At 26.4% G+C, this 72089-nt stretch overlaps 2 protein-coding genes and 1 long non-coding RNA gene across 8 annotated transcripts; 2 read left to right on the top strand and 1 right to left on the bottom strand.

Annotated features, from left to right (window-relative positions):
- The first annotated feature begins 3610 nt into the window (after positions 1–3610).
- Positions 3611–22310, top strand: LOC135924395 (DNA polymerase epsilon subunit 2-like). Its single transcript, XM_065459452.1, has 13 exons — positions 3611–3623; positions 4065–4140; positions 4248–4328; positions 9016–9187; positions 14937–15077; positions 15222–15343; positions 16456–16657; positions 17243–17381; positions 17971–18088; positions 19287–19457; positions 20710–20848; positions 21643–21822; positions 22187–22310. Exons 1-13 carry the CDS (start codon positions 3611–3613, stop codon positions 22265–22267), a joined length of 1635 nt encoding a protein of 544 aa, XP_065315524.1. The 3' UTR covers positions 22268–22310.
- LOC135923870 (Golgi-specific brefeldin A-resistance guanine nucleotide exchange factor 1-like) lies at positions 22298–56407 on the bottom strand. Of its 3 annotated transcripts, XM_065458853.1 has the most exons (37): positions 56259–56407; positions 56153–56219; positions 55979–56110; positions 48407–48525; positions 46668–46776; positions 45539–45696; positions 44455–44523; positions 44108–44243; positions 43743–43869; positions 43344–43488; positions 42228–42326; positions 41488–41676; positions 40881–41249; positions 40522–40727; positions 40061–40184; positions 39593–39718; positions 39350–39496; positions 38503–38675; positions 36824–36923; positions 36534–36710; positions 35967–36326; positions 35284–35573; positions 35006–35138; positions 34746–34960; positions 34468–34625; positions 32304–32582; positions 32101–32249; positions 31660–31867; positions 30721–30858; positions 27346–27504; positions 27034–27213; positions 26706–26788; positions 26425–26584; positions 25399–25532; positions 24832–25287; positions 23255–23648; positions 22298–22818 (listed from the first exon to the last, which is right to left on the bottom strand). In XM_065458853.1, the coding sequence occupies exons 1-37, from the start codon at positions 56355–56357 to the stop codon at positions 22451–22453; spliced, it is 6735 nt and encodes a 2244-aa protein (XP_065314925.1). In that variant the 5' UTR covers positions 56358–56407; the 3' UTR covers positions 22298–22450. The 3 variants fall into 3 exon arrangements, with proteins under 3 accessions (XP_065314925.1, XP_065314924.1, XP_065314923.1); XM_065458852.1 differs by having other exon boundaries at positions 27064–27213; positions 34746–35138; XM_065458851.1 differs by having other exon boundaries at positions 34746–35138.
- A 1147-nt stretch (positions 56408–57554) lies between these two features.
- Positions 57555–60611, top strand: LOC135924615 (uncharacterized). Of its 4 annotated transcripts, none has more exons than XR_010571342.1 (10): positions 57555–57696; positions 57742–57828; positions 57874–57947; positions 57988–58092; positions 58138–58250; positions 59944–60137; positions 60186–60242; positions 60280–60345; positions 60391–60537; positions 60584–60611. It is a non-coding gene; the product is annotated as an uncharacterized LOC135924615 (long non-coding RNA). The 4 variants fall into 4 exon arrangements; XR_010571341.1 differs by having other exon boundaries at positions 59944–60026; positions 60066–60137; positions 60391–60593; XR_010571340.1 differs by having other exon boundaries at positions 60391–60593.
- The last annotated feature ends 11478 nt before the right edge of the window (positions 60612–72089 follow it).

The following is a 72089-nucleotide window of genomic DNA, read 5'->3' on the forward strand; positions in this document are numbered from 1 at the left end:
ACCTTATACATCATCATGAAAGTATTTTTACCGTAGTTTTGCAAACTCATTGCATGAACCTAAATGATTCAGTAATTTATTTAATTTCAAAAAAGATGTCAACCCAGATTATGTAAAAAAAATTTTTTAGGCACAACCCTGTTAAAGTAAACATATAATTTTTTTGTGAGCATCTACCCTAACTCACAAAATTTTCTTCTTTCTCAAATAAATAAATTAAATAGAAAATATTTATTTTATTTTCAAAATGCCATTTTTTTCTCTGATAGTGTATGATTATAATGTTAAAATTTGTTATTTTATATTTTTTTAAATTTTAAAAGGAAATTCTAAATTTGATCAGTTTAAAGTTAAATGATTCATTAATTAATATAATCTAAAATTATTTTTGTAAAATCGACCAATCATAGGTTTTGTATAATATTTTTTGGGAACATTTACCATAATTAGCAGAAATGTTACACTTTCTTAGATTAACTAATTTGAGAAAATAAATATTATTTTCAATAAAATTAATCGACTTAAATGTGAGTAAATCCACGTAATAATATCGCGTCGCGAAATGTCCTTGTAAAAAAGATTTTTCATGATAAAGTGTCTTCATAACGAATGTCACATAATAAGCTAGCTCTTCAAGTGACACCAAATCACTTTTTAGTTTTTAATTAATCAGATTTTTTTATTTATTGAAAAAAACAATAGAAAATTTTAAAAATAAATAATTGGATACGATTAATATATTTCTCATAATGTTAAATTATAAGCAGCGCCTACATGAGCGGGGTTGGGGGAGGGGGTAGTTTGTTTGAGGGTATAGGGGGTAGGCTAAATTTTGAGGTGAAATTGGACAAAATATGCTATTAAAATTAATACTGATTCTAATTACACACCCAAATTTAAAACGATCTAATGGTCACTTCTTTATAATTTATAACCATAAAAAAACTTAGGAAAATATATAATGAAAGTAGAAAAACTAACAACCAAAAATTAAATGTAATTTGTTCATAAAAATGATTGACGTAAAATTAAATATACAATAAAATTTATATATATGTATATTAATAATAGTAATAATAATTCTACGTGCAGAATGATAATAAAAAGAATATTATTTTTACGTGGAAGGAATTGTTGGGCATATAAAAAATACTTGGCATAAATAAATAGAAAAATTTTCTTTTTAAGAGCATTGCATTGAATTTGTTTTTATAACATTTTCTCTTGTACAAATAGAAGAGTTTCAAATTAAAAACTAACTATTCTAATTTATTTGGAGTTCAAAATTTAATTTATTTTAATCTTTCAATATAGCTATTTATCGACCGAAAAAGGTAAAATATAATTTAACTTTCAAATTACTTCTATCCATAAGCGGGGATTTTAAAAATGTCTCAGCAAAAATACAAGATCAATTTATATTTTAAACTTAATGGCTTGATATTGAAAAGGTTACTAATTATGTAACGATTTATTCTAAAAATTGCCTTAGTGATGCATTAGACAAAATTGTAAAACAAATTGAAAACAATTTATTAAATGATTTGGAAATTGATGAATTATTATCTGAAATTTTGGCATATATACTGAACAATTCAGGTATTAATACTTGAAATGTCATAATCTTTTGTTTATTATGATTTATAGGCAATTTTTTATTTATCAAAATTTTAATAAAAATTAAATATATGAAAAATCATCATCTTGATTTTAATTGTGTTGAATATAAATATATGAAAAATCATCATCTTGATTTTAATTGTGTTGAATATATTTAATTTATCAACTTAATTAAAAATACTTATTATTTTTAGTTATTACGCTTAATTTCTATATAGTTAAAATAAATTAAAAATTTATAACTAACTATCCAATAGCATAGCCAGGATTTATCAAAGAGGGGATAGTATAATTTTTTTGGAAAGGAAACCTCATTCCCAATTTCTGTTTTTTAAATCTATGACTAAATTTTATCTCGAAAATTAGGAATTTTTTTTATCTAATTTTTTTTTAAAATATAAATCGTTATATTATCTTTGTTAAAAAAACTTGCAAACAAGTGTGGGAGCTAGCTCAATTTTGGATGGTGCAGAGAATTGCCACCATCTAATTTTATTGTATTAATTGTTAAATAATCTTATTTGTATTTGTTGAATACAATCAAACTGGTATATATTTATTTAAACTTCTGAAACTATTTAATTATATTAAATGAACCAAGTTTTTATATTCTTTTATTCTTCATTATTTAAATTCAAAAAATTATTAAAGCAGGGAAGATGATATTTTATTAATAAATACAAAATTTTCATTTCCATCTTAGAAAATAACTTTTATCTTCTAAAAAAAACAGAATATTTGAGCATAAAAAGTCTAAAAATGGATGATGATTTTTAACTTGTGGGTTTCGATAACATAATGATTTGCAGAGCAGAAAGTTGGGATTTTTGATATAACATTTACTCTGTGCATGCCACAGTATTATCAGGGATGTAAATTTATTAGAGAATATAGCCAAATGTTAGTATAATTAATAGTTATTTTTCTAAATGAATCAATTTCAGGTGAGCTTTTGGTAAAACCTTGAATACTTGAAGGGTTTTTTTTAATTCCTATTCAAAAGTAAATGATTTTGCAGATTCAAAGTTTTGCTAATCTCCTGCTGTAAAGTCTCTATATGTGGTATTGATAAAAGGTTTATATTTTTATAAAAAAATATTTTTTTGAATATTAGATTTTCATCAGCTTATATAGGTAATATCATTGCTGCTATTATCCATTCTATATTCAAATTGAACTGGGAATGGAGAGGTAAGGATGAAAATAGACAATTAAAAAATAAATCAATTTTAGAAAAAAACATATTCCTAACACAAAATTACATAAAATTATACCCAATATACCCTCTAATGATTTAGAAGATTTTTTTGGATGCAATTAAATATTATCAAGAAGATAATAATACACTAGGCAAAAAATTTTTAACAAACTATAGCAATAAATATATTATTGAGCTCAGGTTATAGGTGAGAGGGATGACTGCTTGCTAGGTTCAAATTTAGATTTTTTTACTACTTGTTAAAAACAAATAAAAATAAATTTTTTTGATGCTTCATTTTCTTCGACTTAATAAAGATATATTTAAAAAAAGAAATTTTGCTTTGTGTACTAATATAAAAATCAAAACAGCAGCAATACTCTTTTTTTTAGTTTGAGTGGTAGGTCACTTCTTTAAACTAGCTAACTATATATTTTTATTCCAGCAATTCTTAGCCCTAACCATAATAGCATCACAAATATTATGTCCGGTTAGGCTATATGCCAATGAGTCTTGCCCTATGTGAAACAGTAGACTGCAAATATAGTGCAGCAGAATGCAGCATAATTTATTTTAAACATTAAATATAAAGTTTTAAATTTAAATGGAAAATTTTGTTACCAATTTAGTGTTATGAAGTTTCTTTTGACACTCAAATTTGTATTAATATTATCACCCAAATATAAATTATAACCAGATCTAACAACTGATATTTATTATAAGGATTTATGAATAAAAATGGTGTATTAATAGAAAAATAATTAGATATTATTTTAGGAATGCATTTACGAAATGGAAGTAGGGAGTATTATTTTAAGGTCGGAATGAGAAACGGAACAGTAAAAATGTTTTTATATCAAATTTTATTAAACCTATTTTTAAATATATAACTACCCTGTGCCTTATTAACCTTTCTACCATCTTTCTAAACCTAAGCTACTCTCTCGAGTAGGTTGGTTTCTGAAAAAATGGGTCCATACCTTTCATTTGATATCATCAGTGTCTTTAAACTTTCTTACCCACAGCTATCATTAAAAAAAAGATGATTATTTTTTTTGTATATATTTGTAATTTATTAATTTTCATTAAACGAGTTTTTACTTTCTAGTCCCACACTGCGAAAATCATATCTCATCAATATCATTGTAAAACTGTAGGCTCAAAATTAAAATCTTGTTTTTTTAGTCTTTGTTTTATATCCTTCTCATTAATATTTTTATCATATCTCTTCCAAACTATTTTAAAGAACAAATAACTTCATCTCTCATTGATGGGGAACTGATAGACGATGTATTTAAAGTGTCACAAGCCAAAAAATCAAAGTATAATTATCATCATTTTTTACTAAATTTTTTTTTAAAACGCTTAATAAAAATCCGATATTTTTTATTATGTCAAATTCCTAATATTAAATATTTTATTTATCTAGGAAAACCATATTTCACGTTTTAGATGCCTTCAAAAATATTCCCAAATTAGAATACGACGCCGAAAATAATAAGATTATTAGGTATGACAAAAAATAATCATAATTAAGCAGGGCTGTGTCGATTTACCTATTTTTTACCGATTCTGTATTTGTTTCATCTGATCCGATGTTTACATTGATTTTTTATCCAAATTTACCAAATGTAATTATAAAAAGCCATGTTTTCTAGGCCAAAATCGAATTATACATTTATTTGAATATTTTTATTTCTACAATTAAGACTAGAGTTAAAAAAAGCATATTATAATAGAATATCAAAAAATATCTAATGTACATTTTATTTTCAGTAGTATATATATATATATAATCCATATTAAATCAACCAAAAAAGTTTATTAACCCTACCTATTTCGGTTTTTTTAAAAATTTGTATGATAGTAGTAGAGACATTAAATTATAAAAAATTTAAATTTTACTTACTAAATCGGCTTACTTCTCGAGTCATAGCCATCTTTAAAAAATTCTAAAATACACTATTTAATTTTAAATATCACAAAATACACTTGCCTAGTGAAGATCAACTTATTACCAAAAACTGAAAATTGTTATATAAATTAAACTTTTATTTTTTCATATATAGGCATTATATTGCCTTATATTTGTTCAAAATCCTAGACTGGAAGGGCAAGCACTGGGCTAAGAGTTATCTTATTTTAAATATTGGTCGTTTGGCTAAAATCCTATAAAAATATCAAAATATGGAGTAATCTTATGATATTTATGTCAATTTGCTGCAAATTAATTATTTGGGATCTTCAAAACCTATTTTCATTGTCAAGATTATTTTGAAAATTTTTCTTTGTTGCTACAAAAAAATCTATTATTTGCAAATTAAGTCACTCAAAATTTAATCTTTTTATATAAATACAAATTTACTCACAAATAATTATATTTGGCATAATTTATCTTACAAAAATTGTAATTTCAACAAACGGACCAAGTGTTAAACAGATTAATTTTTGTAATATTAAAGAATTATTTACTCATTTAAAATAACCGACAGTAATATGAAAGTTGATTTTAGCAAGTTGCATTCTTAAGACCAAAAACTGCATTTTAGCAGACGGGCCTGGGACTTATACAATGTGGATTTTCAATTTATTAAAATTTTAAACTGATTATAATTGATAGTAAATTAAGTCAATTAACAGCCAACTAAGATGGCTATTCATATCCTACTATAAAAGCATAATCATTGAATTTCCCAAAGTCCATAAAGAAATTCCTTTCAAAACTTAAAGAGAGACCTTATTCACTTGATATTAATATCATAGATTACATAACCTAACGATGGTTGGCAGTAAATAATATCACGCTCGAAAAGCTAACAAAATTTCCTAACGATTTTGTAGAATATTTAATTAAAAAATTAAAGAATTTATTACATTGCCTATTTATTTTTTCGTAACAATCTTTATTACTAATTAAAATCTAATTTGAATAATGAAGATTTAATAATATCTGACTTTACAGAGAACAACGCTTTTCTAGTCCAAGATCACACTTAAGGTTTCCAATGTTACCCATTATATTAAGAGATTAGCAGCTAGTAAAAATCATATACTAAAAATTATGGATTTATAGAATTATACGAGAAATAATGTGTCTGCAATTAAATATATGTCTGCGGAACACATATCGGAAAGAATTTTGATAAAAGTTTTATTTTTATAATCCCGTGGAACAAAAAATGTAAATAAATTTCATTCAAATTCATTAGAATATTTAATGAGTAGGATATTAATTAATTGTTTATTATAATAATTTACCATTGATTTTTATGTGTTATAAATAAAACGCCTGATGGGATTACACAAATACCATGGAAGAGAGGCCAATTAAGAACTATTCTTAAAGAGTCATCAAGGAAAGAATTAAAAATATTAGAAAAATAAACTTCATTTTTTTTAAAAGAAGGCTCACCCAACTGTAGGCATAGCCGGGGAGGGCAAGAAAAAATCTTCATTCTGAAGGCTAATAAAAATTTACCCCATACACAACTCCCCCCCCCCTCTCCCCTAAAAAATGTATATAATGATCAGTATAAAGAGAAATTCGTTAATACTTTTAAAAATAACGACTATGATTGAAAATTTTTAGAAAAAAAACATTTTTATAAAAAAGTGAAAACTCAAAATTATTTTTATAAAAGTGGACCTAAAGACCTCCAATAAAATTTATGGAGAAAAGCCTCATCTAATAGGGCCTCCCCCTTAACAAAGTCCTGGCTACGCATATACATCTAACAATATATAAGCTATTCTTAATAAAACAAATATTTGAAAAATTCCAATCTTAAATCCATATTCTAAATTTATTGAAGAAATGATAACCTGTTATTATCAGCGATTTCCATAGTGGAAGATAACGATTTTAACAAGATTACTATATCTATGTTAATAAAAGGCTCGATTTTTAAAAACGGATAACCCAATATTTTAGACAAAGAATATTGCGCAACTGGAGATTTTGCTCATAGATGGTAGAAAGTATTACAAAAGAGTTTAAAAGAAATCTAAATTTGATCAGGTTTAACTAAGCACAAATCAATCTAAAATGTGCCAACCCGTTGAAATTTTACCTACTACTTGCTCGAACGATTAATTCAACAAAAAGGACGGTACAGTTATTATCGATCATCCTTTTATATATTAGTGGGAACTATAAGAAAAGGTAGTGGATATTCTGGAATTAATACAAAGGGTAATGAAAGAAATATGGGTCAAATCATGCTCAATAAGCAATGTTATACCTTTAATGAAATTCTCAAATGCGAATTAACGATTAGAAGGGAAACAGATAAAGGGCGTACAGACTATGAAAGCTATTATGATTAACAAATAGGTTTTTTGATATTTATGACTGGAAAATTTTTTATATCGCTACATATTTCTTTTACCTATAAATATTTCTTATATTGAGAAGCTTAAGATTACATACATAGAAGATGATATAACTCAGAGACCTGTAGAAGTATCACTTGCACGGCCCTGCCCAAGTTTTATATTTTCAGGCCCGGCGCAGATTTTTTAAAAATATATTATATTTAATTTTTATAGCTATAAAATGTTTAGTTTTAAAATATACGACCCAGCCCGGGTATTTAAAAATTTTTTTTTTGGTATATTTAAAAAAAATAATATACAGCCGTTTACCCGGGCTTAGGGCCGCGCCCGCAGGTCTCTGATATAAATAAATGTTTGACCTCAAACTCCCAATAAAGATTTTTCAGGTTTTTAAAAAAGAATAAGATTAAATTATTGATAATTTAGGTAATGGTAAAAAGGGTGGCAAATGAATTTGTGGGATGCCTATAAACTAAATCAAGGAGAATCAAAATACCGATAAGATAGTTGATACAGATATTTATGTAAATCTACCATACTTGAAAGAAAATTAAGAATATTTGAAATCTTTTTGACTAAACAAAATACTTTTCAATAAATTTATTATTTTATTCAGTGATGCTAGGTTAGATTGGGTTAACACATTGATTGTGTGTAGAGTTAGTATTTATATACAAAAATGCGATATCTATCAGTTATTTAGATATATTTTATTTTACATTTTATTAAAAAAGTAATATTTTAATTCAATTCATTAAATATTATATCCTAATCCATTTAATTACAAAAACAAACCAACAAATTTATTTTATGCAATGGGTGCCGGTAACATGGTAAATTTTAAATTTTAGTCAATGAACCATTACAGTTTCCACCTGATTATAAAAGATAAATTCTGAAAAAATCAAATAATTTAATATCAGATTTTTTCAGTACCCCTTAGATGATATGAATAATGATATAAATTTTGACACTCAATCTTGAATAGGTTTTAGCTTATTTATTATGATCCCAATATACATAATATTGATATTCATAAATATAACGCAACTCTGTCAAATGTCCCAGTAGAAGTACATTTTGATTTGGTTAGAAATGTCTTTACAGATAAACGAAGAATGATGGAAATTTTGAGAATGTTCAATTACTGAAATCTAACAATTTTTATTTATAATCATTTGATCATATAGTTGTATATGCATTATTAAAATAAAATCTAACTATTATTCTTTATCATTTACTCATATATTTTACATAGAGATAACTCGCTAAATTATTTTAGATAGCTTTAGAATTTGAAAATTTTAATTAGGCCTTATGCACACCATAATTATAATAAAATTGTATCTTGGGAAAAATTATATCTATCTACATTTGAAAAGTATCTTTTAACAACAATTATATGGTATCTGGTGTATTTTTCAACCCAACCAAGAGTTGGATTCGCATGATTCCACCATTTTAACAAGGCTAATTTTATCCCTGTGCTTATTGAGATATCTTTATATTATAATATAATTTACTTTTTTTTAACTAGTTCTAATTTTAGAAATTAAAATAAAATAATTTAATTTTTTGCATAGAAAATATGGATTTTTAAAAATATATTTGATTCAAAGATAGATGCTAAATAAAACCATGCAACTATGTGGACCTGCATAGCTAAACGGCTCAGGTTTTAAAAATAATTTCTTATTTGACGCTGCCGATCTCAGATTTTTTGAATAATGTGTTATCTTAGATGGTTTGGTGACCAAAGGTTATGGTCATTGTAATTGAATGGTTACCATATTCTTGAGGTTTTTCTTTTTACGCTTATCATAAATTATAATATTTTTTTTATAATCATTTATATTCCAAAGGAAAATGAATTCTGATGGTAATTTAATAGGGAATCCTGATTCAAAATCTTTAAATTTGGCTAATAGATACAATTTACTGTGCTATCGTTTGTCCAAAAGTAAATTATTTACAATCGCTAACGTTATCTCGAAAGATGAAAATCGCGAACTGCCCACTTCGACTAAATTTCAAGTTTAAAGAAAAATCTGAAATTTCATAAATATTATTTTTTTTCCATTTTATCTATTATAATATTACATCATGCTAGGCAGTCAGAAAATATTATTGGTACACAAGTTAAGGCAATATTTTAATTTCCAACCCAAAAGTTCGAGTCGTGATCAGTGTATTTTTCTCCCAGAAATCAATTTATATTTTCGCGGAATTTTCTCAATAAAATAAAATAGATTCTTATTACTACTGCTTTCAGCAAAAAATGACCTGACATGTAAACAGATTATAAGCTAAGGATTTTAGGTTTATATAAAAAAAATAGTAGAACATATGAAAAGTACCTTCTTAGATTCAAACAACCGAAATTATTACTATTGGAAATATTTCTATGAAGCGAAACCTTCTGATAAGTACACTATTAAATTCTTATTTAGAAACTCTTTTCCAAAAATATTTTAAATGTAGTAATAATTGCCTTTATAGTATTATATCCTTTTCTAAAGGAGGTTATTGAATTAACTAAGTTTGGTCTTAGAGTGAGGTTTGTATTTATTATCTGATTTAATCAACTAAATTAATTAGCTAGAAACATAAGTATTATTTTAATTAATATTGGTAAATTTAAAAATCATAAATTCGTTTGTAATCCATGTGTCAAATGTAAACATATATATGACTTGTGTGGTATTATATAATGATAAATTTAAATTAGTTGTTCTTCTGGGCCTATAATACCTACCGAAAGTTATTTATACCCAGATCGGATTTCGAATAAATAGTTTAAACAGAGCTGCCATTTTAGCGAAAAAGACTGATATAAATTAAAAATATTAGTAATAAATTAAGTAGTGTTGTTAAACGGCTCGATTCGAGCCGATTTTTGAAAAAGGCTAACTCAATATTTTAGCCAGAAAAATATTACGCAAACCTGAAGATTTTGGTCATACATAGCACAAAGATTATATATCTATTAACGAAGCCTCGAGGCTTATGGCAATATTTTTCTGGCTAAAATATTGAGTTAATCGTTTTTAAAACTTGGCTATAATCCAGCCTATTAACACTAAAATTAAGTAAAGAACAATAATTTTTCTTAGCTAATATCGTGACGAATAACAAATTTCCTTTGCAAATAAAAACACTATCCAAACTTTAAAACATTCGAAACGAAAACAACAATTTAATTGCCACAGAAAAACCTTAATTATATGAGTGTGTCTCACGATAGTGAAATGTATTAAGTCAACTCCGACTTTACATCTGGTAGAAAACACATTTAAACACTAAATTCTGCTACGAAATTCGAGCTAATTTATTATATTTGAAGAATTAAAAAGGCATAACGCAATGGAATGGTTAAGACGAGCTGTTAGCCATATTTTTTAAAGATCTATCGAAAAAAAGAATCGCTTATATTATGTTTCATTAATGAGAATAATTTGGAATGATTACTAAAAGAATGGCTTAACTCAACACTATTGAATTTTCTAAAATATGCAAATTACTGCTACATTGAAGACGAATAGCTACAATTCTGAATACTACACACGTTATTCATAGGTAAGGCATTACCTAGAACCCAACTCAGTATTCTATAACCTTTAGAAAAGGCCACGATATTATAAAAGTAATTAAACTAAAAGAATACTGGAAAGGGATTACTAATAAATAATATATTCTTCGACTTTCAATCGCTTTCGGTTCTTTCATCCTAAACAAACTTGATTTCACTACTAAAGCCTAATATCCCAATTCGTATTCCCCTGTTAAAATTCATCAAAATGATTAAATAAAAAAATCACCTCATTAGACAAAATTCAAATACAATACCAATGATCGCATTATAACAGGACTGTGTATTCGTATTTTTATAATTTAAAAATGCAGGGAAAAAATTTGGATTCAAGACATACTCCGAAACGATATTAATCCACTTTTGCTCTATTCCCACAGCCAATCTAATTATCGAAAAATTACATTGAAATACCTAGGGGTAACCAGGGATTCGAACCCGGCAAGATTTTTCCCCGGGTTCGGGTTCGGTTTAAGGTAAAAAAATAGGTAGGCTCGGGTTCGGTTCAGGGAAATATTTTTGAACCCGGGTTTGATTCCTGGTTCAGCTCGGGTTTAAGAATTTTTGAATTGATAAAAAAATAATCATATATTTAAATCATAATTAAAAAATTAGACATTTTTTTATTTTATTTATAGGCAAAATATAGTTAATTAAAAATATAAAGCATAGTCATATTTTAAAAATTTTGTATTTTTACCTTGACTTGTTCACTTTCATTTTCCTCTAATTAATAATCTTTGAGAATGAGTTAAAATTTAAAAATAAATGGCGTAAATGAATTTAATTGTATAAAATTTATTAACACTCCTATAGGAATCTTTAAGAATAAATTTAAAAAAATTTAAAAATGGCCTAAATGAATTAAGTTGTTAAATTGGAAATTTGAAAATATTATAAAATCTCAATTAAATTATTAATATTTGTATTTATAATACAAACATCTTAATATATGATTTAATAAGCTGAAATCGGTTGAATCCGGGTTCGGCTTGGGTTCAGATTATTTTTCCAAAAACCTTGGTTTCTTCTCCCGATTCGGTTCGAATCCCTGGTAGTAGCAATGTAAAAGAAGAAAACACGATTGAAAACGTCGCAAGATAAACTCCCAGAATCAAATATACATTTACGATGATTTAATCTTCAAGACAAATCCCTACTTCTCAAAATCTTGAACTATTTGAGACTTTCATGACCTCCAACAATGATCTGGAAACATAATTAAATTAAATCGAATAATGTTACATACTAGTAAGTAAATGCTTAAGATCTACCCGAAGGTATGACCCTATTACCTTGCATCATAAAAAGGCAGGTAAAATAAATTTGAACAATTGGAGCATCCCTATTTAGCCATGCCTTTATAAATTCAATTTATTAAGCGTTCAATTAGGAGCCTGTATTCAGCGCTAAGCAGCATCGCGAATACTTGTATTTTAAACAAAATGTATTTTTCTAGTATTTTTTAAAGTGTGCTTTTGTTTTTTTTGCATTTTTCCTCCAGGCCTATTACCATTAAGTGGCCATTTTATGGAGTTGTAGGTTACGTTTTATAAATATTTTAAATAGCAGAGCAATCTACCTTAAGAATCGAGATAATAAGGAGATGTGGTTATTATTAGTGAAAATATTTAAGTTATTTAGATTTCATTTTGACAAAATTGATTAAAATAAGATGCATTCATTATATATCCTATTTAGATTTAATTTTGTAAATAAAATTATTAAAAGATTGCAATGTTATTACGAAATAAATATCTTATTAAATTTATTTTTATAAATATAATGGCATAACAAAAATACTAGAAATCTAAGTTAAAATTAGGGCTGTGGCTGTGCCGATATTAAATATCGGATCGGTACCGATATTTATCGCTTTCCAAAAATATCGGATCGGACCGATACTTGTAAATAACCCGATCCGATCCTTTTACTAAAAATGGAATTCTTAAAACTTTTGAATAATGAAACTTTGATTTGAATTATTATTACATCATATTTATAATTTTTTTAATAAAAATTTTTTTTTTAAATATTTTTTATTTATTTTTTTTAAATAAATTTTTCCGAGTTTCAGTGAGTTACTATTTTACATTGATAATATTTTCTAAATAATTTTTTTTTAAACAATGCAAATGTTATTTATTTTTTTAAATAGATTTTAAAAGCTTTTTTATAAAAATAGAAAGGAACACCCAAAGTTTTATATATTTTTTTAAAAAATAACCAATTTTATTATTTATACATTAAATAAAAGAATTATTTTAAATATGGTTTCTGAATTATGGAAATATTTTGATAAAGATAAAGATAATTTTGCAAAATGCGTTATCTGCGGAATTCTAATTTCACGGGGAGGAATAATGAAAAATTTATTTAATACAACAAATATTCGGAAACATTTAAAGCGATTCCATCAAACAGAATTCGAACGAGAAATATTAGAAAAAACAAATCATTTTAAAAATGAGCTCTGAAAGTCAGCCAACAATAATAAAACTAATATTTGGAAATATTATGATCCTTTGCCTGAAAATCTAGAGGTTCTTATATTTATTTTAAAAAATCTAATATATTATAATTTTATATGTTAAATATTACAATTTTTAAACCAACATAAAATGGATATATTATTTTATTTATTTTATCTACTATTATAATATAATTTTTTAATTATAGATGAAATAAAAAAATTAAATTAAATGCATAATTCTTTTGCATAAAAAATATTGATTTCTTAATTACATTTGGTTCAAAGAGGGGTGGTGAAAAATCAATATAAATATCGTATCGGATCGGATCGGTGAAAAATATGTGGATCGGCACAGCCCTAGTTAAAATATTTAGCATTTAAATTTTTTAACTGACTGAAGATCCATTAAATAAAGATTGAAAATTTTAATATTTGAAAATATCGATAAATTTGTAATCTAACAAAAAACTTTAACTATACGCGTTATATTAAATATCAAAATGTTTGTCCCGAGTCCGGTCTTTCAATTTTAATCTTTGAATTCAAAGTTCACCAATAACTTATTTTTCTTTGTACTATCTCCACCAAATGGATTAAAATAATTTTCTAATTAAGCCCTAAATATGGATAAAATTTTCAAAATAAATATTTTCAGTCGATTTAACGGTAATGGCCAAAATTTTTTTGCTAATATTTTTTACTTTATACTGGTTAATATACGGGTTAAACAACTTATAGGCATTAGCATGCAATATTGGCACACATTTTATAATTATGCTTATTGTTCGGACATCACGGAGATGATAAAAATATATTAAATATTTTAAAAATGTAAATATTATATATTTTTAACAAAAATTCTTAATTAATTTTCATAGGCGGGACACTGCCGAAGATCTATCATTACAGGCTTTGGGGGCCAAGCCCATAAAAAAATAATTCTACTTCGATAAATCCTGGCTATGCCACTGGATATATCAATTTATTATCTTCCTACAATAACTGAATTTAACTATCCAAGTACTATTCCTTGTCTCATCGATAACAAAAATTGCTCCCTCTCCCCCCCCCCCCACACTTTGAAAAAATATATTTAGAATTTTAAAATCAAAGTAATCCACCCCTTTCCTCACCTGGCTTTCAAAAACCAAAAAAATTTAACTTTAAAACCATCCCAAACTGAGGATTTAGAACCACATCTTATAACCTAAAATCAAAATTAGCTAGCCCAAATTTACTCCCCTAAACCTCTACTCCCGAAAGATAAAAAAAGTAAAATCTACACTCTGAATTTATCGATGATTCTGCATCTTAACCCCCCCCCCCCCCCACCTTTATGGTAGAAACCGCCAGGCCATCCGAACTGATATGGAAATATTTGAAAATGTTTTTCATCCTAGTCCGTAATAATTTTTTATAAAGGAGAAAGACATAAATTAGTTTATATCTAGGCATTAAACATTTTCGAATTAACCACAATTTGTCCCATAAAAATATTTTGCACAAGTTTTCTTGTCCGGCCAGAAAATCTTTTTGCAAGGCTTGTTGGGTTGGGCCAACTTCTATGAGTGATCTCTACATTATTTTTAAGTTTAACTATTTTATTTTCCACTGTACTTTATGTAACAATAGTCCCATCTTATGACAATCGTAGATTGGATTCGATATCTATAAAAGTCGTTAATAAACAAACACTTTATTTATATAAAATATAATTTAAGGTTAAACCAGTGATATATTTATTGGGGCGAGCCAGACCCGAAGAGCATATTATTTGTTTAGGAATGTTAGCTAGGATGAAAGAAAATCAACTTTTCCTTGAGGATCCATCAGGGGCGATCAAATTAGATATATCAGAAACAATATCCTTTATTTTATTTTTTAAATTTACGTTTATTCATGTACACCTCCTACCATCTCCATATTTCTAAAACGAAATTTCAAATATTTATCAATATAGTATTTAAGCCTTAACTTAAAAATATGTTTAATGGGAATTGTATTACATATGGCATGATGGGATATTCACCGAATACTGTTTTGTATTGGCTGAAGGTTATGTAATGGATAATATATTTCAAGCTTACGCTATTGGATTTCCCCCTGCTGAGAGTGAAGCAATATCCAGGTATTAAAAAAATACATTTTAATTTCAATAGTTTTGTAAGTGTTCAAAGTTATAGATTTTTTAAAACTTTTATAAAATTGGTAGTGAATGTTTTTTTTTAAAAAAAATTATGATTTTTTTCAACCCAAGTTGGATAAATTTAACAAGATTACATTAGCTAATTTGGGAAATATTTTGGTGTATGGTGGCCACAATATAGGGCTGAAAACTTGGGATCCAAACCTAAATGAATATCGATTCAGGCTTGATTTAATATTGGTTCGGTTTAACCTCTAGAACCCGGGTTGAACTGTATTTGAATACAAACCTACATTAAAATTTTGTATAGAGAAGCACATATTTTTTTTTATTTCATCATTGAAAAAAATATATTTTATAACATAAACATCATTTATTAAATGGAATATTGAACATTATTTATTTTCAAAAAAATAGTATTGAGCGGTAGAATTTAAATATTTTATAGATTCGCCTCAGTCAAATTACATCTATATGGAGGAAGTATAAGATTTTATTGTTGAAAAATATCTCTCTAAGCTAACTTGAGTGGCCGGCACTGCCATTATAACCGACAATTTAAGTAACATTTGGGGTGTCGATTACTCTGGTTTTGCCAAAGATATTAATTTCTTTATCTAGGTGAGGTTCCATATAAATATTAACTAAAATATTTTATCTCTGATCTTTCTAATAGATTTTATTTATTACCCTTCTTTTTAAGAATACGTTAAGATTCATTGATATTTAATCATTTTTACTAAAATTTTCCTCTTTTATAATACAATATAATTCCATATATATTTTAATATGTTCCCTAGTTTTGATATTTTTCTCCTTCAGTTAAAAGTACTATAAGTAGGGATCTAACAAAATCTGATAAATGATGAAAATATTGAATGAATTTTATATTGCGAATAATTTTTTTTATAATGATTAAAATAAATTAATACAGTAGCCATTTTTTGAAGACACCTTCAATATTTATAGTTGATATTCAAGGATAAATCTTTTACATTTTCATTCGGTTTTTCAAATATCTGAATATAATTTCAGTTGCCTAACATTTTTTTAAAATGATTTATTCAAATTTTAATCAAACAAAATGTTTGTAGAGAACACATGGGCAATGCGAATTTTTTTGGTCCAGAACCCGATGTAAATCCCAAAGTTTCCAAACTCTATGAAAATTATCAAGAATGTGATCTGGACGAATGCAGTGATTATACACTTAACACCATAAATATCGAGAATAAATTGGCCGAAATGCAATCATGTTTTGTTATACTTAGTGATTTGTATTTGGATAAGGCTAATGTAATAAGCGTATTTTCATTCATTTTATAATTACCAGTGTTGTAAACGTTATACTTTAGATATTTTGCAAAAAATCGCAAAAAGTCTCGGTTCCCCGTGGATTGTAAATTTATTTAACCCTTACTTGTTATTAATGTATTTTGTTACTGTCCATGTTATCTTGGATTGAAAAAATTCTTTTTAATCTTTATATAATAAAAGAAAATGACTTTAATTAATTAACAATTTTCTCGTATACCATCTTAATTAACAATTTTCTCGTATTCCATCTGGTGAAATAAGCATAAAAATTATCAAGTATGAAATAGGTAGTAATTTTATATTTTAAGGTTGTGTTTGCTAAAAAAATTGACTTCTTATTACTCTTCAAACATTTCAAGAATTTTTAAACTTCTAGAACGTTCCGGATAATATTTAAAAGAATATGTGCATATGTTTCTATAAAATATGACTTTTCTGGCAGAACTCTCACAGATCCCTGATTTTAAATGATGCATTTACATAATTATTTTACTTTATTCGATACCTTTGTATGAATTTCCTTTTTTTAGATAGATAAATAATGTAACCCATTTATCTAATAAGGTGAAAGAAAAATTCAACACATTGTTAAACGGTTACGAAAGTGATAATCCACCTTATGCTTTTATAATTTGCGGCTCTTTCATATCTCCGGAAAAATCGGTAGATAAAGATTTTGAAAAATCAAGGAAAATAACATCAAGTTTACAAATAAAATCAAAATATTCAATTTTGTCTAATTTCATTTTATTCCTTTAAAATAATAAAATTTTTAGTATATTTAATTATAACTAAATAATGAGGAAAAGGATATATATTTTTTCCTTATAAAATACGCGAGAAGAAATTATTTGCCCAAAAGAAGAAAAATATTTGCCCTCGCCCGAATTGTTATTCAGAGTAGTAATTATTTCTATATGAATGCTTAGAAAGTTCATTTAATCTTTTTTATTGTAATTTTTTTTTCCTGCCCAAGATTTTTAGCTTAAAAATTTAATTAATACTAGAATTATTTCATTTTCGTTAGAATTTTATCAAATATAAAAAAATATGGATAATTAATAGAAGGAATGGTGTATACTTTTATTTTGATATTAGATTGATAATAAAATTATTATGTAAAAAAAATTTTAAACTACTTCTGCCTCCTTAATTTTAAATTGAAATTTTATTAATATTACAATACAAACCTAGCTTGGCCCCACCCAAGTACGAACCGGGCCTTTTTTGTAGACCTCGAATGCAAACCAAGCCCTTATACTATCTGGTTTATTTTATTTTTTAAAAAATAGACCATTTTTCAGAATTAGCGTTGATGATATCCAAACACAAGAATATATCTAAAAGATCTAGATTTGTATTTGTCCCTCACATTAGAGATGATCAAGGGATTACGGGAATACTACCAAGGTTTCTAAGTCAGCAATAGACAATACTTTATATCAGATATGCACCGTTACCATCTTTTTAGCCTATACAGCTACCTAGATACAACATGGTATCGGCCGATACTACTGTGTAGTCTATTGAAAAACACAAAACCCTGAGTATCGGTGCATCTCTGCATTATATTTATACTTATTGCCAATGAGAAGTTGTTAATTATGTAAAAAGTAATTATAAATGATTTAACATCAAAATTTGATTGTTATTCTATACTAAAGATTTTTTAAATAAATGCTTATACCAACCTCAGCCCATTCATCAAAAACTCGTCATGTCCTACTTGTATGTCATTTTCTGGTCATAATCCCCCCCCCCGAGGGGAACCCGCTGGAATATTTTTTTTTAGTAATGAGCAAAACTGCTTTATTAGTTGAGAGATGGGCTCTTTCCTTACGAATATTTTTTGAGTTCTTAAGGTATTCCCTAGTTCGACTTATTACCAGACAGCTGGATATATAGCTTCGACTAAACAGCTTAAAAAGTAAAAGAGAAAAAAAGGCATAAATTATGAAAAATAATAATGCCACCAAACACTTATAACAAACTAAAATAGGGTGTCTTAGTTTAAACACTAATTAGCTGGGCTAAACAAAAATAAGTCGAATGAAATAGCATTTTAAATTATTATGTATACCAATATTTTATTGGGATTGGCTTTCATGATTAGTTTATTATTTTTTTATATGTTAATATAGACTTTTATATGAATTATATTTATTTTAATAATTTCCTAAAAGAAATCAAATTGCATTTTTTGGATTTCCATTTTTTAAATTTCTTTTAAATATAAAGATAAAATTTTAAAACAAATAAAGATATAAATTTTTATAGCATCATAACATTAAGCAATTTAAATATTATAAAATAAAATTACCCCCCCCCCCCCCCCACACAAATAGATAAAAATTCAAATAAACAATAATATTATTATTTTGATTAACTATATAGTACCGTGAATAATATAATAAAAAATTTAAATATCATATATTTTCTAAATTATCCTTCCTCCCAAAGATAAAATATAAATATAGATAGGCTAAAATAGGAAATTATATTAAATGATATTTCTAATGTACTATTATTGCAAACGTCATGAAATTTTGCCCAATTTTTCTACAAAAAACAAATTCACAAATTTTTATTTACATTTTTAAAAAAATAGACCACCGTTACCTGATAGTTTAAGCAAAACTTTCCATAAAGCTATATATGTTGCCCGTAACCATAAAAATGTAGTAAAAGGTGACACAAATATAGGTGTGAACGATTACAATTACGAAATTATGCAAAATTTTACCGAAACTGAAAACAAAGAAAAGGCACAAGATGATAAGTATATATTATTAATTCCGTATTCATTCATTGATATAAAGTCAGAAATATAATCGAAAGAAAAAAACCCATATAAAAATGATAATGTTAACAATGTTGATAAATTAAATTTTTTATATAACTGAAATTAATATTTATAAACTGCATCTAAAAATCTTAGTAAATGATTAATTATATGACTATATTTTTATTCTTCTCTGTTTTATGGCGATTTCCAGGTAGGCCAGTTTTCCCTCTGATTTTTTTTCCATTTTTGACGGTCCTGAGCATCAATATTTATGCTTCTCATATACGCCCCTATCACATTTGTCCACGTCATCTTGGGCTTTCCTCTAGGTCTTGATCCTAATTCTAACAAGGTGCATCTCTTTACCCAATCATCTTTTGTCATATGTCCCACATTCCCAAACCATCTTAGTTTATTTCGTCGCATTATCACTCCAATCATTTCTATACCCAATTTTGCTCGCAATTCCTTGCTAGTTTTTTTCTCTCTCAGAGATACTCCACACATCTATCTAATCATCCCCATCTCTGTTCTTTCTAATTTGGCTTCGTGAGTCGCTTTCATTGCCCATGTTTCGCTGCCCTAAACTAAACAACTCTTCGCACAGCTTACATAAACTTTCCCCTTTAACTTAAGAGACTTTTTTATTTGCTAGAATAGACGACATCTCTGAACTTCTGCATGCTTGTTTGACCCTTGCAACAACTGTAGAATCTACACCATCTGCGTTTGGCATATCACCCAAATAACAAAAATAACCACTTTCCCAGGGGTTAGCCCATTGCCAATATCCAGACCACCATTTTTTACGTTATCATTATTATGTACCCCTTTTATGCACGTTCTACAAATAAAGGTCATTCTCGTTAACATCAAATTTCCCTTTTTCCCCTACATCTATTATGCACCCATTTCTGGCATCTGGTGCATTGGATTGAATTTCTATAATTGATAAATAATTTCAGGATTAACACAACTTATAAAATCATTTATAATGATTTTTTTACTATATTAAATTTCATTTCATATTAAAGAACTATAAAGCCATGTTGTAAAATTTAAATCACTATTCTAGCTTAATTATTTCCAGATATTAAAAAATATATGTGCATTTTCCTTCTTAGAGCCCATATTTCCAGAAGTTAATGGAGTAAAGAAATAAAATTTCATTTAGTTTTTACTTATAAATGTATCATCGTTATACAAATATTGAAAAATATTTTATTGTTTCACCAAACTAAAATAGGTATTTCTTCACGTCCAACCCCTGCAGAATACAATACATGTCCCACAATATTGTAGTGTTTAGGGAGGACATGGTGACCAAGCTTTTTAGAAATTGTATTCATTCACCAAATTTGGAAGGCATCGATGCTCCAGACTCCGCCGATATTACGCATCACGTTTATAAATACATTTTAAACGCCTTTTTGTTTTATGGAGCCCAGCAATGGGCTATTTTTGGATCGGACTAGACATTTTTTGGCGAAGACCCGATCCAAATTTCTTTAAAGAAGTTATTTAAGTTTTTTATTATAAATGCACAAATAAAACTGTAATTAAGCAAATGAAATGCAAAACAATTATAATTTTACTTAAAAGCATGGGCTGCGAACCCAAATTAGGGTTTATAAATTTAAAATTAGTTGGATATTTTAAGACTACAGTAAAGAGACCGATTTATGAACAACCCATCGAACTTTTGGGAATAAGGACCTAGTCCGCTTTTAGACACTATTAGGAAAATAAATTTTGAATAAGTTCTTGCTATTAAATTAATGACTGAGTTCGATTGGATTCCACATTTCTTTTCTAGTCCAGGGCTCTACTTTTATTTCTTCGCCAAATCAGTATTAATTTAAATCAATTAATATGTTGTGAAAAACTTATTTTGGCATTGTAAATTTTTTTTTCATTTTTCAAATTATTTTTAAAAAAAATATATGCTTTATCAATTAGAAAAAATAAATAAATATACTACTAATAAAATTTTTTTAATTTGTCTAAAATGGTATCCCCTCTCCCTCCAACTGAATGCGCTCCTTGAAAAATGTCTAACTCTTATCTATTACCTTTTTAGGCATGTATAAAGTGACGGCATACTCCTAATATAAAGCGCTAACGTTAATATTAGTGGTTTGATTTACTTACGCATAAACATATTTATTTAAAAGTGCAGTTTGCTCAAACAATACTATCACAAGCAAATTTATCACCCATGTCGTTTGACGTTAGTCCAAAATTTAATCAATTCGACCAGGCTTTAAATTTATACCCGTTGCCAGATCTTATTGTATGTGCTGACAGATATTTACCCTACACTTATGAAAGTCCACATAATTGCCTTGTCATCAACCCGGTTTGTAATACTTTGCATTATTTTTATTATTTTGAACAATATACATAAAATATTTATTGTCAGGACCGGTTCTAGTAAATTTTGAGTAAATATACATTTTAAAATGGCTTCTAGTTCATATAAATTTTCTCAATCAGGTTTCGAGGATTCGATGTTATGGCCTTTGTTCCAACTTCATTTTTGGTTGAAATTGGATCAAGGTCAAAACCTCGTTAAGTAGAGGAGGCCAAACTTGTTAGAACTGAACGGTTCACTATTACTTATACATAAAATTTTAAAAATGGTAATTTTAGAAAAAAAGTTGATCGAAGTGATGAATATTTTTTTTGATTCATATTGTCAAAAGTAAATATTTTTATTTTAGAGTTCCTTCTCAAGAAACAACTTTGTCTTCAAGGTTTTTTATCCATTTAATAAGACTGTTGAAGATAGCTCAATACCTTAACCTAGTTTAAAAATAAAAAGATAATAAAAAAAATTTCTCCAATAAATTTTATTTTAAACTAAAAAGTGACAATATTATATTAAATAAAAAAGTATAATTATTTATATTATATTTTATGATTTCGAAAATATCTGAATCACCGAAAATGTATAATAAATGAAAATTTTCATTTAAAAAGTTTTTTCATATAATACTGCCCTGGCGATTGATTTCATTATTCCCATTCGCGTTCATAGGTTTATTACTAGAATTCAAAGGTATTGATGACGGCGTTTTCTCAATATCATTCAAACTTTCGTTATATAAATTCATAGGAATACTGTTACGAGGGTCGTAATATTGATTTGATGGATAGTAGTATAAATTGGGATTCACCTGATGATCCAAACTCTCATTATTAACGTAATTTTGATTATTTAAGCTTGCTGGTGGTTGTGTATAAATGTCAGCATAGTTAGGATGATAAATGTTGCCAGGAACTGGAATATTAGCCGAATTTTCGCAATAATTAGGACTATTAGGGTAAGAATAATATTGAGATAGGTATGGAGCTTTGTTTAAAAAAAAATTGAGATTAGAAAATAATTTAGTTCATCTAATAAATAACGTTAGCTTTAGTTTCTAAATTATATGTAAAAAAGTCATATACATTTTTTCAAACGCAATAATAAATTTCTTTAAAAATAAATATCAGCCCTGCAGAGATAGTTTGAATCTTTTTAAATTTCATTAATTGGCGGTATTTTGTAAATTGTTTCAAAGTGAAATTAGAAAAATATGATTGATAAATGAATATTAAATGCTACATGATATGATTTTCCAAATGATTAATCGGTACCATTTAAATTTAATTTTTCAAATCGACTAGGGTTCCGGTCTTTCAGATATTGGATAAAATATAAGACATCATTGGAAAATATAATAATTAATAAAATAAAACTTAGGCAAACAAATTTGAATGTCTCTAAAAAGTATAATATAAATTACTTGTTAAATTAAGATCTTCAAAATGTTGTTGTAGATCTTCCTTATTCTGTAAATTAGTTAGGTCGTAAATTTCGGAGGCATCTTTGTGTCTAACTATCCCGCCGATCTCCGAGGAATTTTCGTTATAATTGTCTAAAATTTTTATACTTTCATTTTGTTTAATTGGATCATGTATTTCATTGATTTTGGAATTATCAAAACTATTAGTCGGAGTAATATTTGCGTTTCCACTGGTTATATGTTCTTGTTGCAATCGTATTTCAAGTAAAACTTTGGGTAGGAATTTATTGATACGCTCCCAAGTAAGCTGTTTTAATGTGGGATCTTGTTGGAAAATTCCTGAGGTATCCATGACTAAAAGCATATTTTTAAGTGACTCTGGAATCGCTTCTACCTACGAAATATTCATCAAAAAATTATATTGGTATTAAATTATTTTTTATGATAAACAAGGTACCGAATAATGGCCAACATTTAATATATGTTATATTTATTTTTTTTTTAATATTTTTTTGTATTGAAATGATTTAAAATGTGCTTTTTATAGCAAACATTTATTTTTTTATGATGCTAATGAATTTCGTTTAAAATGCCGACTGTTCTCATCCTTATTACCAAAGAATTTATTTATTTTTAATGCAATTAATATAAATTTTCTTAAATAGATGTCTTCTATTATATTTAATTTGGTCCATCTTATGGGCTAGAATTTAGATCAAATAATTTTTAATTTCCCCATATATGCAATGTTGATTAAATAACAGTATAATTTTAAGATAAAATTGGTATATGATCTTATTATTTTTTAGAAAAATGATTATATATCATCATCAATAAATGTTTCATTTTTAATCATGTTTATATTAATGCCAACTTTCTAATATTATTAGGGAAAACTAATATTCAAGAATTATTTAAGCTTTTCTGGATACTTATCTTAATGCTTCTATAACCTTGTTTCATTTAAAACGTCTTAGATTTTTCAAGAAAATTTTTTTGAATTTCCTTGATATAATTAAAGATTGCAGTCAATTTGAAAAAATGCAGAAGATTCTTTAAAATTATCGATTAGTTAATTCTGAACTTAAGAGTCATTACTTACAACACTTATAAAAAATTTCCAGTAAGAAGAACGGCATTACAGAGCCCCCAGTCAGCTTTTCTATTTAACTGAAACCACCTAAGTTTGCTGACATTATATAACAACTATTACTGATAGAAAAGGGCGATTGTATAACGTTTGTCATGGCCAAACAAGGTCTATGTAACACATGTCATCCATTGTTTTAGGAAATACAAAAAATATTTAAAATTTTATACATCATTTTTTCCTGTACATGCAAATTAGCTTATTTTCCTTTGATGGTCAACCTTGGAGATATGCAACGGTTCCTATTTAGGAGATCAGTTTTTCTATTAGAATCTTAATAAGACTATAATAAATAACATTTGAAAAATTTTCATTGGCTGAAAAATGTCACCATTAATGAGTTAATATGTTATTGGATTGTAAATAAGGTTAACTGTTTATTATATGAACTTTAAAAAATTAATCTAAAATTTGATATATAAAATACCAGCATATCCGAAGTAGCCGAACCTCCTTCGGCATTATAATTATGTTGACTAATCGCCTCCTTACCCACGCTATTTATGTTATGACCGGTAGAGTGAGCGTGAAAAGAAGAATGCATAAATTTGTCCATGTAGTCGAGTATAGTTAGCCAAACTCGGGCAAATGTTTCATCATGGCCGGAAGGGGAAAGAGCTGGAATGAATAAAGTATTCAGTCTTTGCAAATACACTTTGCACAGGAGAGTGCAAGCTCTGTGTTTACTTTCTTCAGATTTCAACCAAGAACCGCTAATGCTTCCCAAGTGATGAGTATTGTGGCGTTTAAAACGGGTTTTAGGAATCTTGTTTGTTTTTTTACCGACTGAAATAGTCTTAGGTTGGGGCTGAGTGGAAGACTGAAGAGAGGATATGGTAAAAGGGACGCCATTTAAAAATTTGCTCATAAGCGGGAAAAGAATCTTTGAGACACAATCGGATGGGGGTGGGGTTAATTAAATTCAAAATATAAGATTCAAAAGTATAGTTAATAGAGCTTACTTTAGTATATGTGAAATAAATAAGTTGCACACCTGATTAAAACAATCCTCCCATTCAATCCTAGTTAAATGATCTTGTAAATCATTGGCTAAAAGTGCTCTTTGAAGATAAGTTAAAGAAGTCATTCGAACGTGCCTTCTTTTATCACAACATAATCTACATATGCCTAATAATTTATAAAGGTTAAAATTGTATAAAAATTCATGATAGATTCTGCGTCTACGTGAATAAGAAGCATTTTGCTTTTAAATTTGGATGTAGACGACCTGATTTAGGTCGATTCTTAAAGATCCGATTAAGATTTTAGCCAAAATAATATTATGTAAGCCTCAAGATTTTTTAAATAGAGGTTGAAACCTTTCTATCGTCTATCAGCAAAATCTCTAGGTTTATAATATTTTGTCTAAAATCTTAATTGGACCGTTTAACAATACTGGGGGGGAGGCGAGTTATCAATTAAATTTTTAGATGAAATAGGCAAAATATATTTCTGTAAATTTATCTAATACTTTTATAGACCTATTATAATATACATATATTGCTAAACCTCGATCAAATATCTATATCAATCAGTCACTATTTTTAAAATAAAAATTATTTCTGGATAATATTCTACTATATTTTTAAATTTAAAAGGGTTAGACATTCTGTAAGTTCATTATGCATTCATTGTAAATGAAAATTAATTTAATTCATATTTTAAAAAATTATTCTTTCACACATAATTTTTTGATAGGTTGTAGTAGAGTATTGATAATTTAAGTTATTCGTTGTAAAATATATGAAGGGATTACCATAATTCAAAACTTGTAATTAAAAAAGTAAATATCATCTTAGGGGTATAGGTTTTTAAGAGGGTTTGCTTCCAGATATTCCATGTAGATGCTGGACATACAAAATGTAATTCTCATTTAATTATATTATTTTATAATTTAAAAATGTTCTACAATTAAAAAATCGATTTTTATATAGAATATATGATAATCAAACTGGTAAAAACATCGTAGTTCTGAAAATCTAAATAATTAATTGTACATACTCATAAAATCGGTACATACCCTTGAATAAAGGTTTCCAAACCATTGGCCAAATGAATTCTCGTATCCAATTATCTTTGACATATTTATTCTCTTTTTCTTCCTTACATTGGTTAGTAATCATGGACGGATAAAGTATCTCGATTGCTGTAGCCCTCATAGTGAATATCATCTCTAAAAGCTTAATTGTAGTTTTGCATAATATAATAAAATTGAATTTTTTTATGCTAATATTTTGTTACCAAAGGCTAATAAAATATATTTAATATAATCTTCTGATTTAACTATCAAAATAAATATACCTGATAAAATGCATCGCTATAATTTTCAGTTGAGGCATTTTTATCTACACATAATCCATCTTTGGTGGCTTTTCTATTGGGTTCTAATTCACAATTTTTTTAAATATAGTAAAATTAGGGTTAATAAATTACTCCTTAGTTTAAAAAAAAATCATATCATTAAGGTAATAACGAAATATATTTAAATTATGTTAGAGTCACCAATCCTTAGGGCCCCTCTCCATTCCTTAACATTAATGCAAAATATCTATGTTAAATGATTTTTATGTAGTAAAATATATTTCTTACATGGCGAAATACCTGGATGGTTTAAAAAAATAATATTTACTATCATTAAATGAAAAAGAGGATGTCAAACTCTCATCTTGTGAACACTCTTCGCTAGCTTCATCGTTATCAGAACTCCATCCTGTAACTGTTTCTGAATCTATTAGCGGTTCTGGGTTAGTATTACCAAAAGATTGATGATCAGCAATGGGTGTAATAGTAGATGCGGGGTGGGTATAGTCTTGATATAAAATTATAAATGAGATAAATTTTAAAGTTTTTTTTGTGATTAATTCTTTCTAATTCTAATATAAAAATAATTTGATTCTTACTTTTGTTGATTTTTAGCAATAGATTAAGTAAAATAAGTTACCTTTCTCACCGCGAGGAGAAATGACATCAACGGAGGCTACATTATTATATTTGTTAACGGCGGTTTTATTAATCGCTTCTTTGCGATTCTTATATAACTCTAAAATTCCGGTTGGCTTTTCGAGCAAAGACGCTTCCCTATTTTCGTTATAGCCTTTTACTAATTATTTTTAAGTTTTTATGGATTAACATGCCTTAAGTAATTATAAATATAATAAATAAAAATTCAATTTGCAATGAATAGTTTTAAAAAACAATTTTGAGCAAAATAGACAAATTAATGCTATAATAAAACTCATTTAAATAAAAAATTTGAAGCATACAGGGTGACAGGCTTGTTAATTAATCCATTTAAAAGATCGAATCTCGATCAAGATCTTTTCAAACTTTTTTTAAAAAAAAGGATCGCGAACGATCCTTTCCTTATTTAAATTTCTGAAGGAAATTTTTGATAGATGCAAAATTACTAATATTGAAATTAATTAAATATGATGTAAATTTATTGTAATTATAATTTAACAATTAGAATATATTTATTTCTAATTAAAATTAGCCTTAATAATAAAAATTTTTATAAGTTATTATCATGTAAACATCCGGTCTATAATTAAACACATGTTTAGCTTTACTAAACAAGCGCTACACGGAAGCGTTTGATGGCAAAGGTGTGCTATATTCAAAAAATATTAATTTTTTCAATTTATAAACATTAAAAATATTAATTGAATCATCATTTGAATAAAAATAAAATTATTAATGGAAGGCGCACTTTGGTAAGAACTTCCAAAAAGGTATCTATTCCATCTATACATTCATTTGAAGCATCTGCATGTGGTTGATCCTGCAGATTTTCAAAATGGGCAATTAACCTTTTTCTTACCCACAGATTTGTGGCAGATTAATATAAGACATTTTTTTTAAATTTTGGGTGAATTATTACTTTTAATTTGTTACTGTTATCATACAGTGAAGAGAATCTATATAAAGAATTGATAATTTATTTATTATTAAATAAGTGTTCTTTCATATATATCAGATATCTGCACTAACCCCTTTCAAATTTTAAGTCAGGCCTGACCCATTATCTGTATGTATTTATATTTGGGTCATATCATAAATACTGATTAAATTTAATATTATATTTAAACTTAATATACGGAAATAAGCATATTATATTTTATTTACAAAAAATATTAATAAAAATATTAGCTATAAATTCAAAAAATCGATTAACTTTTTATACCTAGGCTGGCTTATTAAAATTTTATCAGATATCAGAGGCTTATTAGTCCTGGTAATTTTACTAAGTTTGCCAAGATCATTACATTTTTTAATAAATTTTGAAGATCTATGATATCTCCCAATATAAAATGATTGCATAAAAATTTATTACCTTTTATCAACACCTCTAAGAACACACTCTACAAGGGGCTGGCAATACCGCAAGCAACAAAATTTCCTTAATTTATTAGAATGGTGAGAACAGGGGTTAGATATCACTAGTCCATATCCTCCTATTAAGAATTTTAATGATGTTGCAAAGGTATAACCATAATATTTACATAGTAATTTAAATGAAAATATTATTGTATCACTGATGTATATTATTTGATAATGAAACATCCCTCATTATGAATCCAATTTGTTCACAAACTTCTTCTACTTCTGAAAACTTTTCCGAGAGCATCTTGTCCATTAATTTCATTGACTGAAAGTAGGAGTTCCATTGGGTCATGTTGGTAGCTATAAGATATCTTCCCAATTTCTACAATAGTATATCAGCTATTTTATGGGATATATTTTGTTTGTTAATTAAAGCAAAACATTTAGCAAATGTTGATTTTGATATTACATTAAAATTGATATCATTTTCTTCCTTCTCCGCATTTGTGGTTGCAATAAGGTTCAGATCATGACAACAATGTTGATGTTTTAGGCTAATAATAGGATTATTTGGGTCATCAACAGATATTATGTCATCCAAATTTATTAATTACAAATCCACACTATCTTCTTTATTTTAAAACTCTATAAAAATATTACTTAAAAGCCTTGACAAACTTGGTTCCATTGTCCACCATCTTCACCACCTTATGTATTTTATAAGTCTTGTGATTATCCGTAATTTCCTTAGCCAAAACATCATACATTTGCTTTCCAATTATGCGCCTCAGTGCCAAAGCTACTGATCTTCTCTTGAGGGTTAATGGGTCCACAATGGGCAGTAATTCTAATAAAACCCTAAAATAAATATGTATTTGATGACCACTCTATCAATCAGCAGTGGTGCATATGTATGAGACTTCAAATAAATTTCTTATAAAATTTATGGTCCCTAAAATAAATATGCATTTGATGACCACTCTATTAATCAGCAGTGGTGTATATGTATGAGACTTCAAATAAATATCTTATAAAATTTATGGTCATATCTGTAAAGGCAATAGATATTTAGTTTCTCAGAGTTTGACATATAATTTCTGTAGTTGTAAAAAATGTTTTAATCATTTTCTCAAATGAGGGACATCAACCAGTGACAGTGTTGGAAGCTGTCAATAATAAATTCCATAGCTTGTCAGCTGTTTTTTGTGATATTGCTGGTATGTTTAGATTTTTATGTTTGGATTTGCAACCACCTTGGTTATGCAGAGATTTATTTGTTTTTGTAGAGAATTAATTTATGTATTTGGCAATTCATTTATGAATTCACTATAGTATCTATTAATAAATATGTTGAAATTGCGATCAACAAATAAAAAAATTTAAAAGAAGTAATTAATTAAAATGCCTTTTGAGGTTTGAACTACTAACCTTTGAAGAAGATATGTTCTTCTTGTATAAGAGCATGTCGCAGTTTTCATGGCGTAGTTACTTCCATCCGTTTAATATAAAGTAAACGAAGATTATGAAAAGGTAAAAGATTCTCACTTATATCTGTCACATCAGTAGTAGGTAATGGACATTATTAAACTTAGAATTAATTTATATTATGCATAATTAAATAAAACCTGTAGGCTTTAAATCTCGTAAATATTCTCGATAGAATTTATGAAATACAAAATATGGCGGAGAATTATAAAATATGTGTAGATAGATATTTTTTTAAATAATAATATTTTTAATTAATTTACAAAATTTTTATTTTATTTATTGCTTTTTTTAAAGTAAAAAACCAATTTTTTAAAGGATCGGTATCAAATTTTAAACAAAATGATCTCGAGCACGATCCTCAATTTAAGACAGGATCATAAATCCGGCAAAATTGCCAAATTTAGGAACAACTCTGCAGGTGCTATATAATACGCAATTTATATAACTACTACTGTTATTTAACAAAATAATAATTAAATCACGATATGGAATCATAAATAATCACTGTTTTCTGGCCCGTTAGCTGTCGAAGGACGGCAGGAAAACAAATATTCTGTTACGGTAAAGTGAATCAGGGAAAAAGATTTTTGGTCACCGTAGTATGAGCTTTTGCTTTGGTATTTTTTGTCGTTCAACTTTTTTCCTATAATAAAATTATTTTATTTTTGGCAAAAATGGAATTAACCGTTAATTAGTATGTATTTTGAATATTCAACTTATCAACTTGTCTTAACTTAAATATTTTTTTGACACTATGAATGGTAAAATATTGTAAAGCCCAAATCAGGCCTATAAAATGGGTTGATGACTTGTCTTACTCAACATACCATCATTGAGACCTATTTTTTTCCCCACTTAAAATGAAAAATTAAAGATTAATAATAATGTTGTCGAATTTGTGAGCCTAAAATAATACGTTATTGATTTTTTTCATGTGTTTTAATAAAATATTAGACAGTTGTAATTTTATCCTTATACTAAAAAAAATTTGATTCGAGTAACGCCTGTGGCCTAGTCTGTTCAGTGAATGTATCATAATCCTATAGTTCTGGGTTCGAATCCAGCAAGGATCATGTTTTTCCTACAACTAGGTGGTTCCGAGATGATTTATAGATCGGATAAGACAACGTGATTCCGTTAATATAAAAAAATAAATGAGTTTATTGCATTTTAATAAATTTTGGAGTTGTTTAGAAAGTTGATTAACGTCATATATCATAACCCTAAAATAATAGCTGAAATTTTTTTTAATATATATTCTATTATTATTATTTTAAAAAAATAATTATTGAAAATCAATTATATAGTGTATTTATTAATCAATTTCTGTTATTTAATTTTTAAACAATAAAAATAATTATAATATATTAATCAATAATAAATTTTAAATAAATTTTTTTCCTACGTATTATTTTGTAGAATATTTAAAATGAATTTTAAAAACCTTTGACAAATGCTTCCACGAAAACTAATAGCGTGTATTGAACGAGGAAAAAATTGTTTAGCGTTAAATGCGCGGTCAAAAATGACAAAATGTCGCAGCATTTGACGAAAGAGAAAGGGTTATGCGGCTTAAGGCTTACTTTGCTATCTTGATACACGTTGTTTTGTTGGAAATGAAGATTTTCATCATTTGTTTCGAATTCCTTAACCTTTTTTACAATTGTAAAATTATTTGTTATATTATAAAAGTAGCATAGCCATTTTTTTTCAAACAAACATTTTAGACGTACTTAGTGTACTTAAACTTACTTGCCCCTCATCCACGTCAATGAGATATTTAATTAATTAAGGATGTAATAAGATTGACGGAGGAATTAAATTTTTATACTTATTTCTTCCATGCCCCTTATCAATTATTTATTTTAAATCAAATTTATATTACTTTATCAACGAAGAGCCACCCATCAGAAAAATTTCGAGTATCCTTATTCATAAGATCACGAGAGGTTCCCATATGTTCAGCATTGATAAATATTTCGCTATCCGATGTGTAAGCAACATCTTTAATATCAATTGGCGCTGATAATTGTTCTAAATGGTAAAATATAATATTTCTTAATTTTTTATAAATACCAACGTATCTACCTTCTACTATTTCTTCACCACCAATTGTTCCATTTTCATTGGCTACCTCCTTAACGTTCACGAGCGTTGCCCCGGTGCCTACCCTTTCAAGACATGCCAAAACGACGGCCCAATCTCTTGTTTTGAGGGCCGGAGCAGATGTCATAAGTTCGGAGAGCCCAAATGCGCAGGCCAGGCTGAGCCTCCTTTCGAAAAAGTCTATGTTTGTGAGCGGATTCGATAGATTGGGGGAACTATGGTGAGAGGGAAGGGCGGAAGAATGAGAACGAGCAGTGTTGGCTAAGGGAAATCGATTTGATAATAAAATATCTTGTGAATATCATATTAACATTTTTACAAGTATTTTGAAGTTAATAAAATTTATGAATATACACTGTGTTCCAATTGAACTGATACCCATATATGTCTTATCAATATATCTGTTAATTTTAAAATCAATTCAATAAAATTTTAAACTGCTAATTTCATAAAATATTCTATCAACACGGTCCAAAATTATGGGTATTCAATGTTGGACAAACAAAATTCGAATTTTCCAACATGTAAAAATTCATTTTTTATTTTTGATTAAACTTTACAATTTAACAAAAACATGATAACATCAACATTTGAAATTAATTTGAGTCAAATGTGTACTAGCAATAGATTGGCTGCATCATTTTGCAGATTTACTGGTGGAGTTACTCTAAACAGCTTTTAATTCGTGAACCATATGAAATGAAGGATAGGTCCTGGGCTAGTTCCTTTTTTAAACATTTCAGCTGCAGTTACTTATGAATGATTCAATGTACTAAAGTTTGCGAAATACCAGTTTCTCAGGATACTCGACTAATTGTTCTATAAATGTGAAGTCAATCGCCTTGGCCAAATACAAGTGTTAGCAGAATTAACATTTTCCATAGTACAAGCTGTGTGTGTTCTACCATCACCATACCGTTTTTTTGCTGATGTAGCATCTTGCAATCAGTCGATTAAAGAATGCGCGGTAGACCAATTTCTGTTTCGAAATTCCTTCAAAAACCTTTTGGCTCCATAATGTTTTTCTTTTCTTTTTTAATTAAACTCAAGTCATTTTTAAACGATTTTATTTTATTATAGTCTGCTTAATTGCAAAGTTTAATAAAAATTAATTTTTATATGTTGGAAAGATCGGATTTTGTTTGACCTACTTTGAATGTGCATAACTTTGGACCCTGTTGCTAGAATTTTATGAAATTTGAAAAAACAATGATAATTTAAATATATTGAATTACTTTTAGAATTGGCAGATTTATTGCTTAAAAAGGGGGCATCAGTTCAATTGGAACAGAGTGCATTATTATTATATTGATAAATGATTATCATTCATTATAAATCATCTTAAAGATCTTACACAAGAATAAGAATATTATCTAGTGATCTGCATCGGGCCTAATTTTTCAAGCCCGGCCCGAAATTTTTTTTAAAAAAGTTTTGCCGGCCTGGCCCGAACCCGAAATTTATTTTAAAAAAAATTACCGGCCCGGCCAGACCCGAATTTATTTAAATATAGAAATTAATTTTTATAATTACTTAAAATAGAAGACATATGTTATATAGCGTTTAGTTTCAATAAATTAAATCAAAAATTTTTATTTTACATAAAAAATTAAATATAAAATTGATAAATTTAGATATATTTAATAAAATTTCCAAGGTCTGACCCAACCCGGCCGAAATTTTTTTAAAAATATTAGGCCCGCCCCGAATCCGATTATTTTAAATAGAATTAGGGTTCGGGCCGGGCCGGACTCGGGCCGGGTAGGGGCCTGACCTAACTTTGCAGATCTCTAATTAATACCATTATCAAATTATACATTAGATGAAATTTCGAGATTAATTCTTAACTTCAAGTTCTAACTCCTATCTTTATCTAATCTAAAAATTAATGATTCCATGATGCCTTAGAAAAAGGTATCTTTAAAGAAATATAATAAATGTAATTTAAAGTGATTTTAAATAAAAGAGATTGAAGGCGATAATTTTACTAAATAGTTAAAAATCAATAATAAAAAAGTTTTTTAAAATTTTAAAGAAAATATTTTGAATAAATTTTACATTACCAAATGACTATCATTAATATTTTCATTTAAACCAAACTGTTAATAAATAAATTCGAATTGCATCTATATAAGCATTCATTTACCTTCCGAAAAAAGAAGTAAAATTCTGAGAGAACCAATTACTCTTGAAACTATATTTGCCTTTCTAGCCAGTCGTGTAGCTATTCTCAAGAGTCCGATTACCGCCCGCTCCAAGAAAAACTCAGAAAAGGTCACATTAGGAGTTTGCGTTACTTGGCGCCTTTTTTTAAAAAAATATAACATTATTTATTTATTTAAAAAAACCAATGCAATTTGAGCTAATATTATAAATATTTGGAATTTAAATAAATATAATTTATAGTCTTAAAATAGATGAAACCTTTTGGAATTGACGAAAGAAGACGGTCTTTTGCGACTGTTGGTACCGGATACTGTATGAAGATTACTACCATTACCGGGATTCAAACCCAAGTTAGTAAATTTTCCATTATTACTTTCACTAAGACATATTGGCGCTACTGAGGGTATATGGGAAGCGGTATCGGGAGAGGATGGAGAGATTGATTTATGGGATTTGTTAAATTTAGAGGACGACTTGTAAAAAGAAGGTTGAGAATGGATATTATTCTTATTAGTTACCGATATATGTTGCTTCAAAGTGGAATAATGACAATAGAGGGAAGAATTAGGGGATGAATGTGAGGTGGAACGATTGACGATTATCTCGTAGAAATAGGAACGAATGGAAGGCCATATAAGGTGAACTCTATCCCTAATGTTTGTTTTGAAGTTTAAAAAACAGAAAATTTCCTAAAGATGTTAAGAAATAAAATTGGCAGATTCAAGCTAAGTACTAATTGTATTATGAAAATTACAGTTTGCTTGACCCTGCAAAGAAGTAAAAATAAATTAATAACCGATTTTGGATGATGATACCAACTAGGAGCTCCAAATTAAAAACTAGATAATCCTCGGAAACGGGTTCATTCGCGGCATGAGGAGTATTTATCCTATTTCTAAACGCGATGGACAAGTTATCGTTGGAAGGAATATTGGTTGATCCAAAGGGAGAAGGTAATGTATCATAATTTTCTGTACGGTCTTTATCGGGACTCATAATGAGGTCAGGTCTATTTTTAAGATGGAAATCAGAAGGTTCCTGCTCATAAGTGTATTGGTCTGAGGAGGATGTGCTGTACATGAGAGTCTGTGGTATTTTTTGTGTGGATGGGGGTGGTGTAACCGGGGATATAAAAAATTATTAAGAATAATATCTTGGCTGTAATAATTTTACTAAAAAAATATAAAAACTAAGGCTGCAGAGAGAGATCTCAACATACGTTGCGTCTTTTATTTATAGAGCGAGACACATCCCAATGATGCTATGTCGAGACGCGTACCATTATGCTACATCTTGTATGGGACACGCCCTATGGATTAAAAAAGGTTTAAAACTTGTGCGCAACTCTTATATTTAACATTAATTATAATAATTTTAAGTTCTAAATATTGACGATCTCTCTAAGTCGAAGCAACCAAAACGTAACCTCCATTGAGTTGTAGGTAACTGTTTAAAGATAAATTTATTTAAAATTCTAACCTTTAAAAGCTCTCTAAGACTTTCGGTCTTCAAAAACTTACTATCCAGCACCAAGTCTCCAGGTCGGCACTCCGTTTCGATGCAAAGCTTGGCGGAGTCTATAGCAGTCTTATCCCTCGCCGACATCTCTTTGCCATTATTCAATAAACGAAGCTCCGTTTCATAATCGGTAGAAATGTTTACGGTGTTAGAAGTGGCGGACGTGAGGTAGGAATAAAAGGAACTGAATAAGCCAGTTCCGGTATTAGGCTGGGTGGAAAAAGTGGATGAGTGTTCCGAAAAGGAGTTTAAAAGTCTGAGCCGGCGACGAGAGGCAGAAAGTAAAGGGGTCTTGCCATTAGGAGCTAAGTGGTCTTCAAGCTGGAATGATATTTTATGTAATAAATATTTAACGGAGCACAAATTTAAACTATTTTATTAGGTGGAATATCGTTTAGTAATCGAATATGATCGTGCAAACATATTTATGATTGTTATAGCATATTTATAAATTTAACAGTATAAATTATAAGTGGCCAAAATAATAATATATTTAATGAACATACTTTTAATGATGCATAATTATACCTCCATAAGGTCATCCGGGAGAAGGCCTAATTTGAGCAAGTTAAACATAAGATCGATAAAATATTTCCAACCCTCTTTCAGAATATCCCCATGATACCGAACGAACAAAAAGCAAGTCTTTAACGCTGTAAGGGATTTGTAAGAATTCCCCAACAAGACCGGAATATTTTCTGGGTTCTTATAATAATAAATAAAGGGATTAAATATTGAATAAATTAATCAAAAGGCTTATCCTTTTTACTTTATAAACTTTTTAATGATTTTGGAAAATCAATGTATATAGATAGTACTTCGTTAGTGTTCGTGATATTGGTGAATTTGAAAAGTGTGATAATCAATTTGTCCATAACATCCGACAATTCAAAGTGATTCGCAATAGACGCACATTTTCTAAATTTATAAAAAAAATTAAGTTAAAAAAAGAAGTCAATCAACGATATAAATTTCATACAACTTACAAAATTTTAAAATTAAGCGCACAGAAAATTTTAATTGAAAAATCACTTATATATAGTGTTGTTAAAAGACTTATTTTGAACCGATTTTCTAAAACGGCTAACTCAATGTTTTAGCCAGAAAAATTACGCCTAAGCCTCGAGATTTCGTTAATATATGTCTAGACCTTTGTTCCTTCTATGAGCAAAATCTTTAGGCTTGCATAATATTTTTCTGGATGGAATATTGAGTTAGCCGTTTTAAAAATCGGCTCAAAACGAGCTGTTTAACAACACTACTTATATATTAAAAATAAATATTATTCTTATTCGTTACATTTAACTGTGCAAGTTTATATTTTATTTTTATATATTAGAAACATAAATTAATCTAAATATTAGATGACATTTATAAGTTTTTAATTTACCATTTTTTTAAAAAAAAAAGATTATATATTTTTGGGGGTTTTGAATTTTATTAATTCATAAATAGTTATTTATGCACCTGAAAAAGTTTAGCCCTATTTAAAAGAATTTCCAAGTATTAATTTTAAAAACGTCAAGCTTTTTATAAATTAAATCACAGGGAGCAAAAATTATTCACTTTAAAAAAAATGCACCTTTGTGTTATTATTTAATGTTAGCATTAATTATATCGCTTGCAAAATTAAAATCCTCATGCAACCAATAAAAAAAAATCAAGAAATCAAAGACTACTAAATTAGTTACTTTTTATGTATACATGGAAATAGTATTTGAAGAGGTTCGGTGCTATCCGATCTTTTCTAAGACAGGACTGTCAGACTGTTAAGTCGGGTGGGACCAGACCATAGAACCCGTCCAGTCCCATCTAATATAAGCTATTCACGATAAAGTTAATGTTCCTATATACTAATTTCATCAAGGCGATTGTTGATAAGAAAAAATATTTATTTTTACACTTCTCTTCTTTATTTGTTGATGCTTAGTAAATTAAAGCATAATAAAACGAAGACCAGGAAGGAGCTAATAAAACAATCTTTCTCTCATAAATAACTAATGACATACCTATTATAATAAGAAACACATATTAAATTTATGATAAAATGCCAAAAAAGCTATGGCTTCCATAAAATATTACAAAAAAATCTAAATCAAATCTCCATTCTCTTATCTCATAGATAAAAACGCAAGAGAACAAGATATATAATAATTATAAAAAATCATACAAAGGAAATCAATAGCTAGCAATTAGAGAGTAGTAGAATACAGAGAGTAATTATATCATTATCAACTTAAATTTTATATTTTACAATAGTTAAATGGCATTAATTAATATTTTAAATATTGAGCTAATATAATAAATTTTTTATATGATCTTAATCGATCTTTGGTCAGCCCGGACTGGACCGAACGCTGGACCCGTTAGTCAGAAAAAACCGGACCGAACTATAAATTTAAATATATTATCCGCATAAATATGAATAGTGCATTATTCGTTCGTTTCTGAATAGCGCCTACTTTACAGTACTATAGTAATATAATATGAGAAAAACTTAAAAGCCCCCATTATCTTATTGATAATATTTTCGTCCTTCGTCTTATCGAATATGTAGGAAGAAGCGGCTAGAACGGGTCCCCATAAAATATCAAATATTTCGGAATCGCATGTGGTTGATTGAGAATCCAAATAATGAATAGGGGTTGTTTCACTTCGCCTTAAAAGTATCTAAATTCGAATTTTTTTTTATTAAAAAAAGGAAATTATAAATAATGGATAGCGATAGCAATAGCAGTGGCATATTTGTTAAAATTACATTTTAAAGACGTAATTGGGCTTAATTAAAATTAGTATTGTTGTTTCTTTCTCTCACTTTCTTCCTTTTTATTCTGAAAAAAAATTATTTATCACAATTAGACATCAATATAAGTAAAAAAATATTAGCGACTAGATTTTTAAAAATGGCTTACTCAATATTTTAGCCATACGCAACCCTGCAGATTTTGGTCATAGGTGGCTGAAAGGTTTGGACATCTATAAACGAAATCTCAAATTTGCGTAATATTTTTTATCTAAAATAGTGGATTAGTCGTTTTTAAAAATCGATTCGTTTAACAATACTAATAATAGCCTATTGTTAATTCGTCCGAACTATAGTTGGGCAATGGTTAAATGTTGGCTAATTAGGCTCAATCTTCGGGAGCTTGCCGGAGAAAATCCGTTAACATTAAAAAGTTTTAATTTATATTAGCTTCCTATCTTTTTAAGAAAAACCCCGAGGCCGAAGTCATAGTTTTCGGCCAAAAATTGGCCTAAACGTCTGAACTCATTTATGTTCTCTCTATTTTCTCAAGCCTATGCCAGTGATACGATATATAAATCAATTTTTTTTTAAAAAAAACTTTCCACAGGTAGTTTTCTTTGACAATTCCGGTTTGTTCGGCCGGCATTATAATCTCATCTGATTTTATAGCCTCGTAGACCTCCCTTAACATCTCTTTGTCGAAATCTTTACCATTGTTGACTTTGGAGAGATTTTTGATAAAATCCTAATTGAATATGAATTGATTATTAATAATAATTTTTTATTTAGCAAACAGAATATTATTTTTTTTACTAAAGTTAACTCAAAATTGTTTAAAAACCTCAGAATTCATGGGGTTCATTTGTTTCTTAACGATTTGATGATGTTGATCGACATTAAGCATTATGACAGCGTATGCTAAAGCGAAAGCTCCATCTTCATTCGCAAATGGTTCGCCATTACTCACCTTGGGAATTTTGTAGTATTCAGAATTATATGATATTAGTTGTAAATGACTAATTTATTGCATTTGTAATTACTGATACACTATTAATTGCATATAAATTCCATAAAACGATCATTTAAAAATTAGATTTCTTTGGCAAATAAAGGGGTAATACTTTTTTGAAAGAACGTGGACCCCAAATTCCCTTTCACGTAAATACATTTTCAACAGTTATATTAATTGTGGGGGAAAATCACATTGCTCGTTATAATAAAAATGTAATTTTAATTTAAATCGCAACATGATTAAAATCTCATAAAATTGATTAAATATTTTTTTTAAAAAACGTAATTGTTAACACACATGCCAATGGTGAGCGAAATTTTCTAACATGAGTGAAATGAGCGGGGCTTCACCGGGCAGTCGAAATGCTTCCAAATACATTCTCAGTGCCTCATCAATACGAGTATTCGCAAAATCGAACGAACTTAAAGGCAAATAATGTAAATATAACAAATAAAAATTTTTATTAAAATACCTTCTTTTTTTCATTTATTTACATTCCTTTTTCCCTTCTCCGTTTTCTCTTTATTTCTTTTAATTCTTTTTATAATTTAAATGTTTAATTTAATGTTTTTATAAACTTGGCTAAAGCGCAAGAAAAATTTACTAAAACCATGTAAAAACATTAGTTCTTATTAAAGATTAAGATGCCTATTACCCTTAATTACTAAACCATTTATAACAAGTCCTTTTTAAAGTTAACATTATTCATAAAAAAAAACGTCTCCAAAAAAAATATTTATATGCCCCAAGTCACTCACTAAACAAAAGCTTTCAGGGTTTCCAGGTTTTTGCGGTTACTAAGATATTCTCCCACCATCTTTTTATCCAGAGCGGGATTCTCTCTCAAGAAACGGGCGATTTGACTTTCCTCGTTGACGCTTTCGTTGAAAAATGCGTTTTCTCTCAAATATTGGATACCCTTGGAAGGTTTTGAGTTGAACTTTTCGGTGCCGGCTATTAAAATCTAATATATCCAAGAAATAGATTTATTTTATTTCCAAACTTTTATCCAACAGACTATTCACATAAAAACCAAACTTTGTATGATTTTTATTTGCATACCAGAAAAATCATATCAAAATTTTGTTAAGCTATATAATTTTTTTTTAAAAAGAACCTTTTTCTTGTTCTTAATGCATTGTAAGGGACTAAAATCGCGCGTTTGTACCATATCCACGTAATCGACCGCTTCGTTAGTCTCATAATTCGAATCCAGGATATCATCTTCGGAAGGTATTTTTGAAGAATCGCTGCTAGTATAATATTCCTTGCCGCCATCTTCTCTCGATTTGACGTCATAATTTACTGTCTCGCCGGTTGGCAATGCCTTGCTGTCATTGTCTCCCACGTTGAGCGGCGAATGGGGGTGTCCATTAACGACCGATAATAACTCCTTGCACCTGAACGATATATCGTCAATTATGGCGAATAAGGCTTCCAGGGAAAGGATATGGATACTGTATATGCCCGTTATAGGAAATGCGTTCTTTTGGCGAGCGCAGGAGCCGTAAATGGAAATACACGTGAAAATAAAATCATGAATAAAAATCAACTTAACACTTCAAACTTTGAGGTGAGTAATTTTAAATCGACCAGAAGTTAACCTTAAAAGAATATTATAGTTGATAATCAATGTATCTACAAGAATAATAAAAAACCGCATACAAATAAAAAATAGAATAATTAAGGGGTTATTTTTTTAAAAAAAAAAAATCTTTTAAAACTTTGGATAAAAATTTGGTGCAATCCTCTAATATATCACTGCCGTATATGTCACAATCGTAGTTAAGATAAAGTTCGGAGGAAAAATTGGGTATTTTGAAAAATTGAACGAGTATATCCAAAATGTATTCCTTCTTTTGGTACAGCACGCCCTCCAGGCTTATAATTTCCAAGATTTTTCCGAAAAACATCTTTTAAGGGATAAAAAAAGAGTATGCAATAATATAGTAATTTCTTTATATAAATTTTATCTTCATTACTATGTGACTAAGAAAAATTACATATGATTCAACAGTTTTCCCATTTTTCTAATTATTGATCAACTCAAAATATGAATATAGATCATTTAAATATTCAAGAGGTAATTAAACAAAATAAATTTTCTTAGTTACACCCTTCCCCCATAAATATCATGAAATAAGAATGAATTGGAACAGCCCTTTTTAGATTTATCAAATTTCCATTAACTTCTGAAGAAATATGATTATAATAAATTTATTGGTAATATTACAGAGTATAGTATATATATATTATATATATCTCGTTTGTCAAAATAGGATAGTTGTTTTATTTATATTATTATATTTTATGGGATAGGCGGAATACATTTAATGTCTATACAACTTTGGCAGATAAACGGATTCTATTAACAACATTGTTAAAAAAGAAAGGTAATGATTTATCATTGAGAAAGGGTTTACAATTTATTTAATAAATATAAAAAATAATAATATAGTTTTACTTCCATTTGATATTTCAAATGCCTCCTGGATGATCTGAATAAAAAGAATGCGAGCCTAAGAGTTGAAGCGATTATTGTTATTTTTTCCGATTTTAGAAGCTAGTTTTTTTGTAGGACAAATATAAAAGGAAATATAATCCCAGGATAAAAATAAGAATTAAGTGTTGTTATTTGATAAACTCTAAATAATTAAACGAAGGTGGTAAAGAATGACATTAAAGGATTCTCTGTGCTCGGATCAAAAAAAAACTAAGATATTTCATAAACATAATTTTTTTTTAGCAAAAACAAGCTTACAAAAAAATATATTTTTTTGTTTATGAATTTCATTAATTTTTTTTGTTTATGAATTTCATTAATAAAGTATTATTTATTTCATATTCAAATCTTCGTATTTGTTAACAGAGGAATGGAAAGCATGTTAAATCGAAAGTTATATATATTTAACATAAAGTCCGAAATTAAACATTTAATAAAAATCATTATAAGCGCCGAGGGAAAATATAAGAATTAGGTGTTATTCCTTAAAAAAAATATTTAGAAAACAAATATAATTAAAAATTTTGTCGAAATCCAAGTCCAGCCTTGTCCGAGAGAATGTCTGTTATAATATGATCCGGTTGTAGTATTTAGCTTATATATTTTTTAAAAAATATATACTTTCGATTCGCGCTTTACATTGGTTATTGTTATCATCTGGTTATGTAAATTGTAAGGTTTAAGTAATAACAAATATGAATAAAATTGCAAAAATGACTTAAAATATATATTATTAAATTAACAAATGAAGCCTGAAATTTTATTAAACATTTAATATATATGCTATACTATCAGTAAAAATTCTAATTAAAAAAAAATATGGTTAAATATTTTTGAGCTGGGTTCCCAAGAAGGAACAATAATAGTATTTTTACAGGTTTTTTATTGGCATTTTTGGCCGTGAAAAGTAAAGATATATATACATCTTTTTTATATTTTTTTTCTTGTTGACTGTTAACACTCAAAATTTATTTGGACAGGGCCCTTGTGGCGATACGCAAGAGAGTTAAAAAGGAGAAAATTAAAGGAGCACTGAACAAGACGAAGAAGATAAATGATGATAAATATTTCTTTTACTTCAATCAAATTGCGGCATAACTTATCCCTGACCAATCTAAGTATAAATACGTTTTCCATCAATAATTCAGCCTTGGTTTCGAAAGCAATGGTCAACAAATTTAGAGAATATACGATTTTTATATCGCTATTAACGTTATGCTGCCTATGAATGTAATATTTTTAAAAAAATTCAAAAGGTAGCTATAAAATATTCGATTATTTTTAATTAATTTGTTTTAAAATGTTTAAATAATTTTGTTTGCACTTTTAAAACTTTTATTTTTTTAAGGTTTAACAAAAGGTAGTATTATAAATAAAAAGGAATTTAATCATCTTTCTTGCTTTCCTCTTTTCTTCCTTCTTTTCATTTATTCTCCCTTTAGATGTTAATCAACAAATCATAGTGTGTGTTAAAACTTTTCGGATTGCAATGTGGGAGACGTCAAGTTAACGATAAATCTTATGAGTTCATTGACGCTAGCATAACCATACATTTTGCAGCGAAGAGTATCGGCGTCTTTATTATCTGCAGCCTTTTCGGACTCTTCATAAAATTGGTATTAAAAAAATATAATTTATCTAAAAAAATAAATTAAATTTAAAAAATACTAAAATAACCGATAATACTTTTTAAAATTATTAATTTTTAATATATTTTTTTTAACATTGGTTTAATAAAAAAAATTTATACCCTTCTTTAAAAGGAAATAAATGATTAGTCGAGCTTTTTAATGATTTATTTTAACTTAATTACTAGTAAATAAGTGTATTATATATAATACCAGATGTGGTTAATTTGATCATCCCTTTATCTCTGATGTGCTCATCCGACTGTTCGCTAGGCTCAGAATTATTATTAGAATAATAGGAAGTAATTTCTTCGTCGTAAGCACTGTCAGATATCTTATCAATATAAACCTTTTTTTGAAAAATAGTAGAGAGGGAGGAGAAGGGGAGGGGGAGAGAATAAAATATTTGTAAATCATTCTTTAATAATTTATTTTCCTTTTCTTTCCATTTATTTCTTCGAGAAACCAGAAAGTTATATAATGATTCCAGTGAGCAGGATTAAGAAAAATAAAATTTCAAAAGAATTTATTAAAATAAATTAAATGTTTTTATAATAAACTTGTCTATGATTTCTACTTATATCATCCTTATTTGCGGATACGCAATTACCATCTATAAATTCGCGCGTCTTGATATTTATATTAATATAAGAAAAAAGGAAAAGGAAGAATTTATATTTCATTTTTTGTTTTTTTTTTAAAAGGAAAACAAAGTATTGGGAAGAATTTTGAAAGTATGAATTCACAATATAGTATTTTATTAACAAAACAAAAATAAATGTATAACATGGTCTATATAGTAATTGGTGGTGCACTGATTTTCTTTTTCTTCCTGAAAGATTTAGAGATAAATATCTTCTTTTTTTAAAAAAAATTAAACTTATTTGTAATTTACATTTTTTTTAAACTCATATATTTTTCTTATTCATTTATAAATGAATATGTAGCTGGGGGTTTAGAAAACTTCGGGGATATGTTTTATGGATGGACCAGGTGTTTTCAAGAAATTTAAAAACTTAGATCTTTTTATGGCGTGATTTTTTTTTTAAATTTTGAAGAATCCAATTTTCTTGAACGTATTTCACCAGGTTTCGAACTCTGGTGCAGGAGGTCATATGTTGGAAGTACAATTCCGATATAATCACGTCTTTCAAAATTTTTTAAACTTGCGCTATAAATAATAAAAGTTTCACGCAAAAATAATTTTAAAACATTGGGCGGGCAAGGTAAACAAAACATTTAGACAAATAGGTAGGCGAATAATTTTTTTAAAAATCTTGGGATGGTAGGCGAAAGTTAAAAAAATCTAAATAATGGGCGGGCAGTTTCGGGTTAAAAACTCGCTCATTGCAGATCTCTATATATATTTAAACTGAGCATATATATTAAGTTTATATAAAACCAAAAACAATAACTCTAATCAGCCTATAATCCTAAAAGCCGCTATAGGGTTAAAAATATTCTTTTCACTTTTAATATTTGTACAAGCCCTAATGATTTATTTATTTGGCTCATTTGTCTAAGGTTTGCAATAAATTTGCTCATTTATATAATCGAATAATATTTCTCTTATATAATTTTATCGAAACGCAAACTCATAATTTATAAAGATGACAATTTCACTAAAAATTAGATTTTTCATACCAGAGAGTTGTCATTTGCGTCGCGTATCTTAATATCCGCGTTTGTAGTCTTTTTAAAGGATACAGGATTCGTCTTGTTATAACCTAGGTATTTTAGCCTATCCAAAATCTCCAAAAATATTTCAGTCAAAGCATTCTCCGAATAATGTCTCAATAATTCTTGTTTTGTTTAGTTTTTTTTTAAAGTTTTAAGGATTAAGTAAATATTTTTTTTAAAAAATAAACAAGAGCTCTGATTGCCCCGAATAAAATAATTTTAGGAAACAGTGCTCCGGCTATATAAATAGAGTATCAAGAGAGAGAGTGAAAAAGATTAATGATTGATTGCTAAGGCGAAATATAATTTTTTTTTGAAGAATATAAATTAATGCTCACAAGTTATAATTCAGCAGCCCCGTCCGAAAAATTTTATTATATTTCTCATAAGATATTAAATTAATCCTATCGAAAATACGCTTAATTTATTATTTGACGCGCACTTTAAGAACAAGTAAATAACTTGTTGAAAGCCTTATATACATATTTTTTTTATAATGGGTAAATAAAATCTTTATTTGTATGTCCTATGAGAAAAGTTTTAAAAAAATTCCCCTCCCCCCTTAAAAACATTCATAGCTGACCTAAAAAAACAATAGAAGAACTGGAGGGAATTGTAGAATTATGTTTAATAAAAAAAGTGGTCATAAAAAGATAAAAAATTTAAATAGGGAGGAGAGTAGTGTAATAAGGTCTGAGTCTGATGCAGAAATTTTTTTAAAAAGAATTTTAAAATAGTCCATATTAATCCATGATTACGGAAATATCGTCACAAAAATTGAAACCGCGTTGGTTGCTAGGATCAAGTGACATTTTGAATTTGAAGGGATTGGAAATGATGAAATATAATAACTCCTGAGTCATAATATAAATTAGCATATCCATCTTTTCTATTTGAGAATTAATCTGCCAGTCTAATTTAGGGTGACAAATAGATAAAAGCAAGAGGAAGAGGTGAAAGAATTTTCTTATAAATACCCATTTTGAAATTTAAAAAAAATTAACTATATAAAATATCGACGCGACTTTCGTTACCTTTAAAAAGTCCTACTTTAAATATTGTTACATTATGTATAAATAATGATAAAACTAACCCGCTAATCTCATTTCAAAAGCGATTCTGAAAAAACTATGCAATATTCCGCAGACAGATTGATCGCTTAAGAAGGGACCCATGGGCGAAAAGAATAAAGTTTGCATTACCTATAGTGAATTATTTTTATTAAAAAAATATAAATAAGATATAATAAGAGGTGTTAGCGCTATTCATTTTTTTTAAATGTTGTTAAATGGCTCGATTTTAGCTGATTTTTAAAATTTCGAACTCAATATTTTATAAAAAAAATTTAACGCAAACCTGGGTTTGGACATCTATAAGCCAAATTTCGAGGTTTACTTAGGCAATATTTTTATAGCTAAAATATTGAGTTAGCTTTTTTTAAAAATCGGACACAGAAATTCGTGTCGCAGCCAAAAAATTTAAGAGTTCAAGAGCTATTAAAACATCAAAAATAGATCTAGAGTAATCCTTAATTTTATAGATATTTCAAAATCGTATCGCGTTATTTTAAGGCTCATATCTCCGGAACTAATAAATCTAGAGCAAAAAATTCAATTTTACAATAATCTTCATAACAATCCTAATCATTATAAAAAATTTCATTTTATTTGATATATGTCACGTTAATCTGTTCTCAAGTGGAATGAGATGACCCTATTTAATTATAAAGTATAACTCTCATTGGTGAATTCAAAGAGTTTTTAGCAGAGATGCACATCAGAGCTAATAGGTACCACTGGATGATATTGAGACAATTTTGTAGAAAAAATAAATTTTAAGGCTAAAATCCAAGCTTGATTATTGCTTATATATAAAAAATTACTAGTTTACTGAGACAATAGATTGAATAGAAGGAAGTATGCAAGTTGATTTTGTAAAAATAAACGTTTAAAAAAATGATTACAAATTTTTTTATCTAAAAATTTTATAAAAGGTGAAAATTTTGAAAAACAATAATTAAAAACAGTTGTATCTTGATGTATTAGTATTTAGGAGTAAAAACAAAAAATCAAGTTTAGAGCCAAAATATTGCCTTTTTATTATTTAATGCTTTCGTCAAATTCGCCATCTTGCGTATATTAAAAAATAAGTAAATAAAATAAATTATTTTAAAAAACAAAAGGGATTTAATAAAATAAATCAATACATAAATTAGTTTTAAAATGATATATAAAGCATAATTTGGGGTTTGTTTTTTATATAAAAACTAATTTTTAAAATTGTAAACTGTGGCGATTTCCACTAGTAGCACCTTCTCCTGTGCAAAGGTATTGTTACTGCAAATAGCAAATTCTCTACTCATACTAAAGACAACTTGTGTCGGTAAATAGTTTATATAGAAAAAAATTCTTTGGGTGATATATATATATATATGTTCATTTAAAAAAATATATAATCCTAGCCTTGGCCCCTATAATAAATTGGCGCAATTCAAGTAGGCGAAATAAGGAATCCCTTCTTTAAAACGAATTTAAAAAATTGTGAAATTTAGCATTAAACTTTTGGAACAATGTTTTAGCAAATCTTGTACCCGAATTTATTATATACAATCTTTACTAGCCCATAAAAACCTTGGCTCAAAATGTAAAATCATTTATATTTGAATCAAATATAAATTAAATTTCGCCAATTATATTATAATATGATTCCAAATTTTCGCTTAAGTTCTGGTATAACATACTGGAATTATACTTGTAATAATGTATAAATGTTTGGTTAATAAGAAATCGATAAACTGTATAAATCTTCAAATAAATATAATTTTTATTTAACTTGCAAAATTTTTTGAAGAACAACTTCATCGGCAGATGGATCAGTTCCTATGAATCTAGCATGTATCAAAGAATGAGCTATTTTATCAATAGTGACTGATATATTATTTTGCTTTAAATCTTAAAATAAATAATAAAATATTTTAAAAATAAAAAATTTAATATATCCAATACATTTAATATAGATATTAAGCTATATTATGTTACTTTTAAAAGTAACAAGTTACATTAAGAATTTACTTTGCCCAAAAGATAAAGTGTTAATAGTTACATAGCATAATTACCTTACTTGTAATGCTAGCTATAGTTACTAAAATATAATAGGTGCATTAAAGTTAACATAAATATGTTTTCAAAAGGTAAAGTGAATTTATTCTATGCAGTAAATAAGAACTTTATAAATTATTTATTGTCAAATATTTATCATATAAGATCAAATCATAATATATATTGTATAATTTAATTTATAAACATAAGAATTTTGATAAACTTAAAAATGTTTATTTTTTGAATTACCTAATTGCAAAGCTGCTTAATAAAATCTTAAACAATATTATTATCACAAAAAAAAGGTACCTTTTTAAAATTATCTTCCTTTTTATTTAATATAATAAAATAAATTTTTTAATATAACTAGTTACAGGCTAAAGTTATTTTTTTCAAAATGTAACTAGAGTTGAAGAGTTTTTCAATAAAGGTAGTTCAACATTAGTAGATAATTTGTCCGATTGCATTGTATGAAAATGCATCTAAGAATAAAAATTAAATTATATACATCATGTAATAATTAGCATAGTTCTGTATAAACCAGTTAGTTAAGATTTTTATATAGGTGTTTTAGCCTAGCAGCCCAATAAAAAAAATTTGTCCATTGCCCATAAAGAACAAATGAATCATTCAATATCAATTTTGATAATCAACCAAGGTGAAATAAAATCATGTATAACTTTTCTTAAAATATAAATAAAAATTAAATTTTAATAAGTTTTAAAAAATTTTAAAAAATTTGTCAGCCTGGCCTGTCAAAATATTTTGCCAAGCCCATAAATTTTTTAAAAAATTTTGTCCTTTAGTCTGGGCCTATGTAAACCTTATAGTATATTTAATTTATCTATTTGAAATTATCTATCCTCAATAGTCAATACTGTGTGTAAATCATTGACAAAGGATCCATAGAAGCAAGGGATGCATTGCTTCCATTGTAATTTTTCTTAAAAATATCCTTAAATATTAAAACACTCTTTATGTTATAATAAAAATATAATATTATTCTACGTTTAAAAAAATTGAAGTAATTTTTATTACTAGGGATGTACCGGTATTTTATATCGGATCGGATCGGGCCGATATTTCGCTCATTTTAAAATATCGGTTATCGGCAAATATTATAAAATTTTCCGATCCGATATAAAATGGCGCTTTTAACAAAATTTTAAAAAAGTTATATCTAAAAAACCATTTATTTTTATAAATAAAATCGAAATACATTTTTATGTTTAATTTTTTTAATAGAAATAATTAGTTAATAAACATTCTGCAATATAGTTATTTTTTTTCGCATTCTGTTTAAAAAAGTGTTCATTAATCTCTTCAGTATCTGTTTTTAGTGATGCTAGTGATAATAACAGTCCCCATCACCGCCGACATATCTCTGATATAAAAAGAAATCTTCAATATATTAATTTTAAATATTAATTTCAAATTTCATAATATATTTTTTTATTACTAATTATGTAAATAGATTAATGTTATTACTTATTATATAAATAATAGCAATTGAATTGAATATAAACTATAACTGACCATTATAATATATTTAAATGACATATGTTATGGTATAGTAAAATTATAGATGTTGTACTAATAAAAAGTATATTAAAAATTAAAACCGTTATCTTTGCAGAATACAAAATTAGATATGATATCGGATCGGTTATCGGCCGATATCAATTTAATATCTGAAATATCGGATCGGCCTCCAAAAAGTGGTATCGGTACACCCCTATTTATTACTTTATTATTTTATTATCTTAAAAAATTAATATTATTTTTACTACATTAAAAAAATTATTATTTTATTATGTTAAAAAATAAATAAAAGAAAAAATCATGTTCATATATTTTTGATGTAATTTTTTACTATATAAAAGAAGGGAATCAAATATAAATTGTTTATTTTTTTTATTAAATAAAGAAAAAAACCAGGGTTGGGCAAATTTTCAGAAAATTGTATTCGGATACAGATACTTTTTAAAATTATGTATTTAAGATACAAGATACTTTAGAAAAATTTCAATAAGATACAAGATACTTATATCTTTTTTAAAAAAGTATCTACGATACAAGATACTTTTTTTAAAAACTTTAAATAATCAAAATGTATAAAGCTTTATTTTCTTATCTATAATATAAATTTATAAAAAAACTTTAAAATAAATTGTAAAAAATAACAAATTTATTATATAAGATAATATATTTTTTTTAATAATTGTATAATTAGTAAATAATAATAAATCAGCATCATAAATCAATATTATTTTTTAATAATATTAATTTTTCAAATTTATCGTTCAATCTTTGACGATTATTAACCATATAAGCAAAGCTAAAAGGGTAATATTGTGTTATATTTAATAAATATTTCTTTTATATATTTATAACTATTTAACATATTTATACTGCGCCTGTCATCTTTAATATAATTTAGGACCTCTAATTCGATATCATTTATTGAATTATTAGAATTGGATGTGGTACTTTTAAAACAAAAGTAATCATCATCTTCATCAATTGAAGATTTTGTTGACGTATCAATTTCAATATTATTATTTAAAAAAATTAAAGTTTCATGTATTAACAAATCCTGAAGGTATTTTTTTCTTTTTCACCATCAATCGAACGATTTTTAAAATAGGGATGAGAAATAGTTGCCAAAAATGCGCTTTTAAAGTTATTATCAAAATCATATATATTTTTAAATCTTTTATTTAAAGAATTTTCTACGGCAATAGCTAATGGTTTGCAAAAATGTAGATCAGTTTGAATTAAATTTGTAATTTTTTTTAACGACATTTAATATTGGAGCTGATTCTCCATAACAGCAGTTGATTTCACTTTGTATTGTCAATCGCTATAGCCAATGGGGACATTATATTGCAATATTCTTCCAAATATTGAATTTCAATATCTCTTAATTATAGAAATTCTAATTTTTGACATAATTTAGGAAGTTCGCCTTTAAATTTTAATAAACTACTAAGACTATCAAACATTCTATTCCATCTTGTGCAGCAAGGTGTAACTAATTATTTTCCTAAAACTGCTTTGATAAGTTCTGCAGTTTTAGGCCTATTACTAGCATTCCATAGCTTAATACATTTGGCTATTGCGGGATGATGAATTTTAGAAATGTTAGGAGAATCCTTAATAGCTGACATCTGCTGTAGCAATAAGACTTATCGTATGGCACAGACAACGAATGTGGGAATATGAAATGATAATGAATATGATTATAAATGTGATTTATTATATAATTATATATTATACTTTTAGATGCTTGACAAAATTTTATGACGAGTCTGCAGAACCACTTATAGATTTGTGGCATTCTTTAAATTCTGTAGTAATTTTATTATGATCATGTTGAAGTACTTGAAAAAATTTCCCATTTAAAATACTTAATTTAAATTTATATATTTTTCGGTTGGAGAATCATCTCAAGATGAATATAAACATATTATTCAATTTTCTTCTTCCATTATTTTAAAATAGATGGATATAAAATGATTCAAATAAAATATGGTAGTTCTAATTGTTAGCAAATTGCTATATGACGACCAACGTCATATATCATAAATTATCTTTAAATATCTAAATTCTGATTAATTTTTCATTTAAATTTTAAAACAATATCATTTTAAATTTTAATACTATTTAAATTAACTAATATAAATTTTTTTTTAAGTATCTGTATCTTTTTGAATACAGAGTTGGTTAAGATACAAATACTTTTAAATAATATGTATCTTAGATACTGGATACAAGATACTTTCCAAAATTTAAATTAGATACAAATATCCGCGATACTGCCCAACCCTGAAAAAATCATGCAAATGTATTGTGTAATTTATGTAAAATATATTGGTGAAGTTAAAAAATTAAGCTTATTTTTTTTATTAAAGATGAAAGTTTATATTAAATTGAGTTGTTAAAAATATATTAAAAATAAATTTACAAAACTTTTTCAACCTAATTTTGGCTCGAACAACTAGAAGTTCAGAGCCAGGATAATATTTAAAGAGTATAACATCTTTATCAATATTGAATCTCAATTGAAAAAAAAATTATTAAAAGTTTAAAATCTAACAATTTCAATTCTTGAGAATTTTACTCAAAAACAAAAACAAATTCCTCGCTGTAGTAATACCAACTACTAATTATAAACAATACGACCACTGATTTATATTTCAATTTATTTTTGATATCAAATTTTATTTATTGTTTTTCGAATGTTCGATTCTATTTTTAATATACAATATACATAAATAATCATTTATTAATTTATTACATTTCCTTCAAACAATTTAAAGTTAGATTTCTTCAATAAACCTCTTTGTAGGTTTACGGTTTCTTGATGAGCATCGTAATGTGGTATTTGTATTTGTGTTTGTATTTGCTTCATTCACTGGCACAACCATTTCTGTAACTTCCAAAGAACTTTCATGATTTGGGATAACTAAACGATTTCTTAACTGATCTGCATGCTTCCGTAATGTTTTCCCGGAAGATTCAACAATATAAGAATAAAGTCCTATTCTTTCTTTAATTACTCCCTCTCTCCAACCATTGGTATTTTCATTATTTAACCATATAGGTTGTGAGATTTCAAATTCTCTTTCCTTTGAATGTAAATCATGATGAAGGCTTTGTTTATCATTAGCCCTTACTATTTCGTGTTCGGCATTTGGTCGGATCCAATCCAGACTTGTTTTCAATTGCCTCCCAAACATAATTTTAGCAGGAGATCTCCCTGTGGAACTATGCTCTCCCAATCGGTAGGTTGTTAAAACCTGTGTCATAGCTTCTTCGGGATCGCTAATTGAATCTCTCGTTGCATAATACCGACCTTTCAAAGTTCGTACTGTACGTTCAGCTAATCCATTAGTTTTTGGATGATAGGGTGCCGAACGTATATGACGTATGTTATTTAAATCACAATACCTACGGAATTCCCCTGATAAGAATTGTGGTCCTTTGTCTGACACACTGTACTTGGGTATTCCAAACCTAGCAAACCATTTATTTAGTCGTTTTATCATAGCATCAGCAGAGGTATTATGCATTAGATCAACTTCTAACCATGGTCTATTTTTCTGGCATCCAGAACATATTTTGATAAAATTTTCTATATCAACATCACATCTGGGCCACCAACAATACAATCTAAAAATAGATTTCATTACATTTTCCCCAGGATGTCCCCAGTGAATCATTCCTAACACTGCATTTCTTAATTTATTAGGAATAACCAATCTCCCATTCCATTCTATAATATCACGATTGACAGAAAGCTCTTCCCGTCGATTATAAAAATTAACTATTTCTTTATCTTTATGACGATCAAAGTTTCGCCAACTTTGCTGAATATGTATTGCTACTTTTTTTAATATTAAATCTTGCTTCGACTCTTTTCGTAGAATATTTTCTGACAATTGCATATCATCTAAATTAATACTTCGAATATCCAAAGCATGTTTAGAATCTTGATTCTCTTCCGAAATTTCTTGGTGTTTATTAATCAAATCTCGAATTCTAGGATCTAGTGTTATGCAACATTTTTCTTTTTCAATATTGTTGACCAAATTGAGTACTTGTTTAATCATAACCTGACGAGGCATTTCTAAATTGAATGCTATAATCCATGGTAATCCGAAAAGAGGCACCCCAGTTGTATTCATTATTACCACTGGTAGAGTCCTTGTCTGTGATCCAATCCTAACATTGACTTGGGTCTCGCCCTTGACGTCTAACGGATGATCACCATATGCAGTCAATGGACTGGTTGGCCTAATTTTTGGTCGCCCAATACTTGTCCATATATCAATTCCTATCAATGACGCTTGTGCACCAGTGTCAAAATCAAATTCAACATCTAACCCATTTATCTCTGCAGTTAGTTTTGCTCGATTCTCTCGATTTTGTTGAATCTTCCAAATATTATGAATAGAATCACTTGATGACACTCTTATATAATTTAAATTCTTTGATTTACAGCAAACTGCAAAATGACCAATTTTTTTACATTTATTACATGCCGCATTTGTAGCTGGACATCTCACTTCTCGGTTATGAATAAAACCACATTTATAACATTTAAGTTTATTATAATCTTTATCATTATTATATTTGTAGTTATTATTATCTTTATCAAATGTATTATTATACTTGACTTTATTATAGCCTTTATCAATTGTAGTCGTCGTTTTTATTGGATGTTTATAATTACTATCATTATCATTTCTTTTGTTATTAACATTTATCTTATTAACAACTGGCATATTTTTATTTGCCATTTCTTTATCTGCTCGCTCAGAAGCTAATGCCAGATCAAGAATAAATTGAAAAGTCAGTACATTATTATCTCTATCAAGACCGTCGGGATATAGAGCTCTAAGATCTCTTTCCAATCCCGGTATTTCCATGCCAACCATAAACTGATCACGTAAACGCTCGTCAATATCATTAAGATAATGACAACGCTTTCCAATTGTTCTAATTTTATTTGCAAATTCAGTTATGGTTTCAGTTGTTCTCCGTAATCTAACGAAATCAAATCTAGAAGCAAAAGCTGTTGACGTCGGTTTAAATAGTTTAAAACATATTGACTTAATTTCCTTAAAAGATAAAGTTTCGATCGAATCAGGATAACAAAAACGGTCCACCAACTCAATATTCTTATTGCCAAAAAATGTTAAAAATATATCTTTATATTGACATTCAGATGGGCTTACGTTTTTTAACCGAAAACTGGCTTCCCATTGAGAAAAATATCTGTGAATAGAAGTATCCAACTCGAATTTATCAAATTTAATCGTAGATAAATCCGCTATTTTTTTGAATCTCCATTTAAGGAATTATTTTCTCCATTTAAGGAATTATTATCTCCATTTAAGGAATTATTTTCTCCATTTATCGTCGCCATTTGTAGTAATACCAACTACTAATTATAAACAATACGACCACTGATTTATATTTCAATTTATTTTTGATATCAAATTTTATTTATTGTTTTTCGAATGTTCGATTCTATTTTTAATATACAATATACATAAATAATCATTTATTAATTTATTACACTCGCAATATTAAGTCAGTCACTTTCCTAGTAATAAACCTCACACTTTGTATGTAAATCATATATTTCTACAAAATATTAGTAATTTTTATTATATAAATAAGAAATAATATTGTATTGCAAATAAATAGATGAAACAACAATAAGACCTCATAAAATATTATAAATATAATTCAAAAAATAAATATTAGCTATTTAATTATATATAAACAAGAATACCTATCATTTTATATTGCATAAATTTTTGTAGAGATGTCAATGCTAATCTTGTAACAGGACCTGTAGTATCCTCACAAATTATGGTATCCAAAAAAGGGTTAAGGTATATACTCTGATCAATATCAGATATCGCTTAATTTTAGCTAATAAGAGTATATTAAACATTAATAATACCTTTAACATCCTTTAATATATTTTTAAGCTTTAAAAATTCTTTCAAAGTCTGATCATTAACGTCATCCTTATTTAAAAGTATTAATAAAATTATAAATATTTAAACTTGATGCTGCAACATACTCCATTTAGTATTTTTCTTTAAGGCTGCTACAAGAATGGAGATCTCTCCATTTATAATATTAACACAGTTCACCAAAACCATCGTCACTTCATAATCTAGGATTTATGATCATATGCTTATAAAATGATAATTCTATTTTTGATCCACAGGTAACATAAAATAAATATTTATATGGCATTTATTTTAATAAATGAAAAGCGTCATATTGACTGCTAAAAACTGAGTATTAATTAATTTTTATTAGCTAAAGAATAAAAAAATTAAGTAGAAAAAATTAGCCGAATTAATTGTTGTTTTTGAAGAAAATTCAGAAGTGCAGATATGTAACAAATTATAAAATTTATTGTGTTAAATTTATTGTTGGATTTTAAGTTTCATCAGCGATAGATTACATGTTTAATATAATAATTTCATATATGTTTTAATTTTTTAGATTATTTTATTGACTTAAAACAAAAAATTAGATAATTATATATAAAATATATACCTTTAATTTATGTAATTATCTCAAAACAACAATTTATTGTTATATAGTGAAAGCTAATATACAAATCATTTTAATATGTTAACTTAATTGAACTCTTATTATATTGTATTTTCATAATGTAATTGGTTATTTAAAAATAGTAAATAAATATTATACTAAAATAATTAATACAAATACACGATATAAAATTTATTCAAAATCACATACTCTAATATAATCTAATAATTTACCTATAAGATATTTCACTGACCTTCATTATTACACATTTGATATATATTTTTTCTATATTTTTATATTTTTTAAAGATGAAAATTTCTGTACTGTACTTGCGTTTTTTGGAACAAAAGTTATGATTATCTGCATAATTTAAAATATTATTTAAGACATTTTATTAGTTAAGTATATAAAATTCATGTTTAACATTTAATTTCTAGATAGATGAAGGCTGTTTTTAGAATGTGAATTGGATATTAATTTTTTAAATATGAAATGTTTGCCTAGAACTAGCCTTATGTAATTATGAAAAGTTAAACAAATAAATTAAAGATTTAAGTATAGTTTAAAGGTTCATGGCAAATATAGGTCTGCTTAAGGCAAAATTCTCATGCCTAGCCATGCCAGGTTTATTCTTTGCCGGTGTAACGTTTTAAAAATACTCCATTTTTTTATATACTCCTTTAAGCTTATTTGTGGAGTATTTTCAGATCATATTGTTTGTTTATAATGTATTTACATATCAGAGTATATTTAGATCAATGTAATTTTTATAATGATATTTTTTTGAAAAAGTGCTCATGTCAATCAAGAAACATTATTCTGGAGCTGATGATGCTGAGGCGATTTTTTTGAATTTCCAGTCAAATTTTTTAGGTCGTAAAGGATATTTGCCCCGTTGGCGCCTTTTTTAAACTCCATTTTAAAAAATAAATACAGGTTCATATTCATATATTTTACATTATAAATTTTATTTTATTATAGAAAATAAAAGAAGCTACAAATTTATCATTGATTCAAGAAGCTAAAGATTTATTATTGATTCAAGAAGCTAAAGATTTAAAAATACAGGTTCATATTAATATATTTTACATTATAAATTTTATTTTATTTTAGAAAATAAAAGAAAAGATTTATCATTGATTCAAGAAGCTAATCATTGATTCAAGAAGCTAAAGATTTAAAAACAGGTTCATATTAATATATTTTACATTATAAATTTTATTTTAGAAAATAAAAGAAGCTAAAGATTTATTATTGATTCAAGAAGCTAAAGATTTATTATTGATTCAAGAAGCTAATCATTGAATCAAGAAGCTAAAGATTTAAAAACAGGTTCATATTAATATATTTTACATTATAAATTTTATTTTATTTTAGAAAATAAAAGAAGGCTAAAGATTTATCATTGATTCAAGAAGCTAAAGATTTATTATTGATTCAAGAAGCTAAAGATTTATCATTGATTCAAGAAGCTAAAGATTTAAAAACAGGTTCATATTAATATATTTTACACTATAGTTTTATTATTTTAATTATGTCATTATATCTTAATACTAAATTTAATTCTATACATGAATTAAACGATGCCATATCTATATATGAAAAAGAATTTTTTTTAACATAGTTATTAATAAATCAGACTTATTAAAGGAACCTTATAGCAAAGCATTTATAGCTCAATATAAATATAATCGAGTTTATTATATATGTAAATATGGACTGAAAAAAAAATAAGTCTAGAGGTATAAGATCCTCATCTAGTTTTCACAAGGAATGTATTTTTATGTTCACAGTCTTTCTTCAGTGTGATAGACTAAATGTGTATTCTTTAGATATTGTCACATTTGTAAAAGATCATAAAAACCATGATCTAGGTTAGACATATTTATTTGATTTTTAACTAACATGATTTATATAATCAAGATAAAAAACTATATGAGATGCTCTCTAAACAAAGAAGGCTTTCTCCAATAAAAAAAACAAATTGTGGAGCAAGCTATCACTTTTAAAGCTAATAAGGTGAAAATACAAGAATATGTTCTTAATTCATGTCAGATAATGACTCTGAGAGATATTCATAATATTTCAGCCAAATTAAACAAGCCATCTGATAATGTATTACTTGATGTAATAAATCAACTCAGGGAAGATAATGGAGCTGTGGTGGAAATCCTAGAAAATGATAGTGAATTGTTGGGCATTTACTTTCAAGATGCTAGCATGCTCCATTATCTTAAATATTATCCTGAGGTGATATTCATTGATGCTACCTACAAATTAAACTATCTAGGTATGCCACTGTTTATTCTACTTGTAATAGATAGTCATGGACAATCTCAAATTGTCGCTTTATGGCTTGTAAAGGCAGAATCATATTTTTGTGTTAAAAAAATGTGCATGATGCTTGGTACCAGATGAAAAAATCGTCTGCGGGAAAATGGCTGATGTTAAATTGTTTTATATATTTTCTTCAAGATACATTTAAAATATTTGCCTTTAAAATGCCATCTCCGAGAAATAATGGAATGCCATATCTTTATTTGAATGGAAAACAGGCCTATTTAATCTTTTATATTTTATAGATATCAATAAAAATCACATCATCATTGGAGGAGACCTTAACATGAAATTATGTAATGAAATCACTAATTCTCTTATTGGTTTTGCTACTTTAAATAATCAACTTTTTATAAACAAAGAAACAATAAATATCACACATACTTCAAACCCTCAAACAAATATACTCCTATAATCCTTAAAAAATATAATATCTCTAATCTTAATTTACCAACCCCAGCAAATAATTTTCTACATAATTTGAATCAAATCAACAATAATGACTCATGGTTAAACATTTCAAACTCAATTATCAAAACAGCAAATACCCATCTTAATATTAATTATCAATATCTATACATAATGTACATAAATACTAATGTGTTATTTTAATTATTTCTGCAACTCAATTATCAAAACAGCAAATACCCATCTTAATATTAATTATCAATATCTATACATAATGTACATAAATACTAATGTGTTATTTTAATTATTTCTGCTAGCAATATAATTATACATGAATGGGTTTATTTAATCGTCAATATGTGTCATTAAATCATCACAACACAAATTCTCATTAAATATTTTCTTTGTTATTTTTTATTTTTCAATATTATTTTTTAGATGTTACAAGAAAAGGTATAGTTAAAAAAAAAATTATTTATATATTTATCAAGATGACACAATTAAATCAGGACAGAAAAAATGTTAATACTTTTAAAAATTTAATATTCCTTTTTTTTTAGATGAGGATGAAAATTTTCAAGAACCAGCTATTAAAAATCTAAAGCTTAATGCGGAAGAAAATCATATGAAGGGTAATATTTTCATATATTTAATATTAAATCCTTTTTGAAAATATCTAGTTATGAATATACTAAATTCGATAGTTGGAGAGGATTATAATTGTATAAACAAAAAAGGTATAATAAAAAAAATCTAATATACATATTTTTTTAGATGATGGAGTTAAGACACCAGAAAAAGCATAGAAAATGCTAGAGCATAATGACATTCGACCTTTTGGTAACATTTTTAAGATTTGATAAAATCAATTTTTTAATTTAATAGGTGCCCCGCCGGAGAGGAAGGGCATAGCTCAAAATGCCGTTTATGGTACAGAGGTGGAGATAGTTGCAATGACAACTATGCTCCAGACAAATATTTTAATACATACTATTTATAAATGGGCATACTATATGCCCATTAAAAAATTAAGTAATATTAAAAAATTTAATGTAAATATTTATTTAATAAATCATAGCGAACATATTGATCGCATAATTAATTTTAATTAATATTTATATAGCATATATTATTTATATTGCATATAGCATATATTATTTATATCGCATATATTATTAATTGATTTTTTTATATACAAATTAAATAAAGGATTTTAATAAATTATTCTGAAAATTGTTTCTAACTTTGAGCAGTAACGTGATAATAGATAGTGCAAGATTTATATGTTAATCTTTGATATTTTCGAATTAAACCTTAAATAAATATATAAATTTTTAACATTTAATATTAAATCTAATAATTTCTAAAGAGAATAAGGCAAAATTGCCTTAAATATCATAGGACATAGAAAAAATAATATTTATTATTCATACGTCAGTTATAAATGCCAATTCACTAAATTTATTATATTTAATATTTATATGTCAGTCATAAACGTCAATATCACTAAAAATGTAATATTTAATATATGCACGTCAGTCATAAACGTCAATATCACTAAATATAGGAGTATATAAAAAAATGGAGTATTTTTAATTGCCTTAAATATCATAGGTAATTTTTATTATTCATACGTCAGTTATAAATGCCAATTGACTAAATTTATTATATTTAATATTTATATGTCAGTCATAAACGTCAATATCACTAAAAATGTAATATTTAATATATGCACGTCAGTCATAAACGTCAATATCACTAAATATTGGAGTATATAAAAAAATGGAGTATTTTTAAAACATTACACCGGGCCCGACTAAATTTGCACCTGACTCGGCAATCTCATTTTTTCTAAGGTTGCCCAGCCCCGCCCGATTTTTTTAAATACAAAGCCTAACCCTAGATATATATAGTTGAATACCAAAATAAAGAACTGTTTATAATATTTAGGAATGATTAAATTACAGTCATGCCCAAATAATTTTTTAATACCCGGCTTTGCAAAAATTAAAAAGCTCACTATAAATGATTTAATTTTAAAGATTTGCTAAACCTCTATGGCATGTATATATATTATTATATAATAAAAAATAATTATGTCATATGGGGATATGGAATTGGTGGGGATTCGGAATATTTCAATTTTAAATCATTTACTAAGAGCTATTTTTAGATTTTGAAATCTGATTTTACAGGAATTCTATTTCAGCATGTATTGAGTACCTACACTGTAAATTTAAAACAATTTGGCAATGAAATTTAGAAACTACTCTTAATTTATATTAATTATAATATGGATTTGTCATATAAATTAAAGAATACCAAAATGTCTATTGCTGAAATTGGCTGAAATTTATAGGGTAAATACTCTACACATGCTAAAATGCATTTCCGGTTAAATCGGATTTTAAATTTTTTTAAATCGATTTAAAATCAAGAGATTTCCAATCCCCACGGATCCCATATCCCCATACAACATATAAAAAATTATATTTTATTATAAAAAATCTGCCAAGGATTATTTACCGTATATAAACAGAATCTATATATATTTTATTAATATTGTAGGAATAATTTAATTTACAAACATTACAATAACTTTGATAAAGTTTAAAATGGAAAGTTTCCTCAAAAATAACCGAAATTTTTAAATGATATTAATCATAAAACAATAATATAGACTGGGAAGAATTATAAACTATATTTTTTTTTAGTTAAGATTTAATAGAGAACAACTAATTTTAAATCACATCTGAGGGATTAGGACATCTTTACTGAGGTTCAATATCAGATTTTTAATTGCGATTTAAAGATCAACTATATCTAAATACCTTATAATTATGGATGTTGCGATTATTACGATCTCTATAGATATTTTTTTTTATCTCTCTATTAATAGTTATTGAAGTGAAATTGTTAAAATTTCATTATATTTTTGGAAATAGATATAAATCTGAATCTTATATTAAGACGGAAAGTTAGGGTCCTAACAATTATTAAATCATATCAATTTAAAATATAATCTAGTAGTGAGGACTGGAGCCTTGGATTTTATTGTTTTTATAAAACTCGAACTTGTCTTTTCATTCAATCAACTCTCAATTGCGAAATAAAATTTTTACTCTGCAACTGGAGATGAATATGTTTCTAATCTTATAGATAGTGGGTTCTTATTTTGATATCGAGGGCAGAAAGATTTGCCCCTAAAATATTATCTTCCTCGCTATTCACAATTGACAATATACATGACACTCCTTTGATAAAACGGTAATGGCTTTATCTACACTTAGTCAGTTCACAGATTTTAAATGTGAATTTGATAATGGGTTATGTTAATGAGAAAATATATGGAAGGTATTAAATTTTTGATAGTCACTAATTATTTTAACTGTAAGATTTTTTAATGGTCATATTCATGAACCCGAAAAAAGAAACATTTATATACCTTAACACATCTATTTCTCAAAATATATATCAAGGGGCCTGATAGCTCTAGATATTATCTAGCTAAAATTATTTTGATCTAAAAAAATTTTCATGTCAAGCCGAGATATAAATAAAGATCTATCAATACTTGATATAAAATATTAAGGTAAAATATATATTAAGGGGATGAATTATGAATATTGTCTAAAGATAGAAAAGTAACTAGTTATACAGTTACAAGTTGCATTCTTATATAGTATATGGTATTTAAAAGTAAATATTGTAAGTGGCTTTATATTTATATAATTCATCATTTTAAATATATATTTTTTGTTATAAAAATATTTTTTTACTAAATAAAATTTAAATAGAAAAATGATTGTAATGAATAAAACGGTAACATATTTTTATATTTCTTTAGATCTTGAAACTTTTTTCAAAATCAATGTCTAAAATGCGTGCTCACTTTTATCCTTTTTAAACTAAACAAACATTCCAGAGGGACCCAGACTGTGGTATTAAAACTAATTAGCCAAAAGAACCATAAGACAACAATCTCGGTGGCCCTTTTGATTAAACAAAAAATCATGAAATATTACGTTACAATTTTATTTAAAGATTCATGGCAGGCACCAGAAGAGGGTGATTATTTTTAACCTCCTGGAATTTTTTAAAAAAAAGGGTAGTAATTATTAAATTAAACTAAATTTATTTTAAAAATTAATTATATATAAACTTATTTATTGAGATATATAAATATTTAACATATTTTAAAAAGTTACTTTAAAATAACTATCTATTTTATCGTTATATTCCAAAAATATGTAACCAGTTAAACCTAATTTTTTTATAAATATGTAATTAGTTGCCGTATAAAATTTTAAATACAGATTTTTCAAATAATCAAATTATTTTTTAATGTATATCACGCAACCAAAATAAGTCTTAAAAAACTCTTAAAATTATTTTAAATGGTATTCGTTTTTAAATTTTGATAAATCATTAAAAAAAATTTAAGATTATGATAAAATGTTGTAAACACAAAAAAAAATGAGTGTTTTGATGAAACATCTCCTATTGAATTATCATATAAATAAGAAATTTAATAGAATCCTATAATTCAATCATCTTTTATTAATTTTATATCTTACTGCTATTTGAAACTATTTTGAGAAAACCACAAATTTTAAAAATGGTAAAAAAAATAAATAAGTTTGTATGAATGATAATATAGTATAGTATACTTAATAATTCATCTAACTGTTTGTTGTTAGACTAATCCATCTTAATCAATTTTAATCAAACTCTTTTTTTATGCCAAAGTAATGCATTGGTTTTTGGAATATAAAAATCTTAAGTTATGACAGATTTTTATATTATACTTCTTATAAACATAATTGGACCGATACAAAGAGAAAAGTTAAATATTTAAAATAGGATAGCCCATGTATAAAAATATGAAAATTTATTCCATTATTCTTTTGATGTATAAAAATATTATTCAAAAGTTAATGATTATATTAGATTTATGAAGATATTAATAATTTTGTGCATACAATTTTTTTAAATTTTTTAATAACATACTCCCGACGTCGTTAATACTCGTTTATCCTAATTTTTTGTATCCTAATCAATTTCAGATTTTTAAAAAAATTGATATTCGACAAATTTTATTTTGATTTTTATTATATTTCATTAAATACCATAAATAATTACATAATAAATAAAAAATTATTAAGTATTATATATTATTATTATTATTTAAAAATATCGGTATTAGATAATTTAAAATGTTATAAATTTACAATTAGCGGCCAGAGCCGAATGAACAATAGTAAACCGCCAATCTGTTATAAATATCTTAACCATAATTAAACGGAATTATTTTTTGAAGGAGTAGAAAGAACTTTAACCGTTTTGAACCGGTTTCAACCAAAATAAAATGAATAAGTTTACATTTTTTTCCTTGTGGTATTTCATATTTTACTATTATATCCACGTCGTTTTAGGTATCAATCGATTTTATAATTATTAAATTATCAAAATATTTGTTTAATATCCATAAGAAGTGTGTATCAATTTTTTCACTATGACTTAAATTGATCCACAATCTTTTACTGCTTCTTATAGTGTTAACCATATTCCTTATTTTCTCTATTTTAGTATTCAAAAAATCTAAATAACTAATTTATAAATTTTTGATTTAGTTGCATTTATTTAATTAATTTAAAGTATATTATCACCTTCTACCCATAAATAGCCTGATAGAAAGGCCATTATTCCCACATGAATTTTAAAATGTCCAAATTTATAAGGTTTTAATTTATATATTATTTATAGAATTATGGCATTTGATTATATTTTACAGCATTAATATTTTTATAGCCTTTATTATGAAGAATAGATTTTGTGTTATCTTGAAAATGCAAATATTTGCAAAGTTGTTCAAATCTGTTTTTTATATTATTATCTAGATATTAGGAATTGTAAATCTTTAAACTACTAATATCGATGTGGCTTTACAAATTGATTATGGATTATAATTATTACAATATTTTTGCTCTGACCTCATGTTTTTTATAATTTATGTTGATAACATAAAAATTTATTTTATTTTCCTTTAGAAAAAATTTAAATTGTCCGCACCAGAGTTAACATAGTTCTTTCTTTTTTACATATAACATTCTCATAAAATAATCAGCCTGTAATATAGATAAGTGCAAAATCATATTTAAAGGTGATCATGTGAGCTAATTTGGAAAGGCATATTCAAATGCATCATTTTAAAGAACATGAATCCCTAACAATAAAAAAAATTCTTTCCAAATTTATTTCACCACAAATATGGAAATCAAGCTATGAAATTTCTATTGAGCAATCATTAAATTCTATGGTCAGGGTCAAAATGAATAAAAACCAATAATAAATTCTTGTACAGAATTATGATTCTTTTATTTATTTTTTTATATATTATGTATAGATACTTATAAATATAATAAAATAATATTCATCTATATTATAAATAATAAGTAATGTATTAATAAATAATAATCATTAGTTAAAAAATTAAAATCATATACGATAGTGTTACTTCAATAAAAATAATATATTTTTATAACCGCAATGAATTTTTACAATTAGTTGAACCGAACCTTTATAAAAAAGTTTAAGAACCGTAATCAAATCGTAACCTGATAAATTTTTATAAACTAAACTGTAACAAACCGACCGTTATAAATAAATGTTAGAGTACCTCGTACACACATCTTAAAAGGTTTGCATCTCCTTCTCCTGTGCCTTAATAACGGCATTTCAAATATTATTCTGAGCAGTTCATTTTTTAAATCTAGGAGTTTCCATTTATTATCGTAATTTTTCTTAGCAATTTATTTTTTTTATGAGCATTAAGAAATAATTCTGGGTATTCAAGATTTTTTCATAGTTTAGTAAACAATTCTGGAAATTCGCGATTTTTATAAAGGTGTTAGTATTATTTATAGGAAGCGATTAGTTAGAAGCTTTGTTAATTTAAAAATTATAAACACATAAATAAAAATTCTTACAAACTACCCTATTAATACACTGTTAAGCATAAACATAAAATACCTGAGAAGCTGTATGGCCACTATGGATATAATATGATATTATATTTCATATATATATATATAACATATATCAGATTAGCTTCTTTAAAGATTAAGTAATTTAATAAACAACATTATAAAAAAAATGGTTGATAAAGTAGCATGTCCCTTTAGGAAAAATAAATAAATATTATGTTAATGTCATTATCCATTTATTTTGTTATTATAGTAAACATTGCATAAGTAAGATTCAAATAAACCAAATACGAATTCAAGGTTAGATATTATAAAAAATATAAGAAATAAAATTTATAACATTGTTTGAATTTAATAATAAATTTATTTTTATGAATTCTAATGCATTTTTAGGCTTTCTTAAACATTTTCGAGTATATATAAAACTCATAAGGAAAAAAAAATTTTAATTTTTTGGTTTGAATTTATATCTCGTAAATAAATAAATCAAATACTATATTAAATAACTTATTTTACATTAGTCCACACTCACTAACATATTAGCATATATATATATATATCTAAATTTATGAAAAATAAAATTTTGTTTATCCTAGTTCCTTTATATGTATATGATTAAGTAAATCTATGTTTCATTTTTGCATTTAATCTCTAAGACAAAATTAAATTTTCCAAATGCCCTTTTAAAAATCATACTTAATCTTAAACCCTACTCTGGATATGAGAATAACATTTTCCTCTCCTTTGCAACAATCAATAAACATTTAATTGAGCCGACTCGCCATATCACGTGTTCAAACTGCCTGCTGGTGGATAATTTTCCTCATAAAACTTCCTTAATTTTTTTTAATTTTACTGGCATAAGAAATCAAGAGCAGCTTCCTTGTTTACACAACACGAAAGGACAATCATCTTAAAGAATAAAGAAAACTACCGATACCCAAAAACTATAAAAAATATTTTTAATTTACTATTGTCAATTTAAAAATTATTTTTGTTATAATAAGTTAGTTGGTGTTACATCAAGGCTTTTCAAATCATGACTAATGTATGGCCTGGCTCAAACTAATCAAAATGAATTCCATTTTTTTGTGACAGGTGAAATTTAATGTAATTTTTAGGCTTATATTTATTTTATGTTAGTGTTGAAAGCCAAATCATGTTCCGTTAAGTTTTAGCCAATGGTGCCTGAGAAACTTTTCTGCTAATTTAAATTAATATAAAATTTTTCAGATAAAGAACAGGGTAGATTGGACATAGCTACAGGATACGTATGAAATCACCTAAAAATGACGTATATGAAAATTAATTTTATGAATAAGGAATTCGAGAGATATATTTAAGATTGACTATTACTTTATTTTCTGGTAAAAAATGTTGATGCCATTGATATTTTATAAGAAGCAAAATAAATTTAATTAGTTAAATTTACTTAAATAAAGAAACAATTGAAGGGAATAGAAAGCTTAAACATTAAATTGGTATATTTAAATATTATATTAAAATATATTACAAGTTAGATTAACCTCTACTATTTTTAAGTATAATTTCAATTAATCAGTATCACTATTACTTTATTACTATAACAAATATTAAATATAAAATTTGAAATAATGAAAAATTTATAACTCTGTATTCACAATTATCGCAAATTCGCAGCGAAGTATACTAATTCGCGGCTTGCCTTCCATTCCCAATTAGCGCGATTTAGCGGCGAAATATATAAAAATTATATCATATATTATATACTTAGCCGCAAATTTGCGCTTACTGTGAATGTAGGGTTACAATTCAAATATTATATTTATAATATCAAAAGAATGTGCGAGAATTTTATCCTAACATTGAATGCCATCTGTCTTCAAAATAGAATATTCTACAAAAATGTCACACATAATCGATGGCTTCTACAACGGAGGAGCTATGTATGAAATAAATATTTCTTTAAGTTTGCGAGGGAGGTATATACATTCGGAGCAATTGTATCAATATCAAAGTATCCCCCCTCCCAGTAATAACCACAATAAAATGTATGAAATAGAATTATATAGAGAGAAATTAGATTTCAATGAAATATATTTTCTCATTTTAAATTTATAAACAAAATATTATAGATGTTTTAACTTCATTCGATTTAAGAAAAAATATATAAGTTTTTCTTCCTTGAACATTTTGCTACATCACATTTACTTTCATATCAAATCATACGATGTTAACCAAAAAAATAGGTGTTTAATAAATCAATATCTTTAAACATTCATCCCAACTTTGATTATGTTAAAAAAATATGAACTTGTAATAAGCATTCAAAGATATTACATACATACGGAATAGAATAGCAGAAAAGCAATTTTAATTTTGATTAAATAAAGCGTAATATTGTTTTCTATTACTAATCTTAAGTTAAAGAGGATTACAAACTTAATTTGATAAAAGAAAACCAAATATATTGGTGGGAATTTAATTTATATCATGATGTGATTTAATTGTATTTATTTTTTGTTGTTTTTTAAAAGTAAGGTATACACATATCTTCTGATATTGATACAATTAATATTAATAAAGAGTAATGAAAAAATCAAGCTGAATAAATCTCGACTTTGAAGAACAATTTAAAATCTTTATCTAAATATTAAAAGTTAAAGAATTCTCACAATTTTAATATCACTTAGCCTTTCATTTGTTTTTATATCAAAATATTTTTTTGGTGCAATTTTTCTTTATAAATGAATATATTTAATATACTATATATTTTTAAAATTTTTTATACCATTTTAAGGATAGTAGAAAAAGCATATTAAAATTTACTCATTTTAACATCATCTGTACAGTGGACACTTAAGGCTAAAACTCGTAAATCTTTATATTCAATTTTTCTATTCAAAATTTAGGGTTTTTTTAAATTTTGCATTAGAATATAACCTCTATCAAAATAATTTTTAAATAATTAGAAATTTATATTTCAATATATTACTATTTATGTTAACCATGATCAAAATAAATATAGATGGTAGTTAAATATATATTAAAATAAAATAGTTAATATTTTGCAATAAATATCAAAAATTATTTTTAGGTTTGATTAAGATTAATGTAAATATTTTGTAATATTTCTATATAAATATCTAAATACCATATTAGGTACAATTTGTAATATATTTCAATATAAATATCTAAATATTCTTGAATGTGTAAAATAATAATTAGTTTGAAGTAAGGGAACTATTTTTTTTATCTATATGTGTACATAGTAAATATCTATCATAGGATTAAATTTCAGACTTTAGACTTCACTATTTTTACAATAAATCTAGATGAATTCACGTGCCTAGTGGCACGATTTGCCCTAATCTTCCCATACACGACTTGTATATATTTAATCTAAAATTTAGATATTCAAAAATAAAATTAGAGAAAAAAAATGAAAATTAAATAATTAGATTCTTTTACAATCCCCCTTATCTCATAATTACATTTTGTTCATTGATATAATTTATAAAATTAAATTCAACCTTTTTTTAAAAAAGAATTATGCTTTTGATGTTCTGATAAAGTAAATCATCCAAAATATAATTTCTTGATCATCTCTCTCCAGGGTCGTATACCAAGAAGATGCATTAAAAAAATAGGAACCATCGTTTTTAATCAAATTTGAATGTTCTAACCAAATAACATCTAAAACTTATTTATAATAATTGATCATTCCAATTTATAAAATTTTGATTAAAAAATTTCATCAAAATTTATGACATCCTTATTATATTACTATGGCATTAATATAATTAATAATTTATTTGATTATATTTCCTTTTAAATTAAGCAAGGGATAATAACATAAAAAGTCATAATTAGTTAAAACTAAATCATGATTTTTTTAAAAAATATTTTTCATTTTTTAAAAAAAAATTTAATATAAATGTGATTTGATTTGAACTTACATTATTGCAATAATAAAAATATTAGAAATAAAATTACAAAATTAATCTATTTTACTAATCAAAATTGATTAAGAAAAATGAAAATATCATTAAAAAACTACCAGATAGCTAAAAATATCTAATATCTAACTTTTTTATTATTTTAATCGTTTAGGGACAATTTATGTTTACAAGGAATGGATAAGCTAAAAAAATTTTATTATACATAAAATAATATTATATAATTTTTGACTGAATGACCTTCAATTAATATATTATACTTCATGCTATATATAAATAAAGTAAATATAATACTAATTTTTATTGCAAAATTTGGATATTATGATTTTCAATTTATGCGCGTCATGTAAAACATATAATACAATATCCAGTATTTCGACTTCTCGTTTTGGCCCAAATTTATGGTTTTATTTTAAAAATATTTTGTCACGCCTTTTTTGAACATTGTCATAAGTTCAAATGTAACAAATTTATAAATAAGAAATTCCGACTCTACCATGGGGGAATCTGTCTACATAATCCAAACAATTAAATTTTTATACAGAAAAATATCGAGAGAAGGAGGAGGGGGGTTAAATTTATTTTTGAATGAGTACAAAATAGCAAGTTTTTATTTTACAAAAGGTAGGAAATAGCTACAATAAAAAAAATATATGCCAAGCAAGCTATAAGTTGGATAAAAAAAATTTATAATATTTTTGTCCTCCTATTGTAAAATTTATATAGAAACACCTGTCGGAAATTGGAATACTTTTGCCAGTTAGAGAAAGGTTTAGAATTATAGTCGGGTAAATATATCGAGAGTGTTTTGAGTGTCATTTGAAAATTCCTGGATTATTATATTGTAATAATATCTCAATTAGGGAAGATCAACCGAAACGAAACAGGTTCAGTCGCTTTCTGAAATTAAAATAAAATTGGACCGATTTTGGCAGCCATTAATTTGATTTAACCTAATATCAAAGCAAAAATAATAAATAATTTTACCTATTTTTCCTAATTATCAATTTATAAAATAACCTAACATTAAAACGAAAGATGTAAAGTAGGGAAATTACCCGGGAAATAACGAAAAAATTTCCCGAATTTTCCATTTAATATAAATATAATATTTTATTGCAAAAATTATGATTTATATTTAATAAAATATAATTTTTTATTTCAAAAATAATGATTTAAATTTATATTTTCCTCATGAGTCTTTAATTGAATGCTTTAAATGTACCACACATGGCTTGAATTTACTTATTAAAGATTTACGCCAAATACATTTTATTGAAAAGATTATAAAAAAAACAAATAATTAAATATATAAAATTTAATGATATTTTTGGCAACTTTTAAAGAAAAGGAAATACTGATAGGATATAAATCTTACTTAAAAAATTCCAAGTCCGACAAGATGGAGAGATTTTGTTATTATGTTGCAAAAAGTTGTGAAAAATAAGGAAGTTTTGCAAGAAATTGCAATTTCAAGTTTATTAATAGACAAATATAGAGGCGTATTCTATTGGACAAAGAAGGATACTGGGATAAATTAGAGTCTGTACTTTTTTGGAATTTATTTATAACAAAATTATATTTGTAGAATCGGATACAGCGGTATTATCTGACGTACCAGAAATATTTTGGGATATAAAAGATAAACTCAATTCATCAA

Source organism: Gordionus sp. m RMFG-2023, chromosome 2 (assembly GCF_954871325.1).
Source record: "Gordionus sp. m RMFG-2023 chromosome 2, tfGorSpeb1-WG-v2, whole genome shotgun sequence".
Classification (NCBI taxonomy): domain Eukaryota; kingdom Metazoa; phylum Nematomorpha; class Gordioida; order Chordodea; family Parachordodidae; genus Gordionus; species Gordionus sp. m RMFG-2023.

Bases quoted from the DNA above. Each gene is read 5' to 3' on its own strand.
- LOC135924395 (XM_065459452.1), top strand. The intron at 19,458-20,709 runs GTATATATTATT...AAACTAAAATAG, and splicing joins GAAAAGGCACAAGATGATAA to GTATTTCTTCACGTCCAACC. The intron at 20,849-21,642 runs GCCGATATTACG...TTAAAAGTGCAG, and splicing joins GCATCGATGCTCCAGACTCC to TTTGCTCAAACAATACTATC.
- LOC135923870 (XM_065458851.1), bottom strand. From the start codon at position 56,357: ATGGTTTTGGTGAACTGTGTTAATATTATAAATGGAGAGATCTCCATT. The intron at 42,327-43,343 runs GTAAAAGAAATA...CAAAAAAACTAG, and splicing joins TATGCCGCAATTTGATTGAA to CTTCTAAAATCGGAAAAAAT. The intron at 27,505-30,720 runs GTGATTATTTAT...AAAAATAATTAG, and splicing joins AGCTAACGGGCCAGAAAACA to TAAAAGGCTATAACGAAAAT.